The sequence below is a fragment of the Blennius ocellaris genome (genome assembly GCF_963422515.1).
Source record: "Blennius ocellaris genome assembly, chromosome: 14".
Lineage (NCBI taxonomy): Eukaryota > Metazoa > Chordata > Actinopteri > Blenniiformes > Blenniidae > Blennius > Blennius ocellaris.
The window spans coordinates 500,722-572,810 of NC_137663.1; the positions used below are offsets into that span (position 1 = coordinate 500,722).

At 43.0% G+C, this 72,089-nt stretch overlaps 3 protein-coding genes across 3 annotated transcripts; 2 read left to right on the forward strand and 1 right to left on the reverse strand.

Annotated features, from left to right (window-relative positions):
• The first annotated feature begins 19,322 nt into the window (after positions 1-19,322).
• LOC308139873 (macrophage-capping protein-like) lies at positions 19,323-21,157 on the forward strand. Its single transcript, XM_080509454.1, has 4 exons — positions 19,323-19,405; positions 19,486-19,618; positions 20,508-20,599; positions 20,777-21,157. Exons 1-4 carry the CDS (start codon positions 19,331-19,333, stop codon positions 20,840-20,842), a joined length of 366 nt encoding a protein of 121 aa, XP_080365580.1. The 5' UTR covers positions 19,323-19,330; the 3' UTR covers positions 20,843-21,157.
• Positions 21,158-23,452: 2,295 nt separating this feature from the next.
• On the forward strand, positions 23,453-27,052 carry LOC308139126 (uncharacterized protein; the record flags this gene model as incomplete). Its single annotated transcript, XM_080508471.1, has 9 exons — positions 23,453-23,501; positions 23,773-23,915; positions 24,042-24,119; positions 24,897-25,028; positions 25,132-25,242; positions 25,324-25,452; positions 25,885-25,963; positions 26,404-26,430; positions 26,520-27,052. 9 exons carry the CDS (start codon positions 23,453-23,455, stop codon positions 27,050-27,052), a joined length of 1,281 nt encoding a protein of 426 aa, XP_080364597.1.
• Positions 27,053-28,248: 1,196 nt separating this feature from the next.
• LOC308139128 (natural killer cells antigen CD94-like) lies at positions 28,249-30,291 on the reverse strand (the record flags this gene model as incomplete). The annotated part of the gene is made up of 4 exons (XM_080508473.1): positions 28,249-28,366; positions 29,003-29,127; positions 29,328-29,488; positions 30,237-30,291. 4 exons carry the CDS (start codon positions 30,289-30,291, stop codon positions 28,249-28,251), a joined length of 459 nt encoding a protein of 152 aa, XP_080364599.1.
• Between the last annotated feature and the right edge of the window lie 41,798 nt (positions 30,292-72,089).

Here is a 72,089-nt window from a genome sequence, read left to right on the forward strand (position 1 = left end):
ATGCGCGTGTATTTTCTCGAGAGGCACGTAGAGCACCGCCACCAAGTCATCCGAGGCAGAAGAGAGAGAGAGAGAGAGAGAGAGACAGACAGAGAGACAGAGAGAGAGAGAGACGGCTTCCAAATGTCAATACGATTCAGGAGCTAGCAAAAGAAAGAAAAAGTCCAAACAAGAAGAGGCTCGTGCTTCACTTGAAGGTGGGATGTTGTTGAAATAAAAAAGATTGTTCCACTTTTGATCTATAAAGTTCTTGTTCCACTGTTGATAGAGGCTGTTCATTTGATTCGTTAGTAATTAAATTTATTATTATTATTATCATTATTATTATTAATAGTAGTAGTAGTAGTAGTAGTAGTAGTAGTATTATTAGTATTATTATGTTATTGGAAGGGGGGCCCCAAAATAAAATCCTGCTTAGGGCCCCCACTTGGCCAGGGGCGGCCCTGGGGACACCGCCACCTGCCCTTCAGGAGCCCGATGGTGCGCTCCACAATACTGCGCGCCTGGCTGTGGCGCAGATTCTAGGTCCTCTCCTCTGCGCCTTGTGGGTGAGGAAAAGGGGTGAGCAGCCACCGCTTGAGGGGGTCTCCACTGTCGCCTGCAAGGTCGTGAACGGGTTAAACACTCCTACAAAATTGCAAGTCTCAGGATTTCCACATTAATTCTCCGTACCAAGAAGCCACCCATCACGTACAGCGCCAGCTCCAGTCTGCGCCCAACACTGCTATATGGGCTATATGATATAGGATATTACACTGCATTCATATCAGTGGAAACATAATTTGCCCTACTGTTGTCTTACTACTGTCTTAATCATATGTTTCCCGTGTGCACTCCGGGGAGTATGTTTGTTTATTCATTGTAGAAATTTTATTTTTTACTATCCACTTCTTGCAAATAAACTGTCCATATATGAGAGGTCATATAACTATTTATTTTACCCGATCGGTTTCACACAGTTTCTCCCGTTTCTTTCTTCTGCCATCGGTGGCGCAGTTTCTCCTTCCCCCAGTTATGTGCGTACGCATGGGTCAGAGTTGGCGTGGAGGACCGCACATTTTCCCGTCAAGTTCTCTTTTTATAAATCCCACGGTTTGCGTAGAGAGTGGCGTACGCATTCTTTTGTGCGTACGCAACGTTTATAAATGAGGCCCCTGGAGGCTCAGCTGAACTGCGACATGAACCAGGGGGAGAATCATGTATTCATAGTAAAATGATGAAACACTTCTGAGGAAAATAAACAATAAGTACACATTAGTTTTTAGTGATCCTGGTCTCCTTATTCTAGATTATGTGTGTTGTTTTTGAGGTTTATTTGAATCAGAAAATAAATTAAATAAATGATTAAACTGAATAAATACCTGGCATCCAGAATGGCAGATATACAGTATATATTAATGTATACATATGTTTTTATAGTTTTTTTCCTCCAACATTCTGATTTTCTTTTTTTACTAGTATCTAATAAATAATCTAATAATAAATAATGTTCTGTTCATAGGGCAGAACTAATTATAGGGGACAATATTAAATGTAACACAATACACGCTACAGTGGTATTTTAACATTGTTTATTGTGTATTTAGCCATGTATTATTCATGCATTTATCGCTACAAGCTTTGTGAAACAAACAATGTATTATTTTTTTCTCCGCCGTCACTTGGAGATTTTCAGGTGAGGGAGGGGGGGAGGGCTCACCGCTCACCGCTCATGAGGTGAACGACACAGCGGAAGTGCTACTGACCGATTCAGTGAACGACTCTTTCGAGTTTCGAGGGGAGTCGGTCATGTGAGCTGAACGATTGAAGGGATGTGAGTCGGTCATTCGTGCTGAACTACACCTCCAAGCTGACTCGAGTGTGCTGAAAGCCTCATGTGAATGTCAGGAGCCGGAAGCTGCTGTGCTTAGCAGCTGGCGTTACAGCTACAAGCTGCTTTTAGCAGAAAAAAGACAGAAAGATAAAAAATTCTTAAAATGCAAATGTTTATTTTTTTTTCTGTCACAACCTCAAAGGTAAATGTGAAACATCACAATTGAAACGTCAAAAACGAAAATTTGTAATAGAAAGTAAACAGAAACTGGAACTTACACTTAAATGAATAAATACGAATAAAATAACTATGTGCAAAATGTAAATGAAGGCGTTTCACAAATTATGAATTGGTGCAAATCTCGTAAACAATCTTCCAAAGTAAATGGAAAAGATCCGTTCTGAAGGCACTGATGTTGCCACGATGCACAGTTTGGTTTTCATAACCTCCACTGTGTTTTTGAACACTGGGGCACGAGATCTCCACCACACAAGAAGGTCGGCCGTTCGGGGAAGGAGTTGCTCAGATAGGAAACCTTTCACTTCCAGCATTTTGATTTTCTTCTCACAACTCTCAAAAATAGTTTTACTTCTATTAATAAATTACGTGATTTTCAAAGGGTGAAACTAATTATAGGGGACAGCATTGAAGGCAACAAAGTCGTATTTTTAACATAATTTATTGTGTATTTATTTCTTCAAGCTTTGTGAAACAAACAATGTATTTTTTTTTTCTTCTCCGCTGTCACTCAGAAACTTTCTGAGCGGAGCGCCGCTGCAGATTTTCAGGTGAGGGAGGGGGGGAGGGCTCACCGCTCATGAGGTGAACGATACAGCGGAAGTGCTACTGACCGATTCAGTGAACGACTCTTTCGAGTTTCGAGGGGAGTCGGTCATGTGAGCTGAACGATTGGAGCGAGCTGACTCGGGCATGTGAGCTGAACGATTGAGGGGAGGTGAGTCGGTCATTCGTGCTGAACTACACCGACAAGCTGACTCGAGTGTGCTGAAAGTCTCATGTGAATGTCAGGAGCCGGAAGCTGCTGTGTTTAGCGGCCCAGCTACAAGGAGGCTGTAGCAAAAATGACTCAGTGAACGAGTTAATGAACGTGAAAACTCGTGAGTCACCGTTCAGTAAAGTGACTCGCGGGTTTTGAACGATTCGTTCAAATTTGATCATCACTACACTGCAGGCAATGCCAATGGGCAGGTCTCCCGGGATTGACGGGCTCACCGCTGAATTTTACAAAACGTTCTGGGACATCCTGGGCAAGGATGTCCTGGATGTGTTCAACGAATGTCTGGCCTCTGGTTCCATGCCAGTGTCCTGCAGGAGGGCAGTCCTTACTCTGTTCCCTACGAAAGGGAACCTGCAGGACATAAAAAACTGGCGCCCCGTGTCATTGCTCTGTGTGGACTACAAACTCCTTTCCAAGGTTCTGGCCGCCAGGCTGGGGAGAGCTATGGAGCAGGTCATCCACCGGGATCAGACCTACTGTGTCCCCGGCAGGTCCATGGTGGATAATATCCACCTGATTCGGGGTATTTTGGAAGTCTCTAGTTGTTTGGATATAGATGCTGGTCTGATTTCAGTAGACCAGGAAAAGGCTTTTGACCGTGTTGAACACGTCTTGCTTTGGAGGGTCATGGAAAGCTTCAGTTTCAGCGCTGGTTTTATAGCCAAAATCAAGGTGCTGTACATAGACATTGAGAGTGTGCTGAAGTTCAACGGCAGTCTGTGTGCTCCTTTTAGAGTGTGTAGAGGTGTCAGGCAGGGCTGTGCTCTGTCTGGGATGCTCTATGCACTCTCTCTGGAACCCCTCCTCAATAAGATACGTTCTAGTGTTGGGGGGGGGGGGGGGGGGGGGGGGGTTTACCGGGTTTTAGTGAAGGCATGATTTTATCTGCCTATGCGGATGACCTCATTGCTTTTCTCAAGAACCGGAAAGAAATAGACCTTTTAAGTAAAATAATCAGAGATTTTAATGTGACATCAGCAGCGAGGGTCAACTGGGAAAAAAGTGAAGCCCTCGCTGTCGGCAGGTGGCATGGCGGTCTCCCAGTTCTTCCCCAGAATTTAACCTGGAAAAGAAATGGTTTAAAGTACTTAGGGATACATGTGGGTGAAGAACATTTTGTTCAGAAGAACTGGGAGAACGTCACGGAAAAGATTGAGGGTAAGCTCTCCAAGTGGAGGTGGCTCCTCCCGAAGATGTCACTCGGAGGCAGGGTTCTTGTTTTAAATAATCTTGCAGCATCCCAGCTGTGGCATCGGCTCACCTGTGTAGACCCTCCTCCAGGTCTCCTGGCTCAAATCCAAAAGAAAATAGTAGATTTCTTCTGGGATGGTCTGCACTGGGTGCCACAGGAGGTACTCTTTTTAGACAGAGAGGAGGGGGGTCAGGGCCTTGTCCACTTGGCCAGCCGGACTGCCACTTTTAGACTCTAGTTCTTGCAGAGGTTCCTCACAGGCCCGGCAGATCTGGTGTGGAGAGGCATGGCCAGCTGCATCCTGAGGCGTGCCAGTAAGTTGGGGTTGGATAATGTTCTGTTCCTAACTGATCCCAAATTACTAAATCTCAAGGGGCTTCCTCCATTTTATCAAAGTGTTTTTAAATGCTGGGCTCTATTTACCCATAGAAGGTGCCTGAAAGCCGACTCTCTGCACTGGCTGTTGAAAGAACCCCTGATCCACGGAGCCAGACTGGACATCAGCGGAGCAACAACTCCTGGGCTGACGGGAAGCCTGATCCAGTCTGGGACCCTCACCGTGGGTCAGCTTGTGGATGCTGTGGGGCCGGACCTGAGCAACATCAAGGCCCTGGGCTCTCTCCTGAAGCTGCAGTCTGTCCGGGTGTCCCAGAGGCTCCTGGAGACCTGGAAGGAAGTCCTCACAGCCAGAGACAGGAGCCTCCTGAGGAAGTACAACCAAGGAGACCTCTCCCTGGACGCTGCAGACCCCTTCCCCGAGGTCCTGTTGAACCCGGAGCTGGGGGGATTGTCCGGCCCCCTCCTAGAAACCACACAGCCTGAGAGACTGTCACTACACAAGGCAGACAAATGAACATTTTATCAGAACTGTGTGAAGAGCATCCACAAGGGTGGACTGAGCAACAGACGCTCAACTGTGTGGTCACAAAGACTGGGTCAGGGTGGACCTGGTCCACAGTGGAGGATCTTCTACAAACCTCCCTTAAGGAAACGGACTGGAGACCTTCAGTGGAGGATTTTACATGGTGAGATCGCCTCAAATGCTTTTATCTCCATCATTAACCCTGCTGTTTTAAACACTTGTCCATTTTGTGCACAGAGAGAGACTGTTTTCCATGTTTTTAGCGGGTGCAAGAGACTCATAGGTTTCTTCACTCTTTTAACAATGGTTTTTAGTCTTTTTAGTGTTGTTTTTACTGAGAGGAATTTGATTATGGGAGCTGGTCTTAAAAAAAAGTGCAAAAGAAAAATGGCAGCTCCTGAACTTCCTCCCAGGTGAGGCCAAGATGGCGATCTACGTCAGCAGGAGGAACATGGTGGAGAACAAAGAAGGGCAGGATGTCATGGAAGTGTGGCAAGTCAATGTCAAATCCAGACTCTGGCTTGAATACCGTTTTTTTAAACAAATCAATAACCTGAATTCTTTTAAAGAGGTCTGCTGTTTTAAGAACATTCTGTGCTTTTTAAAAAACGAAGATTTGCAGTTTGCACATTTTTTGAAAAAATGATTGTTTTCAACAAAAATGTCGGACACACAATGTAACCGTCTTCTGACAATCTAGTGTAAATAAAAAAGTGTTTTAAAAATTTAAAAAAATCTCTCTCTCTATCTCTCTCTCTCTCTCTCTCTCTCTCGTCCCATTTCCTCATTGGTTTTAATGTTGTTTTTTTTCCGGACTAAATGTGAATGTTTGATGAGTGGCTGTATCTGGCAGCATGAATCACTCATTGATTAAAAAGAAAAAAGTGATGGCACGTGTCGCCCCAATTAATCCCTAAAACACAAGAGCCTCTAAACGTATTGAGAACAGGTAGGAAGCATGTTACGAGCGAATAAAACTAGTAAACAGAGTCCATGTGTGTATCAGTGAAAGTGAGCGGGTTTTATGTTTCTATGTTTCTTCAGGTGAGATGTCCAGTTCCTGGACGTTCACAGAACTTTCACGGCTGGGAGGCGTAATTTGCATTGTACAGAGAGGTTAAGAGATTTGGCCGACTTTAAAACATAGTGACTGTCTGCAGAATCCATGGCAAAGCATGGATTGTCAGCCTGATAGCGTCGGGAAGTGTCGCAATGCCAGTGCATGGCGCATGTGACAGCTGCATTTCTAGTTTTTTCCATCTGATTTCTACTGTAATCCTGCTCAGTAATCCCAGTTTTTATCGACTATACCTGTAACGAGATTACAAATTTTTTTATGTACTGTAAAGGATTACAGTTCTATGTTTTTTGTATCCTAATTATTACATGTGGTAGTAATGGATTACATTACATGTAATCCATTACTACCCAACCCTGGTTACACCTAAACTTGTGATACACACTCAGACCTTACTGAGTGTGTATCATCTTAAATTGTTAAGATGGCGGCGCATGAACACGCAGCGGCTCCTCTCTCTCCCGTCGAATCGGCATTTTTGTGTTTTTTGTGTTATGCACACACGTGCATATGCCCGTCCCTGTTGTCCTCGCTACACCTGAGACACCTGAGACACACCCACTCCCGTGAGGTTCTGCTCAACATCAGCAGGACCACTTTCACAGAACCTAAACCAGCTGACGCGGAAGAGATACGCGGTCGTACGTGCGCGTCCCCAGGTAGCATGGATCTATTAGTTTTCACTTTCTGCGCATGCACGTGTATATGGTGAGCTACGCCTTCAGGGAGCTTGCAGTTCTCACCGGGTACTTGGCAGAGGGTCGCAAGAGAAAAAGTGTCTTCGAAGTGTATGAGAAGAAGAGAAAGGTTTCGGAAGAGAGAAACAAGACCAGAGTGTTTTTGGGAGATTCTTTCACACGATGGCGTGCGCTGAAAGCCCAGGTTGGGCTTCCCACTGATGCTTCAGTCGCGAAGTTTCGACTCGACAGGTAAAGTTTGGCATTCTATTTGGAGAAATCCATTTCAAATCACTTCCAGTAAAAGGTATCTACGTCTATATTGTAACTTTCCAGGGTTGATTAGTGGAAAAAGTGAAAATCTTCTTGTAAAGTGAGCTTGTGTGAGCGATGCCGACTTGTGACTTGTAAACAGAGCGTGCACGAGGAGAACTGGGCTCGTGCACGTCTCTCGCACACGTTTTAGTAGGCGTTCCGTCTCGGGAGCAGGTAGAGCTTTGCGCATGTGCATTTTTTCAAAAGGTGGAGAAGGCGGTTCTTTCCTAAAATTCGGGAAAATCCTCCTGTACACCTTTAAGATAGAGCTGCTCAGGCTGGTTTAATTGAGAAAAAAAATCACGTTATTGTCTTAAGATAGAGCTGCTCAGGCTGGTTTAATCTAGAGAAATCATCTTACTGTTTTTAGATAGAGCTGCTCAGGCTGATTTAATCTAGACAAATCGTGTTACTGCCTTTTGATAGAGCTGATCAGGCTGGTTTGACCTAGAAAATCACATTACTGTCTTTAGATAGAGCTGATCAGGCTGGTTTCATTTAGAAAATCACGTTACTGTCTTTAGATAGAGCTGATCAGGCTGGTTTCATTTAGAAAATCACGTTACTGTCTCTAGATGGTGCTGCTCAGGCTGGTGTGATTTAGAAAATCACGTTACTGTCTCTAGATGGAGCTGCTCAGGCTGGTTTAATAAAAAAATAAAATAAAAAAAATCAATCCCGTTACTGTCTATAGATATAGCATCTCAGGCTGGTTTAATGTCGAAAAATCGTGTTACTGCCATTAGATAGAGATGCTTAGCTGGTTTAAACTAGAAAAATCATGTCACCTGCCTGTATGTAGAGCTGTTCAGGCTGTTTTAATCAAGAAAAATCCCATTACTGTCTTTAGTTATAGCATCTCAGACTGGTTTAATCTAGAGAAATCGTGTTACTGACTTTAGGTAGAGATGCTTAGTGTTGGAATTCGTTCATGTGTTCACCTGAATTCCTGCTTGTTCGTTTGATCCGGGAGAGGCAGAAACAGAGTTAATTTCTTCAATAGCGAATTTAATAATCACACAAACAAGAGATTACAAAAATGCATATATCAGATTACATAATACGAGCTCAGATCGTTCTTCCTTGCAGACCCAAGTGTGCAGGCCAGGTTTACAATGAAGAAGGGCACAACTGCAACACGTGGTTCATATTTATACATTTGCATACACCACCTCAACCTCACATTGGTCAGTTTCTCGTGATGTATGCGTTGCTATGGTGAAGTTGCTATTCTTTTGTTCCCAAACCTGCTTCAAACTGGTTCTTCTCAGAGCTTGACGTTCTGTGGGACAAAGTGACAGAGATTATTCTGCCCTTTGACGTGTGGAGCTGTCTCCTGGATAAGCCGATCCAGGGGCAACTTGCTTCAGATGGATGGAGGTCTCCTGAAGAGTGCGATGTGGTTCTCCCGCCAGTGTACACTGCGACAGATGGCACCGCATTGTTCCTCTTGTATCAAGGGTTCGACTAACGGCCGGACCCTCCTCTCCAGTACCCTGGAATAGACTTTCCTGAGGAGCCTTTGCCACTCAGCCGAACAGCGTGAGACGTCCTCTCGACGACCTTGTATTGACCCGTCCACCTGGGCTCGGACCACTTCCTCTTTATCACCCTGAGAAGTACCCAGGGGCTGGTGTTGAGGATCTCAACCTGTCTGCCGGTCCCGGCAACCTGTGCAGGGAAACGAGATTCCAGACATCTCAAAACTGCGTTGTCACATCTCTCACCTGAACATAGATTTTTGTCTTGTATAGATTTGGCTAATGCTTTTTTCTGTCTGCCACTGGCGGATCAGGTGAAACCACTGCGAAGAGGTCCGACTTATTGCCGGCAATCCAAACCAAACTCCTGTTCCGGGAATACAAAGACCGAACAGCCCTTAACAAAGGGCCCCGGACTCCAAGCTCCCGGAGCACCCCCCACAGGACGTCTCGGGGGACACGGTCGAACGCCTTCTACAGATCCACAAAACACATGTGGACTGGTTGGGCAAACTCCCATGAACCCTCGAGCAGCTGGTGGAGGGTATAGAGCTGTTCCAGTGTTCCACGACCAGGACGAAAACTGCATTATTCCTCTTGGATCCAAGGTTTGACTAACGGCCGGACCCTCCACTCCAGTACACTGGAATAGACTTTCCTGAGGAGGCTGAGGAGTGTGATCCCTCTGTAGTTGGAACACACTCCGATCCCCCTCCTTGAAGAGTGGGACCACCACCCCAGTCTGCCTGTCCAGAGGTACCGTCCCCGCGTCACGCGATGTTGCAGGGATGAAGTTGCCATCAGAATTTTGAACAGATGCTGACATGTTTACTTTGCACATCTCACTTCACACTAATATTTTTTTGCACTGCTCTGTTACTTTATTTTATTTTATTTTTATTTTTATTTTCTATATTTTATTGTCTTGTGCATATACTTATTTATATAGGTCGGCTTCAGAGTGAACAGCAAAATAAGAATTTCATTCTCCGTGAAACCTGGCTTTTACTGGCGATACGACGAATAAAACACCTTGAACCTTGAACCTTGAAGGGCCCCGGACTCCATGCTCCCAGACCATGGAGTCGGTTTGCCAGAATTTCCTCGGGGCCGACCGAAAGTCCTCTTCCATGGCCTCTCCGAACTCCTCCCTGACCCGAGTTATTGCCTCCACCACAGCCATGAACTATGGGGTCATGACCGAAAGAACGAGATCCCAGATAAAAGCGGTTGAAATGAGCTTCCTGCGTAGGGTGGCTGAGCGCACCCTTAGAGATAGGATGAGGAGCTTGAGAGTTGGTTTTTAGAATAAAGTTTGTATTTTCATAGTCGTACTTTCACTCTTCAAGTTTAAACATGAAGTGTTTATCAGGTTTAAGCAGTTTCATCCTGTTTTATTATGCTGGAGTTGACTGCTATGGTCTTCTCATCAGTTGTGGCCGAAAAAATGCTTCAGACGAGATACTGAGTGTGTTTTTAGAACAAAGTTTGTATTTCACGAGAACAGATCACTTCACTATTCAAGTTTTAAATGATGTCTTTATCAGGCTCAAGCATTTTCAACCAACTATATTGAGTGGAGTAACTGCTATTTTCATTTCATCAGGAGTGGCCGAAATGATGCTCCACACGAGATATAGAGTGATTTAGGAAGAAAGTTTTTATTTCATGAGAACAAACTAGTACTTTCTCAATTCAAGTTTAAACATGATGGACTTAGCAGTTGCAAGTACTTTCAAACAATTATATTTAGTGGAGTAACTGTTATTTTCATTTCATCATGAGTGGCCGAAATGATGCTCCACACGGGATATAGAGTAATTTTGGAAAAAGTTTTTATTTCATTAGAACAAACTAGTACTTTCTCAATTCAAGTTTAAACATGATGGACTTAGCAATTGCAAGCACTTTCAAACAATTATATTTAGTGGAGTAACTGCTATTTTCATTTCATCAGGAGTGGCCGAAATGATGCTCCACACGAGATATAGAGTGATTTTGGAATAAAGTTTTTATTTCAATAGAACACACTAGTACTTTCACTATTAAAGTTTAAATGATGTGTTTATCAGGTTCAAGCAGTTTCAACCAGTTTTATTAAGTGGAGTTACTGCTATTTTTATTTCATCAGGAGTGGACGAAATGATGCTCCACACGCGATATAGAGTGATTTTGGAATAAAGTTTTTATTTCATGAGAACAAACTAGTACTTTCTCAATTCAAGTTTAAACATGATGGACTTAGCAGTTGCAAGCACTTTCAAACAATTATATTTAGTGGAGTAACTGCTATTTTCATTTCATCAGGAGTGGCCGAAATGATGCTCCACACGAGATATAGAGTAATTTTGGAATAAAGTTTTTATTTCATTAGAACACACTAGTACTTTCACTATTAAAGTTTAAATGATGTGTTTATCAGGTTCAAGCAGTTTCAACCAGTTTTATTAAGTGGAGTTACTGCTATTTTTATTTCATCAGGAGTGGACGAAATGATGCTCCACACGCGATATAGAGTGATTTTGGAATAAAGTTTTTATTTCATGAGAACAAACTAGTACTTTCTCAATTCAAGTTTAAACATGATGGACTTAGCAGTTGCAACCACTTTCAACCAACTATATTGAGTGGAGTAACTGCTATTTTCATTTCATCAGGGGTGGCCGAAATGATGCTCCACACGGGATATAGAGTGATTTTGGAAAAAGTTTTTATTTCATTAGAACAAAGTCGTACTTTCTCATTTCAAGTTTAAACATGAAGTGTTTATTAGGTTAAAGCAGTTTCAACCTCTTTTATTTTGCTGGATTTGACTGTTAAGGTCTTTTCATCAGTTGTGGCCGAAAAGATGCTTCAGAGGAGATACTGAGTGTGTTTTTAGAATAAAGTTTTAATTTCATTGTGATTAACTCGTACTTTCACTTTTCAAGTATCTTACCCAGATAAATGTACACTAACCCGCTATTGCTCACCCAAGGTGCTAACACCACCCTGTTAACTTGAGAGAGGTTACAGTTAGAGCAATTAGCAACCTTTAGAGTTGTAAGCTACAGGTGTGACCATCACCTGTGCATTAACAACATTTTGGCACTTTTCAAAACACAGCTTTCGCGTGACTCCTACCATGGGTAGTCAGAGACACTGCGTGCTCGGAGCAGAGACTCCTCGGGAGCCACATGACCCAGCCCTGCAGACTGTGGTCGCTGGGCTCCTATGCCTCTCCACACAGGAGAGAAGAAACCTCAACAGCTACAGCTTAGAGACCTGTGAAGCAGAGATCGGGCAGCTGTTAAGCTATGTGAGGAACCCGGTTGGTCAGGTAGAGTTCACCATTCCGGATGTGTTAGGCCACATTGCACTGCTCTACCAGCGCAAGGCCGAGCTGCAAGCTCTCGAAGCTCAAGAGCGGCTCTCCCAGCTGCAACTTTACAGTTGGCAGCTGAGGATTAACAGTGCCCAGCTGAAGCTGGAGAACTCCCGCCTGCGACAGGAGATCCAGGCCAGGGACGATCAGGCTCCTTATACGGAACCTATTGGGTTACTAACCCGAACTTCTGCGAAAGAAGTCAAAACAGACACATCATCTGATGATTCATCAGATGATGAGTCAGGTTATGGCTCTCAGAACAATGAGCCAAACCACATTGGGGTAAAACCTGGTGCAGCTCTCAGCAGAGACGCAGCACATCTCCGCAGTCTGGAAAATGTCCAGTCAGATGGACAAATTGCCCCAGTTATGCGCATTCTTGAAGCTGTCCAGTCAGGTGGACAGCCTCCTCCAGGTCTCTACAATCCTGAGGTGGTCCAGTCAGGTGGACCGCCCACCACAGGTGAGTGTAGACTTGGAGCTGTCCCGTCAGGGGGACAGACTGCATCAAGCTTCCCCGCAGCCATGGCGAGGGGGGGGCTTGACACACAGCCAGGGGGGCGTGGCACAAGACACCTGCCCAGTGTTGTGGGAGTTGACTGCATCCCACTGAACCGACACCCAGTCCCCCCAGCTTTTCACTTTAAGGACCGCAGGGTCCCGGTGTGCTCTGACACACATCCATCGGTGCTTAGCCGCACCTCAATGCGCTCTCACAGCTCTTTCACTCCTTTTCAGGAGAATGAAAAGAGTTATTTTGCAGCACCTCACCGTGCTATCAGCTTTGGTCCTCCACTCACTGGAGACCCTCTTGGTCATCATGACCCTCACTCTCTCCACCGGAGAGAACCAGGGGGGTCTAGCTCAGATGACTCGGACCATTCCGGTCCCCCAAGGGAACGTGGTCTTCGGACCCGCCAACTTGAGTCCCTTGCAGAGGACATAGAGCAGTTCAACCCAAACAACCGGGAGGTTAGTATAGAGGACTACCTCCGGGAGGTTGAACGCTGCCTCCTCGACCTGCCTCATCCTTCGTCACGTGAGAAGCTGAAGCTTCTCTGGAAGACGACGTCCAGGAGCGTCCATGTTTACATGGAATCCCTCCCACTTGCCGTCAGAGACCATTACTCATCCCTCTGTCATGCACTTAGGGAAGAGTATTCTCTGTACAATGATCCTGCCTCTGCAACCTTTGGTGCACTTGCCATTACTCAGAAGGAGGCGGAGCCTCCCAGAGAGTACTATAGGCGCCTTAGGGCCGCCTACTTCCAAGGCCGCAGTGCACCGGGGTTGGATGAAGACCAGACTTTAAAGTCGCTCTTCATTAACAACCTCCACAACAGTGTGCGGTTTGATGCCGCTCTGTTCTGCAGGACCAAAAACCCCACCATGAAAGACCTCCGCAAACACGCGCAGATGGTGTGGGAGCTGCGTCACAGTTCAGGTGAAAACCATGATGGTGACGCAGGCGTCCTGAGAACGCAGGCGACCGGAAACACGAACCTGTCACCTGTAGGTCACGAGGTCCCCTCCCCCACACTTGCTGTGGATGGGGGACCCGTTAGATGTCCACAACCTCGACCACGAGGTGGACAATGGCCTAGAGTTAAGAGATCAGGCAGACCGAGACCTCACCACTCCCAGCGGAGAGGTAAGTCTCACAACCGAGGCCGAGGTCAGACCCAAAACCACTGGGACGCAGACGTCCCACAGTGGATTAAATCCTGCCTCAAGGAGGTGATGCAGGACCTGAACCCGCCTGGTCAGAAGGGACCCGGCTCCCTTGAGGAACCGGACTCCCGGCCCCTGTCCGCATGACTAGGCCGGTGGCCTCTCCCCTCTGCACACAAAGTTTGCTTTGTCAAGAGGAGGAGGAGGAGGATATCCAGGAGGTCAAAGAGGCCCTCAGAACCAACAGAGGAGCCCCCTTTGACAGTCTTGGGTGATCTTGTACGCAATGGCACTGCCAACCGCGTATGCACTTCAGTGATGGTAGGGGGTGTAGACACCCTCGCCCTGCTTGATACTGGGTCAGAAATCACCCTCATGTGTTCAGCCACCTTCACGCAGGTTGCTAGAACCATGCGTGCCCTAGGAAAGCCACTTCAGGTGGAAGAGTGTAGCATAAACATCAGAAGCTTCACTCAGGACGTGTCTCCCATCACTAAACGTGTCTGGGTCGACATAACTTTCCAGGACATGTCGGTGACACATCCCATCTATGTCACTGACCTGAACACAGAGGACCTTCTTATTGGTCAGGACCTCTTAAACCGACTGGCCGTGCTGATGGACTGCAACCAATGGCGCCTTTGGTCCCAAGTCACCAGCCCGACTCCCCTTGGCCCTGAACCAGGCCACCAAGCTTTCAACAGCAGAGTCGATGCCATCCAGTCTAGAGGTCCCCTACCAATACTTGGGTCTCTCCCAAAGTTTGACCCCAGCCAATCCACTTCAAGGCTCCCTGACAGTCAGCATCCGCCGCAGGTGACGAGCCGAGACCCAGTTCAAGCACACCACTCTTTACTCTTGTCACTGAAGGACGTGAGTTCTTCTTTGTACATGAGTACTTCTTTGCACACCCACCACACCGTGGGGGGTGCACACATGAATGGAACCTCGGTTCCGGAGGCACCTTTGGCGCGCTGGTCTGAGAGATCGGCCACCGACGCCGGCGTGCTTAAAGTTCCGAGCCACCGCTCACTTTCAGCATGGTCACTCCAGACCTTAACCAAGGTCCCTGGTTCATGTGCCTCCTCGACTCACCGTCCAGATCCCGACCCGGTGATCTGTGACCCATCTCTTCCGGAGCTGAACAATCGTTCAGCCAACCCGCAGGTCCATAATCTGGCACACGGTCAGATTAAAGTGACCGCATTTCCATCTTTAGAGGTGTCAACTGACAGTTCATTTCACAATCTTGAACTGATGGTGCCTCTCACTGACAACCTGCTGTCGTCCCCCACCGGTGACGACACGCATGACACCGCTCTCCTCATTCCCACAACCAAAACCATCACCAGCGCTCACCATGTTAACCTCAAACAGGTTCTCCATGGCACAAAACCGAGCACTGAAGGTGACCTGGTTGTGCAGGCTCCGATGACTCAACCAGAGAATACAGACACTTCAGGTAAACAGACCGCGTCTGTACCAGAAGAACCTTATTCAGGTTTCGAGTCAAAGACCAAGCCACACCCTGCTAAAGCTAGCGCTTTACACAGCAGAAACGAGGAGATGCAGTCATTGAGGTCTTCCGCGATTATCACACGATCTTCGCGCGGGTCTCGCACGAAAGGGGGGTCACAGACCCCCACCTGGCGTGCGTCCCCACTGACCTCGAGGCACCGCCATCTTGTGTACACCAGTACATACTCTTTCTAGCTGTATACGCGGTAAAGCGGTGCTGGACCACGAAGGTGGTCCCCGCTAACCAGTAGCAGCTAGTTTCTTCCTTTGGCAACCGCCAGTCCGCCTGGAACCGGTGCCACTTCGGCTACTTAGACCCACCATCGGTGTCTACCATCCTTCTCCACACCATGATGAGTAACACTGCTGCTCACGGCAACCCTCATCTATGTGGACGACTTCCTCATGCGTCACTGCACCTGTGAGGAACATTTAGCCGAGACACGACACGTCCTTTATCAACTTCTTGTAGCGTGAACCAAACTTGCTCTCAGCATAGTGGGGTGCCGCATCAAAGTTGAATTCATTGGGCTCATAGGTGGCGCTGATGGGACTGAACCCCAGCAGGGAGAGTTCATGCCAGTCAAAACCTCAGAGCCCCGACTAACGTGTCATAACTTGGGAGCCTCCATCTTGACACAGCCATTCCGGCTGCTGCCCTCCTTCTGAACCAAGCGTTCAGCCACTGGAGCTTCCCATCTTTGGTCGACTTAGACAGGCACACATGCCACACCCAGTGTCATGGTTGCCCTGTACGACATTTTGGTAATGGAGGCCAACCTCCATTCACCAAACCACTCCTAGTCATTCTCCCAGGTTGACCGAGTCAACCACAGCACCACCCACATACTCCGGTATGGCAACAGCGGTGGTGCAGATGGAGACGTGAGCCTCCAACGGGTGTGGGTGACCAATCGGTCCACCAGACACCACTCCACAGGTGCCACTCCCTCCAAAGAATGACTGGTAGAGAAATGACCTTACACTGCACCTTCTGGACCAGCCAGAAGAGGTCAGTGTTGTCACGGCCTGCACTGCAGAGCCACTCAATCAACTTACTCCCTCGGAGTAAGGTCAACTCCTCCCCTAGCGAGGGGGGAGAACCTCCATTCCAGGAGCAGAACAGATTTTAATCAGTAGGGTTTAGTGACAGCATGCTCAACTCCCATCAGGTGCATGTACTAACCCCTGCCACCATCAGAAATCTAACCCTGCCTCCTTGGACAACGTGAGCAGTTGCAAAGCTCGAGTTGAACCATTCAGGGAAATATAGTCACTGTAAACTCATATCCAGCTCTGTTAACACCACTTAGCATGCCTTGGACTCAGTCGAGTATTGTTTAGGAGAAATAACCCCTGTGTGTAGTCAGAGATCTACACGAGATCGAAGGGAGAATAGCTCCTCCGTTAGCAGCTTCAGTACAGGTAGAACCACCTTACTTAGCTCCACTAACCCGGGGTGAGCAATTTGTCAAGACTAACACCACCACGGTTATACGACATTCACAGATACATCTGACAGTCTCGGCAGTGCTATTTTAACCTCTGTGAAACCACAGAGTCAAGAGTTGTGATTTCTTCAAAACTTAGCCATTATTAACAGAAATAATGTGTACAGTTTGAAGCCTCTGTAGTGAAAGTTGGGTTTTGGAAGGGAACACACACGTGCACCTCCACACACCACACTTCACTCTCACTCCAAACCGGAGCAGGTGCACCAAAACCCCCCAGACGGCTGGTGGCTTTTGGACACTTGCTCACTGGTGCAACCACATCCACAGTTTACAGATCAGACTCTACTCCTTGTATCCGGTACCTCCGCTTTTGTAAACTTGTCCTCGAGCTGCCTACTAACCCATTTCCCTCCTGTTCTTCAACTTTCCTGCCCTTTCCTACCTCTTTCATTTTCACTGGTGATGCACTTGTAAGAAATGAAAGGTATGAAGGCTTAGATAGTTAGAACAGGAATAGTAGGTCTGCCCAGACTAGCCTTACCCTGCCCAGACTAGCCTTGCCCTGCTCGGACAATAACCTCCTGTATGAACTGTTGGACAGAAATGACCTTGTGTTCCACAGGACATTGGGACATTCACAGACTCATAGACGTTTCGGCCCAGGTTTGCTCCAAAGCCTGAGATCCGCATCCCACTCTTCGGACCAAAGGGGGGATGTTGGGGGCCACTCAACCTCATGGAAGGGGGAGGGGGGGGACCACGTTTTGAGAACAAAGGACCACATGCCTACAACTGAAAAAGTCTGCCATTGGTCACGTGATCACGTGACCAATGGCCCCCATCACCCCCCCCCCCCCCCGTCCAAGGTGCAATACTAGAGGCCAACGGCAGGGGGAGCCTGAGAGCTCCCTCACCAGCTGGAATGTCCAGGGCGGGCCCTCCGTCAGGATTGGTCCACATGACCCAGAGCCGGCTGGAAACCCGACACCAGCCAAAAGGTATAAAACACCCCCGCGGGGGTGATTTCTTCCTCTCCAATGTTGAAACTTGCGTAAAGACGGACGCATCCGTTTCGCACGGAGACGAAGTGCCACGTGTGCCCGCTGACCGGGCCCGGAGTTCCACACCGAGCCGGATGAGCCGACAACCACCGTGGAACTACTTCTACTTTTCCCTTTTTCCTTTTTTTCCTTCTTCACCGGAGTCCGAGTGTGCAGCTGGCAGCGCACCGTCCTCCCGCATGCAGACCTGAAGCCGCTTCTTCTCCCCCCTCCTCAAAAGAAGCGCTTGATCCTCCTCGGATCATCCTGTGGACCTTTCCCTGTCCACAGACCAGTTTAGCTTGTTTACCTGGGACGCCAGAGAGAAAAACAAGCTCCAGCCGGGAAATCAACGCACTTTCCCGGCCGCCGGCAGCACGTTCACCCTCATCAAACTGAGTAAGGCTTAGAGTCTGGGCAGGCAATGAGAATAACGTGACTGTAATATTGCTGTGTGTTTATTATTGTGTTGAAGTCAGGGACCTGATCCCTGTTTCCAACCCATCTGTGTCTGCGCGTTGGATTTACATCCACGCGAACCTCCTCTCTCTCTCTCTCTCTCGCTCTCTCTCAACCTGCACAGACCATTTCTAGACTTTGTGTAGTCCAAGACAGTGTGCAGAGCTGAACATATTCTGTCCACTGCCCTTCTCCCTCCTCTTCTCCTTTCTTTTTTTTCTCTCCCTCACTAACAATCGCAGCAGCCGCGTGCTGCTGCATGCGCTCTGTGACCGTGTGTAGTTCACTGTCCCTGGGAAAACTCGACCACGAGCCCCCAGGCGCGCTCCAAGCAGGCTCACGAGCCGTGCACGAGCACAGTGACGTCACGCCGTCCAGAAGAGTGCGCCAAGCGCCTCTGGTGGCCGCGTTGGTGATTGCAATCTCTTGAAAGACCGCCACTCGGTGGACAAGTCGAGTCATTGCATTCTCCCTCCGTGCGCCGCCGCGCCCCTAGTGGTCGTTCCGGTTACTGCCTCGAACCAGACGCCTGCCGCCATCTAGTGTCCGTTCGAGATCATTACACCCACACACACTGACCCTCCAATGCCTGCCGCCACCTGGTGGACGTTCGTGGTCATTACACCCCACTCAGGCTTCCACACACTCACTCATACACACTCTCACACACATACACACACACACACACCCTCTTTCTTTGTACATAGTGTTTGCTGTTTAATAGATTAGATCTTCGTGTTTGATTGTTTATTACTTAATTGTGTTGTTTTAATAAATGATTTATGAATTATTTTTTAATAAATACTTTTTGTTAATAAACGCATTTTAACTGAATTGATCGATTCTTGGTTATCATTGTGTATTTATTGTTGACAATTCACTGGTTTGTAACAGTCTGTGCTCGAATCTCACACCTTCCTTGTTATTTAATATTGTTATATTTACACAGAAATATTAACTTTACTTAAATAACCCTTTTTGACAAACGAGACTGAAATTTGGTATTAGCTATTTCCAGCTTAGCTGGTGGTGCCCCGATTTAATTATTATTTGATAAATAACCAATTTATTCAAATTAATAATTTTTATTAATAAATTATTTTTGATAATTTATTAACTTTTGAGTAATTACTCAATTACTCTAGGAGTTGCTGATGAGTAACTAACCGTTTACTTCATTAGTAATTCCAATTTTTCCTAAATTACTTTCAGTAATCTATTACTTTCAGTAATCCATTACTTACAGTAATTATTTATGCTAATTACCAACCATAAATCCCAACAGTGTCCAGGATGTACAACGCCGCCGCGAATCAATCGAGAAGCTGGAAAAGTTTTTTATCGTCCTAAAAGTTTCCCGTGTTGCCGAGCAGGTCTTGGGGACGATGCCGACGCTGGCGGCGAGCACGCCGGAAGAGGACAGCAAAGCGGACGCTTCCAACTCGGCCTCTCTTTATAAGGTCGGACTCCATCTTTAACCCCCGCTAACCTACCCCCCCGTCCCGCCGAAAGCCTGACCTCGCCTCCGTCCGCTCCCCAGGTGTCCGACGCCACGGGGTCCATGACGATGACCAAGGTGTCCGAGAAGAGCCCGTTTGGCAAGGAGCTGCTGGTCCGTGACGACTGCTTCATCCTGGACAACGGCGCCAACGGGAAGATCTTCGTGTGGAAAGGTGAGGAAACGCCACTTGGCCCCGGGCCAGCGAACCGGCGCCCGCTGACACGCACACGGAGGAAAAGTGACAGTTGTGAGACGCTGCAGATATTGGATAACCGATTTGATGAAACGATGAAAGACGTCGGCACTTCTTTTTCTGAAGGTGGGTGACAGTCCGAAGGGAGCCGGCGACCTCTGACCTCTGACCCGACAAGATTACGACAGAGACGCTTTCACTTGTTGCAATCAGAGCAAACAAGCAAGTCTCAGGTTGAACCTCCGTGTTTTAATCTTTCGACATGAGGGGAGGTCAAGGCCACGAGCCCTGAAGTGTCTGTTATCTGGACGCCAGAGGAGTCAGGCGAACGTATGGACGGTGTTACGCTGATATGACGCCTCAAAGACCTCATTTTAAACACACCTTTGACACTTGTTTTCCTCCCTGAAGCAGCTGCGCAGTGCCGACGGTTCAAACAAACTTATCACAAGCTAAAACGAGTTCCATCAAAATATGTCAATCATGTTTTATTCTTCACCAAACATAAATTATATCATCGTAACTATCACTGACAAAACTCATAATTGAGCTCATAATTGATTATTATTAGCTACTAGACACATTGAATGTTGACGACTCATCAATTTTGAGGGTCAAAATTTCCAATTCAACCAATCTCAAATGCCACTGTGGTAAAATTTTGGCAAATAAAGCAAGTAAATAGTTTATATTTTATCTCTCCAACACAAGATTGGATCTCGGATACCTCCAGTCGTGACATACAGCTTTATAAGCGCTGCTATATTTAGTTAGACGAGTAAATATGTTGTTCTCATTTCCAGAAACAGATTGTATGACGAGAGCAGGAAGTGAATCTTTCTGTTTTTTTTGTTTGATCCTCCACCAGGTAACGGAGCGAACGCAGAGGAGAAGAGGGAGGCCCTGCAGATGGCCGACAGCTTCATCGAAAAAATGAATTACCCCAGGATGAAAACACAGGTAAAGGAAAAAAAAAAAAAAGAACAGACTGCAGTGTAAACATTGCTAAGCTCAGTCAAACTGTAACCGGAGAGCAGTAGCACGTTATGAGATGGAAAATGAGTGTTTACCCATCTCACTTCCCGGTGGCTCACGCCTCTCGTTTACTGCAGGCCGTAAAGTTTATGTGTGTTTCAGGTGGAGATCCTGCCGCAGGGGAAGGAGACCATCATCTTCAAGCAATTCTTCAATAACTGGAACTGAACGTTTCACCAGAGCCTTCAACCAAAACTGCACTGGAGCTAAAAGCTGCATATCCTGACCCACAACAACATAGAAAACACACTGGGGATTATATATATATATATATATATATATATATATATGTGCTGTTACGAGTATGTACATATTTGTAAGATTCTGTGCCGACGGAGCATGCTGCAGCCTGCGCTGGTAGAATCAGATATCTGATGCCACTTTTATAAAAACTGAAAACATTTCGAGATATAAAAACGAAAACCTTGAATAAATTGATTTTTTTTTTTTCTACATTTGTTCAATAGTGTCACAGGTTTGTCTGCATTTGAGAAATAAATCAGAAACTGCTTACTAGAAATGTTACCGTGGTTACGTTTTTTTCTTTTCAACACTGGGGTTTTTTTTTTCAGGTCTGTTCTGTTAAGTGACGATACGCTGGAGGAAATGTCACCGCCCTTCACACTCGCTTTTACATAATTTCTTCTAAACTATGCCCTCTGCTGCCACGGCGACACAAAAGTTACCTGCAATCATGACAATCTGCAAACGCTCCGGCTCCAATGGGAGCTTTGAGTTCAAGAGATTTTAATAAACAGCTTTTCAGTTTGTGTTTTTAATAATACTATCAGTTTAGACAATACAATACAGTGAAGCCAAACAAACAAACAAGTCCTAGAAATATACAAATCCTATTCTTAAAGTACATGAAATTCATGGAATTGAAGTCAAACCTTCTATTGGATGACTCAAATGTTTCTAATTACACGTAAAATAACACAAAAACATTTCTAATTTTCCTTTTTTTTTACGGTGGCCTGTGGATGTGTGAGCACTGACAGCTTAGATATGAAACGCAGTTTAGATTAAATCTTTTTTGTAGATCAGAAAAACAAAAATGTTTGAAATGCACATAACTTATGGCACACATGAATTATACTTCCTGTGTTGAAACATCAGAAGCAGTGAGGTTTCAGTTCGTGGACACTGAGGCGGAGAACATGATGCATGATTCTAGTGTTTCATTTGATTTGGTGTTTATATCCCCGTATAAAGTCTCTGCAGGAACTCGCCACTGCACACGCATTCAGACTTGCACGTTTATAATGTCACGTGTTTATTGCCGCTGATGAGAGAAGGCTGCTCGACGACGACGATCCACCCTGAGAAGTTGATTGGTTTGTTTTTCTTCATTTGCATAAACCATCATCCAGAATTACACGTGAAATGTGAAATCCTCCCTATTAACAGTCCATTAATGACCATTTTAAATGATAAAAGGATGAAGAAACTACAAGCAGAGAAAATAAGGAGTTGAGTAAAAAAAAACAAAAAACAGCAATTTATTATAATCAGTGGGATCTTATTTGGACAAGAAGATCATTAAATAATTCAAGAGGACCACAGAGTGCAGAGTTTGAATATTGAAAGGGGAGAGACAAAGTTGATCGTATTGATATAATCAAATCTTTATGACACTGAGAGATGCAATATAAATCTAACTTGACTTTATAATGCTTTACTCTGGGAAGATGTGCTCGATCACAGTTTGGTGGGTTAAATTCATTCTTGGAGGTCTGTGTGGGTGGAGTTTTCATGTTCTACCTCATGGATGGATGGATGGATGGATGGATGGATGGATGGATGGATGGATGGATGGATGGGGGGGGGGTATCTTGGGGTATTCTAGGTTTTTTTAATATAAATTCTGTTACAGGCAGTCGGGGTTGGTGTGTGGGTGTACGTGTTTCTAGACAAAAGTCTTTATGTGAAGCGTTTTGTATTACATCTATGTACGAAATGTGCTCTATAAATAAAGTTTATTTTGATTCTTTTGTTTGTTTTGAGAAGAGATCAAACATGCCAGCTTTTCACCATCTTCACACTTCAAGAAGCATTTCATAACGATCTTGATTCTGCTTCTTCAGAATCAAGAACCTGATAGTGCTGATAGTATTGGGGGTGATAGTGGATCACCCCCAATACAGCGACTGTTAATATCTGAACAATTGTCCTCTGCTATTGTGGAAACACTTGATACTGTCAGGGAGTGTGTGCGTCACCGCCGCTGATATCAGGAGGATTATTGCTGTTGTAAAAAAAAAAAAAAAAACCTGCTCATGTCTTTGCAGGGCAGCTCACGTCCATTCTTGTCAGAGAGCTCTGCTTTCGCACCGCCCTCCTCTTGCCATCTCACGTGGATGTATATATAAAAAAAAAAAGTGTAAAGCTCAGGCATTGGAAAAGGTTGGACAGGCGGCAGAGCTGGTTCAGTTTCCTCTGGCAGAAGAGCTGCAACCCTGAGCTCTGCTGAAGGTGAGACGCGACCGATCAATATATTTATCAGAGCTGATTTTAATTCTACTGGCACCTCGTGTTGTCTGTGTGTCGTATTGATTATATTGTACCTTTAAATCCACACTAGTAGGGTTAGTGAGTTTGTTATTGGAATGTCTCGAATTAATTATCAAGTAATTTAAAGTGAATCTATGTTTTGCATTTTTTTGTCTTTTTTAATGAGAGAATGTTCAATTACTTACCAAATCTGTAGTTTTTGTTGTTGTCGTTTTTAAGAAATCGTATTTATTATGTGACGTTTTCTTCTCCACAGTAACAATTATGGAAACCTCGACAGCAAAGAAGAAGGGCATCCTTAAGTTTGCCCAAAGTATGTCTTTTTTTATTGACTTGTTCATTTCATGTCTGTTGTTTATTCTGTCTGCCTTTCACAGTCCTCAGCTGTCCTCCTATATGATACTCAAGCCTGAGCTGATGCAACAAAGACTTGTAAATAGGTCAAATCTCACTAAGAAAGGAATATTTATTGCAGTTTTTTTTATGCTTTCTTGCTGAGCGATCAGTGTCAGTGAGCCATTGAGAAGTTCAGAATTTGACTGAATCCCAACCCCACCTTGTCCTCTGCTTCTCCCTCCACCCAGAGGTGCGCACCCTCCGCTTTGAGAAGAGCGCCGCCAAACAGAGCAGCACCATTGACGCCGTCCGCTGGGACGTTCCCGACCTGGAGCAGCCGTTCAGCTCGGCCCCCAGCAGGTCCCTCAACGCTCACACCAGAGGCCCACAGGTCAACCACACAACTTTCCCTCTCAGTCGCTTGGAAAAACTTCGATGCGACGCCACAAATGTGTAAAAACAAGGCCGAACGCGGAGCATCCCGTACTGACGTGTGCCATACTTGTTGAATTTCCAGCAGCCAAACATCCGTAAGCCCAGCCTGAAGGATCTCAGCAGTCTGCAGGAGTGCGTGCAGTTTATCCACCACTTTATGGTCCACGCAGGTGGACCAAGTCTCGAAGGTTTGACCTGCGAACAAGACGATTCAAACAGTAACTCAGCAAGTCGATGTGAACTTTGAGAGGAGGTGGCGGGAAAATAGTCTGTTTTCACTCTCAAAGTAATTAGAATGATCACAACGTGAAGTCCGTGGGCAAAGAAACCTGTATTTTTCCTTATTTTCTTTTTGTAAAAATCAAAATAGATGTCATTCCTCCTTCTTATTGGCCCCCGTTTGGCTTCCACGTTTTCTTTTGCGCCCCCTCAACTAAAATAAGTTTAACATCTTAATATAAAGTGAACAAAAGCTTTAGAACGAGGAAGCTCTGGCGTTTGCTCTTATTATCCGTATCCCTCATGGCAAAGGGGCCGGCTGAGGATCCCAGTTTAAAAAACAAAGGAGACGATCAATTTTTTTTTTAAGGGGGAAAATGAGAGAACGTTGTGTTTCAGGTTTATATACTTCATCATTTCACTGCTGGTTTGCTGTGTTTCATCAGGAAAATATGCTTTCCTGCATTCCCCCCCCCCTTCAGAATACAGATAAGTGAGGGATTTACAACCACAGGTATTGTAAACATATGTTCATATGTGGACCGATGACATGGTTAACACACCTTCAGATAACTCATGTTCAGGGACACATTGACCTTTCAACCGAGCACATAGGAACTGCTGGGTCATGTCAGGTGGAACCGTGAAACATGGCACAAAAGTGGAGTGAACTAAAGAGGGATCCTCTTGTATGACGGTGTGCGTCGTGTTTCAACAGGGCGGCGGTGGTGCCGGGGAGGGCGCCGGTCAGCAGGAGGCCCGGCGGTTGGAGAAACGAGCCCAGCGCAGCCTGGAGGAGAGCAGGAAGCTCATCCTGGAGTGGGCCGACGAGCTCCACCACGTCGACGAGGTCAGCGGAGCTCGCGATGGGCGCTTTGCCCTCAGGAAACACATGCCTGAAGGGGCTTCTTTAAAATCTAACCCTTGACTCACACTGCTCTGGTGTCCTTCAGCTGCTGAGGGAGACTCCCTGGGCGCCGGACGGCTGGGAGCAGGAGGCCGGTCGCCAGGAAGCACAGATGCAGATGATGGAGTGGGCCAAAGAGCTGCAGGTGGCCACCGAGGTACTTAGCCCCCAAAATAGCAGTCAAAGACATGCACGGCACGTGTTATTTCAACTGAACTGAAAAGACCTGTGCTGGCAGAGTTGCGGCATGCAGAGCAACAAGCTGCGGAAAGTCGTGCACCAGCTGAGCCAGAAGAAGAAGCTGCTGGTCCGGCTGGCGCCGCTGCTGGAGTTCATCACCTGGTCTCTGCTGAAGGAAGACAGCTCGGTGAGTCACAAACACTCCCCAGTCTATTCCGTAGAAGTGAGTTGAAAACAGTAGACAACATTTGAAGGGGCTCTTTTCCAAGTCAAATATGAAGATTTTATTCCTGTCGATAAGAGAGGAAAAACATAGCTGAAGCCATAAATGAGAACGTTCTTCCCGCTGCCAAGGTATGACAAGTTACGAGCACATTTTAGCAAAGCTGCCATGTGAGTGAACCTTTCGCACGGTTTCAATAAACTCGATGATTCAGTTTATGTGGCGGTGATCTGCCACACGAAGCGTAATTCACCTCTGATGAGATAAAGAAATAAATTTAATCTCAGCAGGAAGTTTTAAGGTTTATTCAAACAAGCCTTGGCAGGAAAACTGAAGTAAAGTCAATGGATAACAGGGAATGACCACACATGAGCAACATGTTTTCATCCTTTGCAGGGAAAAGTCCCTCAGATGTGGCTCCTGGCCAAGCAAAGGACCTGGAAAGCAGGAATTCCGAGATACATCCCCAAGTCAGGTGGGTCTTCATGGATCTTTGTCCAAGTATTTAAGAGGAAAAATGACAAGATGAATATTTTTATTTGACCTCAGTTTTGGGCTGTGTTTGTGTGAGCTGGACTGGCTCCGCCCACACATGCCCATCTATGGGAAGAGGAGGAAGTACTCCCTCTCGTGGTGCCATGTGCCAGAGCAGAGCTGACTAATTGTGGGAGGAGTCAAAGGGCCTATCTTGACTGGGATTGGCTAAACTCCAGATGACACTGTATAGGGCTTGATTCCTGATTGGCTGGTTGGAGCAACACACTTTTTACAAACTGAAACAAGCCCGGGAGGGAGAGGACACACTTTCTTCACTTCTGATGCGTTTTACTGTTGGAAAACCATTAGAAAGGTTTTGCATAATACGACCTCTTTAAACCTCCAATACAAAAGTTTTCTGGTTATTTCTCTTTTCAGTGTGGAGTTGGATTTGCAGTGCAGCAGGTAAATATCCTCCCCTTTATCGAACACAACCTAAACATACGTGCCATTTACAACTTCGCCACAACAAGCACACTCATCTCTCTTTGTAGCCGACGTGATTCTCGACCCCACGACCAACAACCCCTGGCTGCTGCTGTCAGACGACCAGCGGCGGGTCCAGGAGGCCCGCTTCGTGTCCGACCTCCCCGACTCCGCCCAGCGCTTCGACAGCTGGCCCTGCGTGCTGGGCAGGGAGGGCTACGACTGCGGCCGCCACTACTGGGAGGTGGACCTCCCCAACAACGGCTGCTGGCGAGTGGGAATGACCAGCGCCAGCTCCAAGCGCCACGGGCACTTCCCCATGACGCCCAAGCAGAACTACTGGGTGCTGTGGCGCAGCGCGCACCACTTCTACGCCTGCAGCAAGCCGGAGGCGGAGCTGCACGTCGGCCTCGTGCCCCGCCGCCTCGGCGTCTACTTGGACTACGAGGAGGGACAGATCTCCTTCTACGACGCCGAGAACAAGTCCCACATCTACACCTTCACGGGGGCCTTCAGGGGGAAGCTGTACCCGCTGTTCGCCCCGATGGACGGACACACTCTGATGGTCGTCAGAGAGCCGCACAGGATCTCTGTTAAATGAAGAAAAGCACGTTCAGGACGGCGTAGAAGAATTATCTTGACATTTTCTTTTTTGACTTTGTTCTCTAAATGCACAATCCTCTGTCTGCAGATACTGGTTTCTATATTGTAGCTGTAATACAGCGGCGCACGTTTGCACCTTTTAATGAACCTCGTGGCCTTTTTAAAGCCTTTTTCACAGATCGACCTCCACAAAGCACGAAAGGAGGTTAAGAATCTATTTTCCCTTAATGTTACTGGAGCATTACTGCCGAATTGCTCCATCTGTTTGAAAGTTGAGCTTCAGTTGAAACCTAAACTAAGAAGAGTTAATGGTCGTGTTGACAGAAAGAGAAAGTACATTTATCTAATCACACCACTCCAACTGTGACTCAGATTGTATGAAATTGACTTTATTTGAAGAAAAAAAAAAAAAACTCGGCCGTGGGTTTACGTGAAAATATTTCAAGCGAAAATGAACATGAAATAATACATTACCTTTTTCATAAATTGAAGCAAGCGGCCGAAACAGAGTGGAAAAAATTGTTTAGACCCACATGGAAAGAACCTATACGAGGATATAAGCACATATATGAAACTTATAAGCAGCTTATATGCACATATCTGCGTATATATGCCACTTATAGGCGAAATTGAGGTGCATGTATGTGAATATACAGGCCATATAGGTCTCCTGCTTCTTTATTTCCACATATATATAGGCCATATCTCACTTTGGCAACTGTCATACATTATCAAGGCAATAACTAAGAAGTAACTAAAAAACAATTATGCAAGAAGAACATATAGGTGCATATATGCACACATATATACGTGCATATATGTATCTATATAGGTACCTGTATGCACATATTTGTGTACATATATGTGCATTTATGTACATATAATATAGGAAAATGGCCAGTTTTATACATGTCACATATATTAAAAACCTATATCAAAGCCTATATTAAAACATATATGTTTATATAGGTTCTTTCCATGTGGGGATTTCCATGATAGTTGCATGTATTCAGAGATAGGACTCTGTGAGCATCTTCTATTTGTTTGCACTTTGCGGTGCACCTTTGTACAGAATTACTATCTGACATGAATAAATGTATGTTATTCTGAAGGTTTCCTTGTGACCACTTTTGCATTTTGCACACATTGGTACGTTTGTGGAACGAGCTCCAGCCGGAGCAGACGTGCGGCGCCTCATGTCCCCCTCTTGCAGACCCAGGGTCCGAACGCCTCACAGTCGGCGGCGAACAGCCTCCCTCCTCCCCTCAGGTCTGCACAGTCCCGGTGGTCGGCGTCCCACTCCACCGTCACCCTTTAACACACATTTTACAGCATTTACACTCAAACCGTTTATATATTTAAGAAAAGACGAGTGCGTTTCTAATTGTGACGAAACACATGGATCAGTGGACATTAATGTCTCTGATTGTTGCATAAATATATACACGTCTGTGTAAATTTGCTAAAATACTGTAATAAAAGCAAAGTGAAATCACATGTTTTTGATTCCTGTGGTCAAACTTTCACCTTCAGAATTGAGGGACAGTGTGCAGGATGGATGATTTTTACATCACAATCAGCTTTTCCTTTCAATAAATCACATTTTTGTATTTGAATATATTTTTAGTAAACTGGAAATTAATTAAAATTGTGTAGCGGTTTAACCAGACTTACAAGATATATCTCAGATCAAATGTATATAATTATGTTTTTTTGACTCCAAGCAGCTGTTAGGGAGACTATCTACATGTGAAAAACATTACATAACCTGGCATTCAGCTCAAAATGATAAATTTTAGAACCTGAGGAATAAATCAAACACCTTCTATGATCCTGTATTTCATGTCTGCCTGCTTCAATACACCTGATTCGTCCCCGAGCTCCCAAGAAAGGCAGTGACGTGTGTTACAGACTGGAGACCCGGGATCTGTCTGTATTCAGGACTTACGGCATGTAGTGCTGGATGTCCGCCCCGTCCCACCACAGCCACTGACCCTCCTGCTCAGAGTCGCTCAGTCCCACCCAAAGGAAAGGAAGCCGGGAGACATTCCTCATCACTCCTTGAGTAAAGTCCTGTGGGTGTGAACAGGAATTATCATTCCGAGAATACTGATGAAAGACCTTGATGAGTGACAAACACTGTCTGGTTATGATCTCAGACAACACTTAAGTCTACATTCAGCTTGTCAGAGGCAATGATTCTCAAGCTGAACTCATGAATTGGCTTGTCATCGTGTCAAAACGAGGCCCCCGATCCCCTGCAGCGCAGTCACCATCTCTGCAGGGTCTTCGATCACGGCCAGGCTGCCGTTGTGTTTCAGGCAGAAGTCGGCGCTCTCGTTCCACCGGAGGTCCTCCTGCAGCCCGGAGGAGAAGAAGTAGCAGTGATGCCTCCACCAGCGCCATCCGTCAGGACACAAGCCGCACCTGGAGTCTCCTCGGGAAGGGAAACAGACTCAACTATTATAAATGTTATTAACACAAGCAGCAGCGGTGGATGCGACAAAGCGACACTCTTCACATCAATTAATGAGTCTGGAAACCTGGATTATTGTGTTTCAAATCTTCTGAGGACACCACATATATGAGTTGATGCTTGTCCGCACCAGAAAAGGAAACACTATTCACCTTGAGTGACGGAGAGCAGCACGAGACTGAGATCCTGCCGTTGTTTTTCACACTCCTGCAGCTTCGCCCTCGACTCTTCACATGTCTGAAGCACTCGAGGCTCGGCGCGCCTCGAGACTAACAAGTGAAATTTCACACATTGATGGAGGTCGGATCAAGAGGAAGTTAGAAAGGCTGGTCCCTAGTATGATTTAACGAGTGTGTCCACTTTCAAAGTTCAAAGTAACCCTAACTCACCAAATAAAATGCAGAATAAAGTTAACCCGGTAAAAAGAGTGACGGCTCCAATAGCAACAACCAGTCGGTGTGTCGACTGCAGAGTTGGACAGTTTCCAGCATCTGAGCAGAAAGAAATTTGTCTTCTGTCTCCAACTGTTCGATAAAGAAAATGTAAATATCATCCCTGGTGCTTGTGTTCACTTTCTTGTCTGTTGTCTCTTTTCCAAATCAATCAATTAATTTAAACATCAAATAAAGAAACTTTAGAACTTTATTTTGCATAAATCGTCACTAAAACAACTCTATTATGTGAGAAGATGTCGTTTAAAACTCACCTGCAGGCGTTTCTCTCTCAGTCTCCTCCTCAGAGCGTCTCTGCGACGCATCCATGATGCTGCTTGACGACTTTTCTCCTTTGGTTTTGCGTCGGTCCTGACTCGCCTCGTCAGAGAAATGCTATCATGAGCTTCCTTTTGACACTTTGCACAGGAAGTGAGCCGTTTGTGTGTGTAACTATTCATAACCTCTGCTGGAGCTGTAGGTGTGACATGTGTGTCCACAGTCACAGCGGGGGGCTTCATTCAGCCCCAACTAATGTGATATTGACAGTTATTCAATGTGTGCTGCTTTCTCTTATATGACACTCGTACACTTCCTCTTTTGATGCTCGAGTCTGAAACAGTTCAGTAATTTTGGTAAATAAGACGCTACTTCACCACATGCGCACTATTTTTGTTTTTTCACTGTTTAATGTAAATAAAATCCAATTTTTTTTTACTTCAAGGAGAAAATCACAGTTGATTTTGACCTGATTCATGTCAAACTCCTGGATGTGAGTGAATATATTATTATAATCCAGTTGTTTTTCATGTAGTCAATAAACTATTGGATAGAGAGACTTACTGGAAGCTGAAGCTTTTTCCAATCAACATTGGAAAAAGAAATACAGGCTGTTTACAAACCAAACAAGTCCATCACATATAAAACAAACATATATCAGTCAAAGTATTGGGATATTTATACACCAATAACATGATTAATCGCTTTACTGATAATCTAGCAACACAATCATCCTTTTGAAATGCTGCTATTCTATTCTATTCTATTCTATGATGTCAACAAAATGAAGAATATTTGTTTCCATTGTTACAAAGAAAAAGAAAAATTTGTTGTGTTTTGCTGTCAAATACACCAAAGGTGGAAATTTTGATGAGTAAAAGGTTAAAAAACATTTTGATTCACAAATCGATTTCTTTCTCAACTCAAATTGTTTATTTGTTCTCTGCTTTCGTGTCAGAGTGTAATGAGACATTAAATTGAATAATTGTCAAGAAAAACTGGAGTGTTTTTCACATCAAACCTCTTGTGTGTCATTCAGAGGGCGCAGCCTCACTTTCTGCTGTTTCAAGCACTTTTTCAGCCAGAAGAAGGTGATTCTGGTGGAAAGTGTGGCACTGCTGAGGACATGGTGGTGGCGGCATCATCATCATCATCATCATCATCATCATCATCATCATCATCATCATCATCATCATCATCATCATCATCATCATCATCATCATCATCATCATCAGATCCATACGTCTGTGAGGAGCAGCTCATCGAACAGCAAAGACCCACAGCAGAGAAAATCAAAATGAACATTAAATACTGAGATAATAAGGTACCTTAACAACTAAAGTAATAATTTAAGGTCGACCTGAGGAACCAACACTGGACTCTGTTATCCAAACAAAGAGCTACAACGTTTGGTGGTTGATTTCTTTCAAAAACAGTTTTTGAAGTTAACAAACGTTTCTTGTTTGCCAGCAAACACCAGTTTTATCATCTTTGATGTGTTAACAGAAAAATATAAGAACTAGCAAATACTATTACGTGTAGTAGTCCATGGCGATATATGTCAGATTCATATGTTATATGTTCATTAATATGTACTGTCCCTATTTAAATAAATATATGAAATGACTCATGGCGGTCAGACGAAGTGATATTTTAAATGTTAGTGACTTGGATATTAGGGTGTAAATGTTTGAGATATTTGTGTTTTATGATTATGGTTCAATATTTCATTTACATACATACAAACATACATACATACATTTATTGACATAGTGAATTATAATTTCAATGTACTTATATAGTGCCAAATACAACACAACCATCTCAAGGGACTTTAAAAAAGAAAAACAAAAATTCCACTTGAGAAGCATAGGAGATGGTGGAAAGTGAACAATTCTCCATTTACAGGCCGAAACCTGGAGCTGGACCAAACCATTTCCACCTCCCCCCCCCCCCCCCCCTGATAATTTGGGCCATTCCATGAACTGTGCTTTGATCCTTTGATCCCTATGATTGGTTTGTTTCTTGCCTTTAATCTCGTCCTTTGAAGTCCTCTGTACTTTTGTGACGTGATCCACCAGCAGTTCTGGGTTTCTCTGTGTGGTTTGGTCTTGGTTGGTGTTGGTTTGGTTTCGGTTTGCTCTTCGTTTGTTCTCGGTTTGGTTTTGGTGCTTTCATCGTCGACTGCCTGCTTTGAGAGACGTTCTGGTCGTTGTGAATCCCTTCACTGTTCCATCTACAACTCTCAATTGACTTGTTGGATCCAGCTAATTGAGGTGAGTGTCCTGCTGCTTCACTGCAATCAGTAGACCAGTCCACATTTCAGAATCTTAAAACACAGGATTTGATGTTAAACAGTCCTAATGAACTCTTCTCCTATAATTCAGAACAATGCTGGGAGACACCATTTCCTCGCCCACCGGTGACTACCAGGTCATAAAGATCCTGGGCAGTGGGAGCTTCGGGAAGGTCGCCCTTTGCAGCAAGGGTCAAACCGACCACTTGGTGGCCTTAAAAATCATCGACGATGAAAAATCCATCGCTGGCTCCAAGAACGAGGTGCCGTACAAGAACAGTCACTCGTATTTCACTTGCATCGCAACAATTCAAAAACACTGTGTATAACGTGAGCTTTTCTATGATCTGCTGTGATTCCAGGCCAACTTCCTGGACATGATGACCGGTTTGGGCTCTCGGAACTTCAACATTGTTGAATATTCCGGCGCCTTCATGTCCAGCCATGGTCTATGCCTGGAATTTGAGACGCTTGGCATGGACATATATGAACATATGAAGGCTCACGTCAAGGACACGCGTCTCAGCCTGATGGACATTCGGCCAATCATGCAGCAGGTTTGACTTTCTTATCTCCTTATTTGTGTGCTGCGCTGTTTCTCTTTCAACGTGTTGTTTTACTCAAAATTCAAGCTGAAACATCATTACACAGTTTGTTTCGCTGTCTCTTCAGTTGTTTGATTATTAGTGTTGTTCTCTGCTTTGTCTCAGATGGCCGAAGCTCTTTGTTTCCTGCATCACATCAATGTGATCCATGCCGACGTCAAACCAGAGAACATCATGCTTGCCAACCATGAAGAGGAACCATGGAGAGCCAAACTGATAGATTTCGGCACGGCTCTTAATGACCCGAAAAATAGGATCGGTCACATGATCGGAACTCTTCCATACACGTAATTACCCAAACTCTGTTCTGTGGATGTGAACAACTGTGTAGCACTGAACGCTGACGTCTCAGTTTTTTAGTCAAGCTCATGTGTGACCGAGCCATCGTGAATAAAGTGTGTTTGTTTCCTCCTCAGAGCCCCGGAAATGTTGATGGGAGCCCCGTTTTCTCATGCCATTGACATTTGGTCATTGGGCTGCGTGGCGGCGGAACTTCTGATCGGAGATATTCTGATGGCCGGGAAACGAGAAGCTGAAATTGTAAGTGTTACATTGAATACAAATAGATCACTTCATCTCCTTTGACTCAGAGTTGCAGTGTACGGTCACTGAATTTTAGTGCTTAAGGATAACTTTTAATGAAATCAGAACTTTTGTGGTTTGTTTGAATGTGTAATGCAACATTGTGCTTCGCCCACAGGTGAGAAACCTCATTTCACTTCGCGGAGACGTCCCCGACCACGTGATGGACTCAGGATGTTGGACAAATAAGTTTTTTGAGAAGTTACCGTCGTTTGAACAGCCCGCCCCTTGGTCTCTGAAGGTATGATTCATGGTTTCCGTCTAAACAGTGTTGGGTCAGACTAGATTGTTGTTTCTTTTCTTGGAACTACCATCACCTACATGTCGACTGAATGAAATCTTTCCTCTCTTCAGTCAATCAAGAAGATCCAGCGGTGTCCAATCAAAAGTCTGGCAGAGCTTTTGAAGGTGAGTAAAATCTCCTGGAAAACACCTGTTGTTGTGATTTGAACATACGGGTTTATGTGTTTTTCTCACTTCTATTTGTTTTCTTCTGTACCCGCAAGGTTCCTGAAGGAACTCCACTGGAGGACGTCCCAGCTGAAGCACGTGACCGAGCGTTATTTCTTGATCTCATCGAGCAGATGCTAAACACCGACCCTCACCAGCGGATATCAGCCTTAGGTGTCCTCCAGCATCCATTTTTGACGCTCGGTCACCTGGACAGCCGCTACGACAACTAGTAAGAGGCTCTCAGATGTTTGGTACTTCATCAGCCGGCACACAGACAAAGTTGTTAAACTCAATGATTTATTGTCCTCCAGTCTACAGCGGTCCATCAAACTGATGGAAGTTTGTCCATACTGGCCAGTTATTGGACAACAAGTTCTTCCCTCGGGCAACAGCAGCCCTGAGCAACACAGCAGAGCGTGTCCGTCCACAAAAGACCACCTGTCAGGACGGAAGAGATACCGGGACAGTGACGACCCTGGGTATTTTGAACTTTTTTTCCTTTGGCGATTCTTCAATGCATGATATTTTGTGAATCTAATTGTTTGTTGTTGTTGTGTTTATGAAAGCGCTGCACAACAACATGATGGCGTGACACTTCGAAAGACACCTGAGTGCCGGTCTCCACCCAGAAAACTTCGGAGACTCTGCACTGATGAGACCGCGAGGAAGAGCATGTCTGGTAAGTCCACCGATGTCGAGCAAGATTTGATCAGTTGGATGAGAATTATTTCACTTTAGTGATTTAAATCTGCCGTGTGAGGTGAGATGTTTCACCTGCATTGTTTCATCTCAAACATTCTGTTTTTCAGAAGAGAGCAGCAGTCAGATGAACTTAAGGAAGAGGAAGAGAGTCGAGACAAACACAGAGACTGACCTCCCCCCCGCCAAGAAGAGGAGGCTGGACAGCCATTGTCACTTTTAATTATTTAAAATCCAAAAAAAAAAAAAAAGTGTTTGAGAATAATAAACATTTCTCATTACATACATCTCCTCTCTGGTGTGTGAAGGTTGTTTTGTGCATTTCAGACCTCGGTCTTCACTGGTGCACCGTTTGAATGAATCCACCCCTCAACAACTTCTTTATCGCTATAGAAACATGTTATTTTGCAGAAATGCAGTGTGAAGAGCCATTGCATCAATGACAGATACTCATGTAGACAGAATACATACCTTTACTGATTAATCAAATCTTGGCTGCTCATCTCCTGCTGCAGCTGCATAAAAAATGATTTGACTGCTGAGTTAAAAAAGTTTAGAAAGTTACAGTGGCAATTCTGACCATGGCCATAGGAAATAGTTCTTCTGTATGTGTGTAAGTAGATGGACACTAAAACAATGGTGGCTTCCAGAGTGTCATGAGTCCCAGACCATATTCTCCTGGAACCTGCTAGTTTTATAGTCGGCAGTCACCTGGAACAGCAATACAACTTGGTCTTTTGTCCATACGAATGTCCCTGAACTCGTCTGTTCACCTGTGTGTGGTTTCCTTGGAAAAACAATCAACAACACCCACTGGTGCACTGCAGACACTCCAAACACAAAAAGATCCAACGTCTGCTACCACCTACTCCACAGCAGACAAATAATGTCGTTGTTTGACAAGATTTCAGGATCATTTAAAGAAAAAAAAGATGTTTGTCACCCTCATGGACTCCCAGAAGTTTCAGGAATAGCAGAAATAATTCCTGCATGCAGCCTCCTCCAGCTGAACTCAGATCCATCAAGTACTTTTGGATTTGTCTTGGTTGAGTACAGAACTGACTGCCATGTATGCCACAGAAGATTTTACATGAAAATCTCCCTCTGATCTCCTGGATTTCCTTCAGCAGAAAAGTCTGATTGAGAGCATGAGGGATCTGTGACCATTCCCTTGTCCACTGCTTCTGTCCAGTGGACATTTCAGCCCTGATGTGATTTAAAACTTCTGCCAGAATAAGACATGCAAGCTCAGAAAAAGAGTCATTCAACACTGATTGAGGAAAGAAAAGAAGCTGAATTTTGTGTACAAATAATCTGGATTTTTGGTGAATAAAATGTTGCAATTTTTCAAAATAATGGGGCAATTTTATGAGGTCATTGATGCTTTTTTATGCAGCTGTCGCAGCAGCAGAAGGAGAGTTGTTCACTCTGGGTTAGATTGTAAAGTAAAAGCATTTATTCTGGCAAGATGATTAAATGTGATGCAACAGATCTTTACGCTGCATTTCTTCATTATAATGTATATAACGTGTTTGTATAGCCATTAAATAGTTATTCAATCAATTAATCAACTTTTTTTAGACAGCACTTTTTTACACAGTGATGTAATACAAAGTGCTTTAACAAGAATTAAAAACAGTGCAAAGATGCAATAGATGAATAAAAGCAAATGAACACACATGCACACATGCAGACACACACACACATAAATGCAGACATGCCAAGTTGAGGGGTGGATTGATTAAGACCGAGCAATACTGAAGACCTTGGTGTGAAATCCATGACCCACCACTGTTCCACATGTAAAAAGGGCTGTTGATGTTCACTGACACTGATTTATCATCTGCATAAGTATCATAGGAGAAGTTTTAATATTTCATGATCTGAGCCAGAAGGAGCATGTAGATGTTGAACGAAAGAGGCTCAAGGATGGAGCCCTGAAGAACCCCACAAGTCATTCTCATGTGTTCAGATTCATGCCAACCTTTTGATGCAGAACTGACAGGCACCGGCAGCCATTAGTTCGTTTAACCGAATGTGATGAAACTCAGGTTTGACGGTATTCCTGTACTGTGCACATGATCACACCCAACACGCGCTCTACCTCCAAGAATTCCTGTAAATCTCTTTGACAAACTTTGTACAGTGCTTTAACTCATTCGTGTGAGACCTGCTTTCCACTATACAGTTGCAATAAACAAAGAAAACCAAACTGAAATTGACTGTTTATATATTATAACACAACAGCAGTTTCATCACCTGCCTCTCAGTGAGAGTTTCCTACACTAGACTCCCGCCACCTGATGGATAGATGGATGGATCCAAAGGCTAATAAATAGATCGACATTGTTTGATCAGTGGGGGGACAGAGGATGGTTGTATTGATAGACAAATGAATTTATCGATGGGCATAAAAAAACCTTTGGATTAATGAACAAACAGGACAAACAGTAGAAGGATGGATCAATAATGGCTGCATGGATTGAAGGACAAAAAGACAGATGCCATTGAAATGGATGATTGATAGATCAACAAAATTACAGTTGTTTTTGACCTGATTCATGTCAAAGTCCTGGATGTGAGTGAATATATGATTAAAATCCAGATGTTTTTGGAGTAGTCATCTAAACTATTGGAAACAGAGGCTTATTGGAAGCTGAAGCTTTTTCCAATCAACATATGAAAGAAATACAGGCTGTTTACAAATCAAACAAGTTCATCACATATAAAACAAATATATATCAGTCAAATTATTGGGATATTTATATACCAATAACATGATTAATTGCTTACTGATAATCTAGCAACACAATCATCCTTTTGAAATGCTGCTATTCTATTCTATTCTATTCTATTTTATGATGTCAGCATAATGAAGAATGTTTGTTTCTATTGTTAAAAAGAAAAAGAAAAAGGAAAAATTAGTTGTGTTTTGCTGTCAAATATACCAAAGGTGGAAATTTTGATGAGTAAAAGGTTAAAAAACATTTTGATTCACAAATCGATTTCTTTCTCAACTCAAATTGTTTATTTGTTCTCTGCTTTCGTGTCAGAGTGTAATGAGACATTAAATTGAATAATTGTCAAGAAAAACTGGAGTGTTTTTCACATCAAACCTCTTGTGTGTCATTCAGAGGGCGCAGCCTCACTTTCTGCGGTTTCAAGCACTTTTTCAGCCAGAAGAAGATGATTCTGGTGGAAAGTGTGGCACTGCTGAGGACATGGTGGTGGCGGCATCATCATCATCATCATCATCATCATCATCATCATCATCACCATCACCATCATCATCATCATCATCATCATCATCATCATCATCACCACCATCATCATCATCATCATCATCATCATCATCATCATCATCATCATCATCATCATCATCACCATCATCATCATCATCACCATCATCATCATCATCATCATCATCATCATCATAATCACCACCATCATCATCATCATCATCATCATCATCATCATCATCATCATCATCATCATCATCATCATCACCATCACCATCATCATCATCATCATCATCATCATCATCATCATCACCACCATCATCATCATCATCATCATCATCATCATCATCATCATCATCATCATCATCATCATCATCATCATCACCATCATCATCATCATCATCATCAGATCCATACGTCTGCGAGGAGCAGCTCATTGAACAGCAAAGACCCACAGCAGAGAAAATCAACATGAACATTAAATACTGAGATAATAAGGTACCTTAACAACTAAAGTAATAATTTAAGGTCGACCTGAGGAACCAACACTGGACTCTGTTATCCAAACAAAGAGCTACAACGTTTGGTGGTTGATTTCTTTCAAAAACAGTTTTTGAAGTGAACAAACTTTTCTTGTTTGCCAGCAAACACCAGTTTTATCACCTTTGATGTGTTAACAGAAAAATATAAGAACTAGCAAATACTATTACGTGTAGTAGTCCATGGCGATATATGTCAGATTCATATGTTATATGTTCATTAATATGTACTGTCCCTATTTAAATAAATAAATAAATGAAATGAAATGACTCATGGAGGTCAGACGAAGTGATATTTTAAATGTTAGTGACTTGGATATTAGGGTGTAAATGTTTGAGATATTTGTGTTTTATGATTATGGTTCAATATTTCATTTACATACATACAAACATACATACATACATTTATTGACATAGTGAATTATAATTTCAATGTACTTATATAGTGCCAAATACAACACAACCATCTCAAGGGACTTTAAAAAAGAAAAACAAAAATTCCACTTGAGAAGCATAGGAGATGGTGGAAAGTGAACAATTCTCCATTTACAGGCCGAAACCTGGAGCTGGACCAAACCATTTCCACCTCCCCCCCCCCCCCCCCCTGATAATTTGGGCCATTCCATGAACTGTGCTTTGATCCTTTGATCCCTATGATTGGTTTTTTTCTTGCCTTTAATCTCGTCCTTTGAAGTCCTCTGTACTTTTGTGACGTGATCCACCAGCAGTTCTGGGTTTCTCTGTGTGGTTTGGTCTTGGTTGGTGTTGGTTTGGTTTCGGTTTGCTCTTCGTTTGTTCTCGGTTTGGTTTTGGTGCTTTCATCGTCGACTGCCTGCTTTGAGAGACGTTCTGGTCGTTGTGAATCCCTTCACTGTTCCATCTACAACTCTCAATTGACTTGTTGGATCCAGCTAATTGAGGTGAGTGTCCTGCTGCTTCACTGCAATCAGTAGACCAGTCCACATTTCAGAATCTTAAAACACAGGATTTGATGTTAAACAGTCCTAATGAACTCTTCTCCTATAATTCAGAACAATGCTGGGAGACACCATTTCCTCGCCCACCGGTGACTACCAGGTCATAAAGATCCTGGGCAGTGGGAGCTTCGGGAAGGTCGCCCTTTGCAGCAAGGGTCAAACCGACCACTTGGTGGCCTTAAAAATCATCGACGATGAAAAATCCATCGCTGGCTCCAAGAACGAGGTGCCGTACAAGAACAGTCACTCGTATTTCACTTGCATCGCAACAATTCAAAAACACTGTGTATAACGTGAGCTTTTCTATGATCTGCTGTGATTCCAGGCCAACTTCCTGGACATGATGACCGGTTTGGGCTCTCGGAACTTCAACATTGTTGAATATTCCGGCGCCTTCATGTCCAGCCATGGTCTATGCCTGGAATTTGAGACGCTCGGCATGGACATATATGAACATATGAAGGCTCACGTCAAGGACACGCGTCTCAGCCTGATGGACATTCGGCCAATCATGCAGCAGGTTTGACTTTCTTATCTCCTTATTTGTGTGCTGCGCTGTTTCTCTTTCAACGTGTTGTTTTACTCAAAATTCAAGCTGAAACATCATTACACAGTTTGTTTCGCTGTCTCTTCAGTTGTTTGATTATTAGTGTTGTTCTCTGCTTTGTCTCAGATGGCCGAAGCTCTTTGTTTCCTGCATCACATCAATGTGATCCATGCCGACGTCAAACCAGAGAACATCATGCTTGCCAACCATGAAGAGGAACCATGGAGAGCCAAACTGATAGATTTCGGCACGGCTCTTAATGACCCGGAAAATAGGATCGGTCACATGATCGGAACTCTTCCATACACGTAATTACCCAAACTCTGTTCTGTGGATGTGAACAACTGTGTAGCACTGAACGCTGACGTCTCAGTTTTTTAGTCAAGCTCATGTGTGACCGAGCCATCGTGAATAAAGTGTGTTTGTTTCCTCCTCAGAGCCCCGGAAATGTTGATGGGAGCCCCGTTTTCTCACGCCATTGACATTTGGTCATTGGGCTGCGTGGCGGCGGAACTTCTGATCGGAGATATTCTGATGGCCGGGAAACGAGAAGCTGAAATTGTAAGTGTTACATTGAATACAAATAGATCACTTCATCTCCTTTGACTCAGAGTTGCAGTGTACGGTCACTGAATTTTAGTGCTTAAGGATAACTTTTAATGAAATCAGAACTTTTGTGGTTTGTTTGAATGTGTAATGCAACATTGTGCTTCGCCCACAGGTGAGAAACCTCATTTCACTTCGCGGAGACGTCCCCGACCACGTGATGGACTCAGGATGTCGGACAAATAAGTTTTTTGAGAAGTTACCGTCGTTTGAACAGCCCGCCCCTTGGTCTCTGAAGGTATGATTCATGGTTTCCGTCTAAACAGTGTTGGGTCAGACTAGATTGTTGTTTCTTTTCTTGGAACGACCATCACCTACATGTCGACTGAATGAAATCTTTCCTCTCTTCAGTCAATCAAGAAGATCCAGCGGTGTCCAATCAAAAGTCTGGCAGAGCTTTTGAAGGTGAGTAAAATCTCCTGGAAAACACCTGTTGTTGTGATTTGAACATACGGGTTTATGTGTTTTTCTCACTTCTATTTGTTTTCTTCTGTACCCGCAAGGTTCCTGAAGGAACTCCACTGGAGGACGTCCCAGCTGAAGCACGTGACCGAGCGTTATTTCTTGATCTCATCGAGCAGATGCTAAACACCGACCCTCACCAGCGGATATCAGCCTTAGGTGTCCTCCAGCATCCATTTTTGACGCTCGGTCACCTGGACAGCCGCTACGACAACTAGTAAGAGGCTCTCAGATGTTTGGTACTTCATCAGCCGGCACACAGACAAAGTTGTTAAACTCAATGATTTATTGTCCTCCAGTCTACAGCGGTCCATCAAACTGATGGAAGTTTGTCCATACTGGCCAGTTATTGGACAACAAGTTCTTCCCTCGGGCAACAGCAGCCCTGAGCAACACAGCAGAGCGTGTCCGTCCACAAAAGACCACCTGTCAGGACGGAAGAGATACCGGGACAGTGACGACCCTGGGTATTTTGAACTTTTTTTCCTTTGGCGATTCTTCAATGCATGATATTTTGTGAATCTAATTGTTTGTTGTTGTTGTGTTTATGAAAGCGCTGCACAACAACATGATGGTGTGACACTTCGAAAGACGCCTGAGTGCCGGTCTCCACCCAGAAAACTTCGGAGACTCTGCACTGATGAGACCGCGAGGAAGAGCATGTCTGGTAAGTCCACCGATGTCGAGCAAGATTTGATCAGTTGGATGAGAATTATTTCACTTTAGTGATTTAAATCTGCCGTGTGAGGTGAGATGTTTCACCTGCATTGTTTCATCTCAAACATTCTGTTTTTCAGAAGAGAGCAGCAGTCAGATGAACTTAAGGAAGAGGAAGAGAGTCGAGACAAACACAGAGACTGACCTCCCCCCCGCCAAGAAGAGGAGGCTGGACAGCCATTGTCACTTTTAATTATTTAAAATCCAAAAAAAAAAAAAAAGTGTTTGAGAATAATAAACATTTCTCATTACATACATCTCCTCTCTGGTGTGTGAAGGTTGTTTTGTGCATTTCAGACCTCGGTCTTCACTGGTGCACCGTTTGAATGAATCCACCCCTCAAGAACTTCTTTATCGCTATAGAAACATGTTATTTTGCAGAAATGCAGTGTGAAGAGCCATTGCATCAATGACAGATACTCATGTAGACAGAATACATACCTTTACTGATTAATCAAATCTTGGCTGCTCATCTCCTGCTGCAGCTGCATAAAAAAGGATTTGACTGCTGAGTTAAAAAAGTTTAGAAAGTTACAGTGGCAATTCTGACCATGGCCATAGGAAATAGTTCTTCTGTATGTGTGTAAGTAGATGGACACTAAAACAATGGTGGCTTCCAGAGTGTCATGAGTCCCAGACCATATTCTCCTGGAACCTGCTAGTTTTATAGTCGGCAGTCACCTGGAACAGCAATACAACTTGGTCTTTTGTCCATACGGATGTCCCTGAACTCGTCTGTTCACCTGTGTGTGGTTTCCTTGGAAAAACAATCAACAACACCCACTGGTGCACTGCAGACACTCCAAACACAAAAAGATCCAACGTCTGCTACCACCTACTCCACAGCAGACAAATAATGTCGTTGTTTGACAAGATTTCAGGATCATTTAAAGAAAAAAAAGATGTTTGTCACCCTCATGGACTCCCAGAAGTTTCAGGAATAGCAGAAATAATTCCTGCATGCAGCCTCCTCCAGCTGAACTCAGATCCATCAAGTACTTTTGGATTTGTCTTGGTTGAGTACAGAACTGACTGCCATGTATGCCACAGAAGATTTTACATGAAAATCTCCCTCTGATCTCCTGGATTTCCTTCAGCAGAAAAGTCTGATTGAGAGCATGAGGGATCTGTGACCATTCCCTTGTCCACTGCTTCTGTCCAGTGGACATTTCAGCCCTGATGTGATTTAAAACTTCTGCCAGAATAAGACATGCAAGCTCAGAAAAAGAGTCATTCAACACTGATTGAGGAAAGAAAAGAAGCTGAATTTTGTGTACAAATAATCTGGATTTTTGGTGAATAAAATGTTGCAATTTTTCAAAATAATGGGGCAATTTTATGAGGTCATTGATGCTTTTTTATGCAGCTGTCGCAGCAGCAGAAGGAGAGTTGTTCACTCTGGGTTAGATTGTAAAGTAAAAGCATTTATTCTGGCAAGATGATTAAATGTGATGCAACAGATCTTTACGCTGCGTTTCTTCATTATAATGTATATAACGTGTTTTTATAGCCATTAAATAGTTATTCAATCAATTAATCAACTTTTTTTAGACAGCACTTTTTTACACAGTGATGTAATACAAAGTGCTTTAACAAGAATTAAAAACAGTGCAAAGATGCAATAGATGAATAAAAGCAAATGAACACACATGCACACATGCAGACACACACACACATAAATGCAGACATGCCAAGTTGAGGGGTGGATTGATTAAGACCGAGCAATACTGAAGACCTTGGAGTGAAATCCATGACCCACCACTGTTCCACATGTAAAAAGGGCTGTTGATGTTCACTGACACTGATTTATCATCTGCATAAGTATCATAGGAGAAGTTTTAATATTTCATGATCTGAGCCAGAGGGAGCATGTAGATGTTGAACGAAAGAGGCTCAAGGATGGAGCCCTGAAGAACCCCACAAGTCATTCTCATGTGTTCAGATTCATGCCAACCTTTTGATGCAGAATTGACAGGCACCGGCAGCCATTAGTTCGTTTAACCGAATGTGATGAAACTCAGGTTTGACGGTATTCCTGTACTGTGCACATGATCACACCCAACACGCGCTCTACCTCCAAGAATTCCTGTAAATCTCTTTGACAAACTTTGTACAGTGCTTTAACTCATTCGTGTGAGACCTGCTTTCCACTATACAGTTGCAATAAACAAAGAAAACCAAACTGAAATTGACTGTTTATATATTATAACACAACAGCAGTTTCATCACCTGCCTCTCAGTGAGAGTTTCCTACACTAGACTCCCGCCACCTGATGGATAGATGGATGGATCCAAAGGCTAATAAATAGATCGACATTGTTTGATCAGTGGGGGGACAGAGGATGGTTGTATTGATAGACAAATGAATTTATCGATGGGCATAAAAAAACCTTTGGATTAATGAACAAACAGGACAAACAGTAGAAGGATGGATCAATAATGGCTGCATGGATTGAAGGACAAAAAGACAGATGCCATTGAAATGGATGATTGATAGATCAACAAAATTACAGTTGTTTTTGACCTGATTCATGTCAAAGTCCTGGATGTGAGTGAATATATGATTAAAATCCAGATGTTTTTGGAGTAGTCATCTAAACTATTGGAAACAGAGGCTTATTGGAAGCTGAAGCTTTTTCCAATCAACATATGAAAGAAATACAGGCTGTTTACAAATCAAACAAGTTCATCACATATAAAACAAATATATATCAGTCAAATTATTGGGATATTTATATACCAATAACATGATTAATTGCTTACTGATAATCTAGCAACACAATCATCCTTTTGAAATGCTGCTATTCTATTCTATTCTATTCTATTTTATGATGTCAGCATAATGAAGAATGTTTGTTTCTATTGTTAAAAAGAAAAAGAAAAAGGAAAAATTAGTTGTGTTTTGCTGTCAAATATACCAAAGGTGGAAATTTTGATGAGTAAAAGGTTAAAAAACATTTTGATTCACAAATCGATTTCTTTCTCAACTCAAATTGTTTATTTGTTCTCTGCTTTCGTGTCAGAGTGTAATGAGACATTAAATTGAATAATTGTCAAGAAAAACTGGAGTGTTTTTCACATCAAACCTCTTGTGTGTCATTCAGAGGGCGCAGCCTCACTTTCTGCTGTTTCAAGCACTTTTTCAGCCAGAAGAAGATGATTCTGGTGGAAAGTGTGGCACTGCTGAGGACATGGTGGTGGCGGCATCATCATCATCATCATCATCATCATCATCATCATCACCATCACCATCATCATCATCATCATCATCACCACCATCATCATCATCATCATCATCATCATCATCATCATCATCATCATCATCATCATCATCATCACCATCATCATCATCATCACCATCATCATCATCATCATCATCATCATCATCATAATCACCACCATCATCATCATCATCATCATCATCATCATCATCATCATCATCATCATCATCATCATCATCACCATCACCATCATCATCATCATCATCATCATCATCATCATCATCACCACCATCATCATCATCATCATCATCATCATCATCATCATCATCATCATCATCATCATCATCATCACCATCATCATCATCATCATCATCAGATCCATACGTCTGCGAGGAGCAGCTCATTGAACAGCAAAGACCCACAGCAGAGAAAATCAACATGAACATTAAATACTGAGATAATAAGGTACCTTAACAACTAAAGTAATAATTTAAGGTCGACCTGAGGAACCAACACTGGACTCTGTTATCCAAACAAAGAGCTACAACGTTTGGTGGTTGATTTCTTTCAAAAACAGTTTTTGAAGTGAACAAACTTTTCTTGTTTGCCAGCAAACACCAGTTTTATCACCTTTGATGTGTTAACAGAAAAATATAAGAACTAGCAAATACTATTACGTGTAGTAGTCCATGGCGATATATGTCAGATTCATATGTTATATGTTCATTAATATGTACTGTCCCTATTTAAATAAATAAATAAATGAAATGAAATGACTCATGGAGGTCAGACGAAGTGATATTTTAAATGTTAGTGACTTGGATATTAGGGTGTAAATGTTTGAGATATTTGTGTTTTATGATTATGGTTCAATATTTCATTTACATACATACAAACATACATACATACATTTATTGACATAGTGAATTATAATTTCAATGTACTTATATAGTGCCAAATACAACACAACCATCTCAAGGGACTTTAAAAAAGAAAAACAAAAATTCCACTTGAGAAGCATAGGAGATGGTGGAAAGTGAACAATTCTCCATTTACAGGCCGAAACCTGGAGCTGGACCAAACCATTTCCACCTCCCCCCCCCCCCCCCTGATAATTTGGGCCATTCCATGAACTGTGCTTTGATCCTTTGATCCCTATGATTGGTTTTTTTCTTGCCTTTAATCTCGTCCTTTGAAGTCCTCTGTACTTTTGTGACGTGATCCACCAGCAGTTCTGGGTTTCTCTGTGTGGTTTGGTCTTGGTTGGTGTTGGTTTGGTTTCGGTTTGCTCTTCGTTTGTTCTCGGTTTGGTTTTGGTGCTTTCATCGTCGACTGCCTGCTTTGAGAGACGTTCTGGTCGTTGTGAATCCCTTCACTGTTCCATCTACAACTCTCAATTGACTTGTTGGATCCAGCTAATTGAGGTGAGTGTCCTGCTGCTTCACTGCAATCAGTAGACCAGTCCACATTTCAGAATCTTAAAACACAGGATTTGATGTTAAACAGTCCTAATGAACTCTTCTCCTATAATTCAGAACAATGCTGGGAGACACCATTTCCTCGCCCACCGGTGACTACCAGGTCATAAAGATCCTGGGCAGTGGGAGCTTCGGGAAGGTCGCCCTTTGCAGCAAGGGTCAAACCGACCACTTGGTGGCCTTAAAAATCATCGACGATGAAAAATCCATCGCTGGCTCCAAGAACGAGGTGCCGTACAAGAACAGTCACTCGTATTTCACTTGCATCGCAACAATTCAAAAACACTGTGTATAACGTGAGCTTTTCTATGATCTGCTGTGATTCCAGGCCAACTTCCTGGACATGATGACCGGTTTGGGCTCTCGGAACTTCAACATTGTTGAATATTCCGGCGCCTTCATGTCCAGCCATGGTCTATGCCTGGAATTTGAGACGCTCGGCATGGACATATATGAACATATGAAGGCTCACGTCAAGGACACGCGTCTCAGCCTGATGGACATTCGGCCAATCATGCAGCAGGTTTGACTTTCTTATCTCCTTATTTGTGTGCTGCGCTGTTTCTCTTTCAACGTGTTGTTTTACTCAAAATTCAAGCTGAAACATCATTACACAGTTTGTTTCGCTGTCTCTTCAGTTGTTTGATTATTAGTGTTGTTCTCTGCTTTGTCTCAGATGGCCGAAGCTCTTTGTTTCCTGCATCACATCAATGTGATCCATGCCGACGTCAAACCAGAGAACATCATGCTTGCCAACCATGAAGAGGAACCATGGAGAGCCAAACTGATAGATTTCGGCACGGCTCTTAATGACCCGGAAAATAGGATCGGTCACATGATCGGAACTCTTCCATACACGTAATTACCCAAACTCTGTTCTGTGGATGTGAACAACTGTGTAGCACTGAACGCTGACGTCTCAGTTTTTTAGTCAAGCTCATGTGTGACCGAGCCATCGTGAATAAAGTGTGTTTGTTTCCTCCTCAGAGCCCCGGAAATGTTGATGGGAGCCCCGTTTTCTCACGCCATTGACATTTGGTCATTGGGCTGCGTGGCGGCGGAACTTCTGATCGGAGATATTCTGATGGCCGGGAAACGAGAAGCTGAAATTGTAAGTGTTACATTGAATACAAATAGATCACTTCATCTCCTTTGACTCAGAGTTGCAGTGTACGGTCACTGAATTTTAGTGCTTAAGGATAACTTTTAATGAAATCAGAACTTTTGTGGTTTGTTTGAATGTGTAATGCAACATTGTGCTTCGCCCACAGGTGAGAAACCTCATTTCACTTCGCGGAGACGTCCCCGACCACGTGATGGACTCAGGATGTCGGACAAATAAGTTTTTTGAGAAGTTACCGTCGTTTGAACAGCCCGCCCCTTGGTCTCTGAAGGTATGATTCATGGTTTCCGTCTAAACAGTGTTGGGTCAGACTAGATTGTTGTTTCTTTTCTTGGAACGACCATCACCTACATGTCGACTGAATGAAATCTTTCCTCTCTTCAGTCAATCAAGAAGATCCAGCGGTGTCCAATCAAAAGTCTGGCAGAGCTTTTGAAGGTGAGTAAAATCTCCTGGAAAACACCTGTTGTTGTGATTTGAACATACGGGTTTATGTGTTTTTCTCACTTCTATTTGTTTTCTTCTGTACCCGCAAGGTTCCTGAAGGAACTCCACTGGAGGACGTCCCAGCTGAAGCACGTGACCGAGCGTTATTTCTTGATCTCATCGAGCAGATGCTAAACACCGACCCTCACCAGCGGATATCAGCCTTAGGTGTCCTCCAGCATCCATTTTTGACGCTCGGTCACCTGGACAGCCGCTACGACAACTAGTAAGAGGCTCTCAGATGTTTGGTACTTCATCAGCCGGCACACAGACAAAGTTGTTAAACTCAATGATTTATTGTCCTCCAGTCTACAGCGGTCCATCAAACTGATGGAAGTTTGTCCATACTGGCCAGTTATTGGACAACAAGTTCTTCCCTCGGGCAACAGCAGCCCTGAGCAACACAGCAGAGCGTGTCCGTCCACAAAAGACCACCTGTCAGGACGGAAGAGATACCGGGACAGTGACGACCCTGGGTATTTTGAACTTTTTTTCCTTTGGCGATTCTTCAATGCATGATATTTTGTGAATCTAATTGTTTGTTGTTGTTGTGTTTATGAAAGCGCTGCACAACAACATGATGGTGTGACACTTCGAAAGACGCCTGAGTGCCGGTCTCCACCCAGAAAACTTCGGAGACTCTGCACTGATGAGACCGCGAGGAAGAGCATGTCTGGTAAGTCCACCGATGTCGAGCAAGATTTGATCAGTTGGATGAGAATTATTTCACTTTAGTGATTTAAATCTGCCGTGTGAGGTGAGATGTTTCACCTGCATTGTTTCATCTCAAACATTCTGTTTTTCAGAAGAGAGCAGCAGTCAGATGAACTTAAGGAAGAGGAAGAGAGTCGAGACAAACACAGAGACTGACCTCCCCCCCGCCAAGAAGAGGAGGCTGGACAGCCATTGTCACTTTTAATTATTTAAAATCCAAAAAAAAAAAAAAAGTGTTTGAGAATAATAAACATTTCTCATTACATACATCTCCTCTCTGGTGTGTGAAGGTTGTTTTGTGCATTTCAGACCTCGGTCTTCACTGGTGCACCGTTTGAATGAATCCACCCCTCAAGAACTTCTTTATCGCTATAGAAACATGTTATTTTGCAGAAATGCAGTGTGAAGAGCCATTGCATCAATGACAGATACTCATGTAGACAGAATACATACCTTTACTGATTAATCAAATCTTGGCTGCTCATCTCCTGCTGCAGCTGCATAAAAAAGGATTTGACTGCTGAGTTAAAAAAGTTTAGAAAGTTACAGTGGCAATTCTGACCATGGCCATAGGAAATAGTTCTTCTGTATGTGTGTAAGTAGATGGACACTAAAACAATGGTGGCTTCCAGAGTGTCATGAGTCCCAGACCATATTCTCCTGGAACCTGCTAGTTTTATAGTCGGCAGTCACCTGGAACAGCAATACAACTTGGTCTTTTGTCCATACGGATGTCCCTGAACTCGTCTGTTCACCTGTGTGTGGTTTCCTTGGAAAAACAATCAACAACACCCACTGGTGCACTGCAGACACTCCAAACACAAAAAGATCCAACGTCTGCTACCACCTACTCCACAGCAGACAAATAATGTCGTTGTTTGACAAGATTTCAGGATCATTTAAAGAAAAAAAAGATGTTTGTCACCCTCATGGACTCCCAGAAGTTTCAGGAATAGCAGAAATAATTCCTGCATGCAGCCTCCTCCAGCTGAACTCAGATCCATCAAGTACTTTTGGATTTGTCTTGGTTGAGTACAGAACTGACTGCCATGTATGCCACAGAAGATTTTACATGAAAATCTCCCTCTGATCTCCTGGATTTCCTTCAGCAGAAAAGTCTGATTGAGAGCATGAGGGATCTGTGACCATTCCCTTGTCCACTGCTTCTGTCCAGTGGACATTTCAGCCCTGATGTGATTTAAAACTTCTGCCAGAATAAGACATGCAAGCTCAGAAAAAGAGTCATTCAACACTGATTGAGGAAAGAAAAGAAGCTGAATTTTGTGTACAAATAATCTGGATTTTTGGTGAATAAAATGTTGCAATTTTTCAAAATAATGGGGCAATTTTATGAGGTCATTGATGCTTTTTTATGCAGCTGTCGCAGCAGCAGAAGGAGAGTTGTTCACTCTGGGTTAGATTGTAAAGTAAAAGCATTTATTCTGGCAAGATGATTAAATGTGATGCAACAGATCTTTACGCTGCGTTTCTTCATTATAATGTATATAACGTGTTTTTATAGCCATTAAATAGTTATTCAATCAATTAATCAACTTTTTTTAGACAGCACTTTTTTACACAGTGATGTAATACAAAGTGCTTTAACAAGAATTAAAAACAGTGCAAAGATGCAATAGATGAATAAAAGCAAATGAACACACATGCACACATGCAGACACACACACACATAAATGCAGACATGCCAAGTTGAGGGGTGGATTGATTAAGACCGAGCAATACTGAAGACCTTGGAGTGAAATCCATGACCCACCACTGTTCCACATGTAAAAAGGGCTGTTGATGTTCACTGACACTGATTTATCATCTGCATAAGTATCATAGGAGAAGTTTTAATATTTCATGATCTGAGCCAGAGGGAGCATGTAGATGTTGAACGAAAGAGGCTCAAGGATGGAGCCCTGAAGAACCCCACAAGTCATTCTCATGTGTTCAGATTCATGCCAACCTTTTGATGCAGAATTGACAGGCACCGGCAGCCATTAGTTCGTTTAACCGAATGTGATGAAACTCAGGTTTGACGGTATTCCTGTACTGTGCACATGATCACACCCAACACGCGCTCTACCTCCAAGAATTCCTGTAAATCTCTTTGACAAACTTTGTACAGTGCTTTAACTCATTCGTGTGAGACCTGCTTTCCACTATACAGTTGCAATAAACAAAGAAAACCAAACTGAAATTGACTGTTTATATATTATAACACAACAGCAGTTTCATCACCTGCCTCTCAGTGAGAGTTTCCTACACTAGACTCCCGCCACCTGATGGATAGATGGATGGATCCAAAGGCTAATAAATAGATCGACATTGTTTGATCAGTGGGGGGACAGAGGATGGTTGTATTGATAGACAAATGAATTTATCGATGGGCATAAAAAAACCTTTGGATTAATGAACAAACAGGACAAACAGTAGAAGGATGGATCAATAATGGCTGCATGGATTGAAGGACAAAAAGACAGATGCCATTGAAATGGATGATTGATAGATCAACAAAATTACAGTTGTTTTTGACCTGATTCATGTCAAAGTCCTGGATGTGAGTGAATATATGATTAAAATCCAGATGTTTTTGGAGTAGTCATCTAAACTATTGGAAACAGAGGCTTATTGGAAGCTGAAGCTTTTTCCAATCAACATATGAAAGAAATACAGGCTGTTTACAAATCAAACAAGTTCATCACATATAAAACAAATATATATCAGTCAAATTATTGGGATATTTATATACCAATAACATGATTAATCGCTTACTGATAATCTAGCAACACAATCATCCTTTTGAAATGCTGCTATTCTATTCTATTCTATTCTATTTTATGATGTCAGCATAATGAAGAATGTTTGTTGCTATTGTTAAAAAGAAAAAGAAAAAGGAAAAATTAGTTGTGTTTTGCTGTCAAATATACCAAAGGTGGAAATTTTGATGAGTAAAAGGTTAAAAAACATTTTGATTCACAAATCGATTTCTTTCTCAACTCAAATTGTTTATTTGTTCTCTGCTTTCGTGTCAGAGTGTAATGAGACATTAAATTGAATAATTGTCAAGAAAAACTGGAGTGTTTTTCACATCAAACCTCTTGTGTGTCATTCAGAGGGCGCAGCCTCACTTTCTGCTGTTTCAAGCACTTTTTCAGCCAGAAGAAGATGATTCTGGTGGAAAGTGTGGCACTGCTGAGGACATGGTGGTGGTGGCATCATCATCATCATCATCATCATCATCATCATCATCATCATCATCATCATCATCATCATCATCATCATCATCATCATCATCATCATCATCATCATCATCATCATCATCATCATCAGATCCATACGTCTGCGAGGAGCAGCTCATTGAACAGCAAAGACCCACAGCAGAGAAAATCAACATGAACATTAAATACTGAGATAATAAGGTACCTTAACAACTAAAGTAATAATTTAAGGTCGACCTGAGGAACCAACACTGGACTCTGTTATCCAAACAAAGAGCTACAACGTTTGGTGGTTGATTTCTTTCAAAAACAGTTTTTGAAGTGAACAAACTTTTCTTGTTTGCCAGCAAACACCAGTTTTATCACCTTTGATGTGTTAACAGAAAAATATAAGAACTAGCAAATACTATTACGTGTAGTAGTCCATGGCGATATATGTCAGATTCATATGTTATATGTTCATTAATATGTACTGTCCCTATTTAAATAAATAAATAAATGAAATGAAATGACTCATGGAGGTCAGACGAAGTGATATTTTAAATGTTAGTGACTTGGATATTAGGGTGTAAATGTTTGAGATATTTGTGTTTTATGATTATGGTTCAATATTTCATTTACATACATACAAACATACATACATACATTTATTGACATAGTGAATTATAATTTCAATGTACTTATATAGTGCCAAATACAACACAACCATCTCAAGGGACTTTAAAAAAGAAAAACAAAAATTCCACTTGAGAAGCATAGGAGATGGTGGAAAGTGAACAATTCTCCATTTACAGGCCGAAACCTGGAGCTGGACCAAACCATTTCCACCTCCCCCCCCCCCCCCCCTGATAATTTGGGCCATTCCATGAACTGTGCTTTGATCCTTTGATCCCTATGATTGGTTTTTTTCTTGCCTTTAATCTCGTCCTTTGAAGTCCTCTGTACTTTTGTGACGTGATCCACCAGCAGTTCTGGGTTTCTCTGTGTGGTTTGGTCTTGGTTGGTGTTGGTTTGGTTTCGGTTTGCTCTTCGTTTGTTCTCGGTTTGGTTTTGGTGCTTTCATCGTCGACTGCCTGCTTTGAGAGACGTTCTGGTCGTTGTGAATCCCTTCACTGTTCCATCTACAACTCTCAATTGACTTGTTGGATCCAGCTAATTGAGGTGAGTGTCCTGCTGCTTCACTGCAATCAGTAGACCAGTCCACATTTCAGAATCTTAAAACACAGGATTTGATGTTAAACAGTCCTAATGAACTCTTCTCCTATAATTCAGAACAATGCTGGGAGACACCATTTCCTCGCCCACCGGTGACTACCAGGTCATAAAGATCCTGGGCAGTGGGAGCTTCGGGAAGGTCGCCCTTTGCAGCAAGGGTCAAACCGACCACTTGGTGGCCTTAAAAATCATCGACGATGAAAAATCCATCGCTGGCTCCAAGAACGAGGTGCCGTACAAGAACAGTCACTCGTATTTCACTTGCATCGCAACAATTCAAAAACACTGTGTATAACGTGAGCTTTTCTATGATCTGCTGTGATTCCAGGCCAACTTCCTGGACATGATGACCGGTTTGGGCTCTCGGAACTTCAACATTGTTGAATATTCCGGCGCCTTCATGTCCAGCCATGGTCTATGCCTGGAATTTGAGACGCTCGGCATGGACATATATGAACATATGAAGGCTCACGTCAAGGACACGCGTCTCAGCCTGATGGACATTCGGCCAATCATGCAGCAGGTTTGACTTTCTTATCTCCTTATTTGTGTGCTGCGCTGTTTCTCTTTCAACGTGTTGTTTTACTCAAAATTCAAGCTGAAACATCATTACACAGTTTGTTTCGCTGTCTCTTCAGTTGTTTGATTATTAGTGTTGTTCTCTGCTTTGTCTCAGATGGCCGAAGCTCTTTGTTTCCTGCATCACATCAATGTGATCCATGCCGACGTCAAACCAGAGAACATCATGCTTGCCAACCATGAAGAGGAACCATGGAGAGCCAAACTGATAGATTTCGGCACGGCTCTTAATGACCCGGAAAATAGGATCGGTCACATGATCGGAACTCTTCCATACACGTAATTACCCAAACTCTGTTCTGTGGATGTGAACAACTGTGTAGCACTGAACGCTGACGTCTCAGTTTTTTAGTCAAGCTCATGTGTGACCGAGCCATCGTGAATAAAGTGTGTTTGTTTCCTCCTCAGAGCCCCGGAAATGTTGATGGGAGCCCCGTTTTCTCACGCCATTGACATTTGGTCATTGGGCTGCGTGGCGGCGGAACTTCTGATCGGAGATATTCTGATGGCCGGGAAACGAGAAGCTGAAATTGTAAGTGTTACATTGAATACAAATAGATCACTTCATCTCCTTTGACTCAGAGTTGCAGTGTACGGTCACTGAATTTTAGTGCTTAAGGATAACTTTTAATGAAATCAGAACTTTTGTGGTTTGTTTGAATGTGTAATGCAACATTGTGCTTCGCCCACAGGTGAGAAACCTCATTTCACTTCGCGGAGACGTCCCCGACCACGTGATGGACTCAGGATGTCGGACAAATAAGTTTTTTGAGAAGTTACCGTCGTTTGAACAGCCCGCCCCTTGGTCTCTGAAGGTATGATTCATGGTTTCCGTCTAAACAGTGTTGGGTCAGACTAGATTGTTGTTTCTTTTCTTGGAACGACCATCACCTACATGTCGACTGAATTAAATCTTTCCTCTCTTCAGTCAATCAAGAAGATCCAGCGGTGTCCAATCAAAAGTCTGGCAGAGCTTTTGAAGGTGAGTAAAATCTCCTGGAAAACACCTGTTGTTGTGATTTGAACATACGGGTTTATGTGTTTTTCTCACTTCTATTTGTTTTCTTCTGTACCCGCAAGGTTCCTGAAGGAACTCCACTGGAGGACGTCCCAGCTGAAGCACGTGACCGAGCGTTATTTCTTGATCTCATCGAGCAGATGCTAAACACCGACCCTCACCAGCGGATATCAGCCTTAGGTGTCCTCCAGCATCCATTTTTGACGCTCGGTCACCTGGACAGCCGCTACGACAACTAGTAAGAGGCTCTCAGATGTTTGGTACTTCATCAGCCGGCACACAGACAAAGTTGTTAAACTCAATGATTTATTGTCCTCCAGTCTACAGCGGTCCATCAAACTGATGGAAGTTTGTCCATACTGGCCAGTTATTGGACAACAAGTTCTTCCCTCGGGCAACAGCAGCCCTGAGCAACACAGCAGAGCGTGTCCGTCCACAAAAGACCACCTGTCAGGACGGAAGAGATACCGGGACAGTGACGACCCTGGGTATTTTGAACTTTTTTTCCTTTGGCGATTCTTCAATGCATGATATTTTGTGAATCTAATTGTTTGTTGTTGTTGTGTTTATGAAAGCGCTGCACAACAACATGATGGCGTGACACTTCGAAAGACGCCTGAGTGCCGGTCTACACCCAGAAAACTTCGGAGACTCTGCACTGATGAGACCGCGAGGAAGAGCATGTCTGGTAAGTCCACCGATGTCGAGCAAGATTTGATCAGTTGGATGAGAATTATTTCACTTTAGTGATTTAAATCTGCCGTGTGAGGTGAGATGTTTCACCTGCATTGTTTCATCTCAAACATTCTGTTTTTCAGAAGAGAGCAGCAGTCAGATGAACTTAAGGAAGAGGAAGAGAGTCGAGACAAACACAGAGACTGACCTCCCCCCCGCCAAGAAGAGGAGGCTGGACAGCCATTGTCACTTTTAATTATTTAAAATCCAAAAAAAAAAAAAAAGTGTTTGAGAATAATAAACATTTCTCATTACATACATCTCCTCTCTGGTGTGTGAAGGTTGTTTTGTGCATTTCAGACCTCGGTCTTCACTGGTGCACCGTTTGAATGAATCCACCCCTCAAGAACTTCTTTATCGCTATAGAAACATGTTATTTTGCAGAAATGCAGTGTGAAGAGCCATTGCATCAATGACAGATACTCATGTAGACAGAATACATACCTTTACTGATTAATCAAATCTTGGCTGCTCATCTCCTGCTGCAGCTGCATAAAAAAGGATTTGACTGCTGAGTTAAAAAAGTTTAGAAAGTTACAGTGGCAATTCTGACCATGGCCATAGGAAATAGTTCTTCTGTATGTGTGTAAGTAGATGGACACTAAAACAATGGTGGCTTCCAGAGTATCATGACTCCCACACCATATTCTCCTGGAACCTGCTAGTTTTATAGTCGGCAGTCACCTGGAACAGCAATACAACTTGGTCTTTTGTCCATACGGATGTCCCTGAACTCGTCTGTTCACCTGTGTGTGGTTTCCTTGGAAAAACAATCAACAACACCCACTGGTGCACTGCAGACACTCCAAACACAAAAAGATCCAACGTCTGCTACCACCTACTCCACAGCAGACAAATAATGTCGTTGTTTGACAAGATTTCAGGATCATTTAAAGAAAAAAAAGATGTTTGTCACCCTCATGGACTCCCAGAAGTTTCAGGAATAGCAGAAATAATTCCTGCATGCAGCCTCCTCCAGCTGAACTCAGATCCATCAAGTACTTTTGGATTTGTCTTGGTTGAGTACAGAACTGACTGCCATGTATGCCACAGAAGATTTTACATGAAAATCTCCCTCTGATCTCCTGGATTTCCTTCAGCAGAAAAGTCTGATTGAGAGCATGAGGGATCTGTGACCATTCCCTTGTCCACTGCTTCTGTCCAGTGGACATTTCAGCCCTGATGTGATTTAAAACTTCTGCCAGAATAAGACATGCAAGCTCAGAAAAAGAGTCATTCAACACTGATTGAGGAAAGAAAAGAAGCTGAATTTTGTGTACAAATAATCTGGATTTTTGGTGAATAAAATGTTGCAATTTTTCAAAATAATGGGGCAATTTTATGAGGTCATTGATGCTTTTTTATGCAGCTGTCGCAGCAGCAGAAGGAGAGTTGTTCACTCTGGGTTAGATTGTAAAGTAAAAGCATTTATTCTGGCAAGATGATTAAATGTGATGCAACAGATCTTTACGCTGCGTTTCTTCATTATAATGTATATAACGTGTTTTTATAGCCATTAAATAGTTATTCAATTAATTAATCAACTTTTTTTAGACAGCACTTTTTTACACAGTGATGTAATACAAAGTGCTTTAACAAGAATTAAAAACAGTGCAAAGATGCAATAGATGAATAAAAGCAAATGAACACACATGCACACATGCAGACACACACACACATAAATGCAGACATGCCAAGTTGAGGGGTGGATTGATTAAGACCGAGCAATACTGAAGACCTTGGAGTGAAATCCATGACCCACCACTGTTCCACATGTAAAAAGGGCTGTTGATGTTCACTGACACTGATTTATCATCTGCATAAGTATCATAGGAGAAGTTTTAATATTTCATGATCTGAGCCAGAGGGAGCATGTAGATGTTGAACGAAAGAGGCTCAAGGATGGAGCCCTGAAGAACCCCACAAGTCATTCTCATGTGTTCAGATTCATGCCAACCTTTTGATGCAGAATTGACAGGCACCGGCAGCCATTAGTTCGTTTAACCGAATGTGATGAAACTCAGGTTTGACGGTATTCCTGTACTGTGCACATGATCACACCCAACACGCGCTCTACCTCCAAGAATTCCTGTAAATCTCTTTGACAAACTTTGTACAGTGCTTTAACTCATTCGTGTGAGACCTGCTTTCCACTATACAGTTGCAATAAACAAAGAAAACCAAACTGAAATTGACTGTTTATATATTATAACACAACAGCAGTTTCATCACCTGCCTCTCAGTGAGAGTTTCCTACACTAGACTCCCGCCACCTGATGGATAGATGGATGGATCCAAAGGCTAATAAATAGATCGACATTGTTTGATCAGTGGGGGGACAGAGGATGGTTGTATTGATAGACAAATGAATTTATCGATGGGCATAAAAAAACCTTTGGATTAATGAACAAACAGGACAAACAGTAGAAGGATGGATCAATAATGGCTGCATGGATTGAAGGACAAAAAGACAGATGCCATTGAAATGGATGATTGATAGATCAACAAAATTACAGTTGTTTTTGACCTGATTCATGTCAAAGTCCTGGATGTGAGTGAATATATGATTAAAATCCAGATGTTTTTGGAGTAGTCATCTAAACTATTGGAAACAGAGGCTTATTGGAAGCTGAAGCTTTTTCCAATCAACATATGAAAGAAATACAGGCTGTTTACAAATCAAACAAGTTCATCACATATAAAACAAATATATATCAGTCAAATTATTGGGATATTTATATACCAATAACATGATTAATTGCTTACTGATAATCTAGCAACACAATCATCCTTTTGAAATGCTGCTATTCTATTCTATTCTATTCTATTTTATGATGTCAGCATAATGAAGAATGTTTGTTTCTATTGTTAAAAAGAAAAAGAAAAAGGAAAAATTAGTTGTGTTTTGCTGTCAAATATACCAAAGGTGGAAATTTTGATGAGTAAAAGGTTAAAAAACATTTTGATTCACAAATCGATTTCTTTCTCAACTCAAATTGTTTATTTGTTCTCTGCTTTCGTGTCAGAGTGTAATGAGACATTAAATTGAATAATTGTCAAGAAAAACTGGAGTGTTTTTCACATCAAACCTCTTGTGTGTCATTCAGAGGGCGCAGCCTCACTTTCTGCTGTTTCAAGCACTTTTTCAGCCAGAAGAAGATGATTCTGGTGGAAAGTGTGGCACTGCTGAGGACATGGTGGTGGCGGCATCATCATCATCATCATCATCATCATCATCATCATCATCATCATCATCACCATCACCATCATCATCATCATCATCATCATCATCATCATCATCACCACCATCATCATCATCATCATCATCATCATCATCATCATCATCATCATCATCATCATCATCATCATCATCACCATCATCATCATCATCATCATCAGATCCATACGTCTGCGAGGAGCAGCTCATTGAACAGCAAAGACCCACAGCAGAGAAAATCAACATGAACATTAAATACTGAGATAATAAGGTACCTTAACAACTAAAGTAATAATTTAAGGTCGACCTGAGGAACCAACACTGGACTCTGTTATCCAAACAAAGAGCTACAACGTTTGGTGGTTGATTTCTTTCAAAAACAGTTTTTGAAGTGAACAAACTTTTCTTGTTTGCCAGCAAACACCAGTTTTATCACCTTTGATGTGTTAACAGAAAAATATAAGAACTAGCAAATACTATTACGTGTAGTAGTCCATGGCGATATATGTCAGATTCATATGTTATATGTTCATTAATATGTACTGTCCCTATTTAAATAAATAAATAAATGAAATGAAATGACTCATGGAGGTCAGACGAAGTGATATTTTAAATGTTAGTGACTTGGATATTAGGGTGTAAATGTTTGAGATATTTGTGTTTTATGATTATGGTTCAATATTTCATTTACATACATACAAACATACATACATACATTTATTGACATAGTGAATTATAATTTCAATGTACTTATATAGTGCCAAATACAACACAACCATCTCAAGGGACTTTAAAAAAGAAAAACAAAAATTCCACTTGAGAAGCATAGGAGATGGTGGAAAGTGAACAATTCTCCATTTACAGGCCGAAACCTGGAGCTGGACCAAACCATTTCCACCTCCCCCCCCCCCCCCCCCCTGATAATTTGGGCCATTCCATGAACTGTGCTTTGATCCTTTGATCCCTATGATTGGTTTTTTTCTTGCCTTTAATCTCGTCCTTTGAAGTCCTCTGTACTTTTGTGACGTGATCCACCAGCAGTTCTGGGTTTCTCTGTGTGGTTTGGTCTTGGTTGGTGTTGGTTTGGTTTCGGTTTGCTCTTCGTTTGTTCTCGGTTTGGTTTTGGTGCTTTCATCGTCGACTGCCTGCTTTGAGAGACGTTCTGGTCGTTGTGAATCCCTTCACTGTTCCATCTACAACTCTCAATTGACTTGTTGGATCCAGCTAATTGAGGTGAGTGTCCTGCTGCTTCACTGCAATCAGTAGACCAGTCCACATTTCAGAATCTTAAAACACAGGATTTGATGTTAAACAGTCCTAATGAACTCTTCTCCTATAATTCAGAACAATGCTGGGAGACACCATTTCCTCGCCCACCGGTGACTACCAGGTCATAAAGATCCTGGGCAGTGGGAGCTTCGGGAAGGTCGCCCTTTGCAGCAAGGGTCAAACCGACCACTTGGTGGCCTTAAAAATCATCGACGATGAAAAATCCATCGCTGGCTCCAAGAACGAGGTGCCGTACAAGAACAGTCACTCGTATTTCACTTGCATCGCAACAATTCAAAAACACTGTGTATAACGTGAGCTTTTCTATGATCTGCTGTGATTCCAGGCCAACTTCCTGGACATGATGACCGGTTTGGGCTCTCGGAACTTCAACATTGTTGAATATTCCGGCGCCTTCATGTCCAGCCATGGTCTATGCCTGGAATTTGAGACGCTCGGCATGGACATATATGAACATATGAAGGCTCACGTCAAGGACACGCGTCTCAGCCTGATGGACATTCGGCCAATCATGCAGCAGGTTTGACTTTCTTATCTCCTTATTTGTGTGCTGCGCTGTTTCTCTTTCAACGTGTTGTTTTACTCAAAATTCAAGCTGAAACATCATTACACAGTTTGTTTCGCTGTCTCTTCAGTTGTTTGATTATTAGTGTTGTTCTCTGCTTTGTCTCAGATGGCCGAAGCTCTTTGTTTCCTGCATCACATCAATGTGATCCATGCCGACGTCAAACCAGAGAACATCATGCTTGCCAACCATGAAGAGGAACCATGGAGAGCCAAACTGATAGATTTCGGCACGGCTCTTAATGACCCGGAAAATAGGATCGGTCACATGATCGGAACTCTTCCATACACGTAATTACCCAAACTCTGTTCTGTGGATGTGAACAACTGTGTAGCACTGAACGCTGACGTCTCAGTTTTTTAGTCAAGCTCATGTGTGACCGAGCCATCGTGAATAAAGTGTGTTTGTTTCCTCCTCAGAGCCCCGGAAATGTTGATGGGAGCCCCGTTTTCTCACGCCATTGACATTTGGTCATTGGGCTGCGTGGCGGCGGAACTTCTGATCGGAGATATTCTGATGGCCGGGAAACGAGAAGCTGAAATTGTAAGTGTTACATTGAATACAAATAGATCACTTCATCTCCTTTGACTCAGAGTTGCAGTGTACGGTCACTGAATTTTAGTGCTTAAGGATAACTTTTAATGAAATCAGAACTTTTGTGGTTTGTTTGAATGTGTAATGCAACATTGTGCTTCGCCCACAGGTGAGAAACCTCATTTCACTTCGCGGAGACGTCCCCGACCACGTGATGGACTCAGGATGTCGGACAAATAAGTTTTTTGAGAAGTTACCGTCGTTTGAACAGCCCGCCCCTTGGTCTCTGAAGGTATGATTCATGGTTTCCGTCTAAACAGTGTTGGGTCAGACTAGATTGTTGTTTCTTTTCTTGGAACGACCATCACCTACATGTCGACTGAATTAAATCTTTCCTCTCTTCAGTCAATCAAGAAGATCCAGCGGTGTCCAATCAAAAGTCTGGCAGAGCTTTTGAAGGTGAGTAAAATCTCCTGGAAAACACCTGTTGTTGTGATTTGAACATACGGGTTTATGTGTTTTTCTCACTTCTATTTGTTTTCTTCTGTACCCGCAAGGTTCCTGAAGGAACTCCACTGGAGGACGTCCCAGCTGAAGCACGTGACCGAGCGTTATTTCTTGATCTCATCGAGCAGATGCTAAACACCGACCCTCACCAGCGGATATCAGCCTTAGGTGTCCTCCAGCATCCATTTTTGACGCTCGGTCACCTGGACAGCCGCTACGACAACTAGTAAGAGGCTCTCAGATGTTTGGTACTTCATCAGCCGGCACACAGACAAAGTTGTTAAACTCAATGATTTATTGTCCTCCAGTCTACAGCGGTCCATCAAACTGATGGAAGTTTGTCCATACTGGCCAGTTATTGGACAACAAGTTCTTCCCTCGGGCAACAGCAGCCCTGAGCAACACAGCAGAGCGTGTCCGTCCACAAAAGACCACCTGTCAGGACGGAAGAGATACCGGGACAGTGACGACCCTGGGTATTTTGAACTTTTTTTCCTTTGGCGATTCTTCAATGCATGATATTTTGTGAATCTAATTGTTTGTTGTTGTTGTGTTTATGAAAGCGCTGCACAACAACATGATGGCGTGACACTTCGAAAGACGCCTGAGTGCCGGTCTACACCCAGAAAACTTCGGAGACTCTGCACTGATGAGACCGCGAGGAAGAGCATGTCTGGTAAGTCCACCGATGTCGAGCAAGATTTGATCAGTTGGATGAGAATTATTTCACTTTAGTGATTTAAATCTGCCGTGTGAGGTGAGATGTTTCACCTGCATTGTTTCATCTCAAACATTCTGTTTTTCAGAAGAGAGCAGCAGTCAGATGAACTTAAGGAAGAGGAAGAGAGTCGAGACAAACACAGAGACTGACCTCCCCCCCGCCAAGAAGAGGAGGCTGGACAGCCATTGTCACTTTTAATTATTTAAAATCCAAAAAAAAAAAAAAAGTGTTTGAGAATAATAAACATTTCTCATTACATACATCTCCTCTCTGGTGTGTGAAGGTTGTTTTGTGCATTTCAGACCTCGGTCTTCACTGGTGCACCGTTTGAATGAATCCACCCCTCAAGAACTTCTTTATCGCTATAGAAACATGTTATTTTGCAGAAATGCAGTGTGAAGAGCCATTGCATCAATGACAGATACTCATGTAGACAGAATACATACCTTTACTGATTAATCAAATCTTGGCTGCTCATCTCCTGCTGCAGCTGCATAAAAAAGGATTTGACTGCTGAGTTAAAAAAGTTTAGAAAGTTACAGTGGCAATTCTGACCATGGCCATAGGAAATAGTTCTTCTGTATGTGTGTAAGTAGATGGACACTAAAACAATGGTGGCTTCCAGAGTATCATGACTCCCACACCATATTCTCCTGGAACCTGCTAGTTTTATAGTCGGCAGTCACCTGGAACAGCAATACAACTTGGTCTTTTGTCCATACGGATGTCCCTGAACTCGTCTGTTCACCTGTGTGTGGTTTCCTTGGAAAAACAATCAACAACACCCACTGGTGCACTGCAGACACTCCAAACACAAAAAGATCCAACGTCTGCTACCACCTACTCCACAGCAGACAAATAATGTCGTTGTTTGACAAGATTTCAGGATCATTTAAAGAAAAAAAAGATGTTTGTCACCCTCATGGACTCCCAGAAGTTTCAGGAATAGCAGAAATAATTCCTGCATGCAGCCTCCTCCAGCTGAACTCAGATCCATCAAGTACTTTTGGATTTGTCTTGGTTGAGTACAGAACTGACTGCCATGTATGCCACAGAAGATTTTACATGAAAATCTCCCTCTGATCTCCTGGATTTCCTTCAGCAGAAAAGTCTGATTGAGAGCATGAGGGATCTGTGACCATTCCCTTGTCCACTGCTTCTGTCCAGTGGACATTTCAGCCCTGATGTGATTTAAAACTTCTGCCAGAATAAGACATGCAAGCTCAGAAAAAGAGTCATTCAACACTGATTGAGGAAAGAAAAGAAGCTGAATTTTGTGTACAAATAATCTGGATTTTTGGTGAATAAAATGTTGCAATTTTTCAAAATAATGGGGCAATTTTATGAGGTCATTGATGCTTTTTTATGCAGCTGTCGCAGCAGCAGAAGGAGAGTTGTTCACTCTGGGTTAGATTGTAAAGTAAAAGCATTTATTCTGGCAAGATGATTAAATGTGATGCAACAGATCTTTACGCTGCGTTTCTTCATTATAATGTATATAACGTGTTTTTATAGCCATTAAATAGTTATTCAATCAATTAATCAACTTTTTTTAGACAGCCCTTTTTTACACAGTGATGTAATACAAAGTGCTTTAACAAGAATTAAAAACAGTGCAAAGATGCAATAGATGAATAAAAGCAAATGAACACACATGCACACATGCAGACACACACACACATAAATGCAGACATGCCAAGTTGAGGGGTGGATTGATTAAGACCGAGCAATACTGAAGACCTTGGTGTGAAATCCATGACCCACCACTGTTCCACATGTAAAAAGGGCTGTTGATGTTCACTGACACTGATTTATCATCTGCATAAGTATCATAGGAGAAGTTTTAATATTTCATGATCTGAGCCAGAGGGAGCATGTAGATGTTGAACGAAAGAGGCTCAAGGATGGAGCCCTGAAGAACCCCACAAGTCATTCTCATGTGTTCAGATTCATGCCAACCTTTTGATGCAGAATTGACAGGCACCGGCAGCCATTAGTTCGTTTAACCGAATGTGATGAAACTCAGGTTTGACGGTATTCCTGTACTGTGCACATGATCACACCCAACACGCGCTCTACCTCCAAGAATTCCTGTAAATCTCTTTGACAAACTTTGTACAGTGCTTTAACTCATTCGTGTGAGACCTGCTTTCCACTATACAGTTGCAATAAACAAAGAAAACCAAACTGAAATTGACTGTTTATATATTATAACACAACAGCAGTTTCATCACCTGCCTCTCAGTGAGAGTTTCCTACACTAGACTCCCGCCACCTGATGGATAGATGGATGGATCCAAAGGCTAATAAATAGATCGACATTGTTTGATCAGTGGGGGGACAGAGGATGGTTGTATTGATAGACAAATGAATTTATCGATGGGCATAAAAAAACCTTTGGATTAATGAACAAACAGGACAAACAGTAGAAGGATGGATCAATAATGGCTGCATGGATTGAAGGACAAAAAGACAGATGCCATTGAAATGGATGATTGATAGATCAACAAAATTACAGTTGTTTTTGACCTGATTCATGTCAAAGTCCTGGATGTGAGTGAATATATGATTAAAATCCAGATGTTTTTGGAGTAGTCATCTAAACTATTGGAAACAGAGGCTTATTGGAAGCTGAAGCTTTTTCCAATCAACATATGAAAGAAATACAGGCTGTTTACAAATCAAACAAGTTCATCACATATAAAACAAATATATATCAGTCAAATTATTGGGATATTTATATACCAATAACATGATTAATCGCTTACTGATAATCTAGCAACACAATCATCCTTTTGAAATGCTGCTATTCTATTCTATTCTATTCTATTTTATGATGTCAGCATAATGAAGAATGTTTGTTGCTATTGTTAAAAAGAAAAAGAAAAAGGAAAAATTAGTTGTGTTTTGCTGTCAAATATACCAAAGGTGGAAATTTTGATGAGTAAAAGGTTAAAAAACATTTTGATTCACAAATCGATTTCTTTCTCAACTCAAATTGTTTATTTGTTCTCTGCTTTCGTGTCAGAGTGTAATGAGACATTAAATTGAATAATTGTCAAGAAAAACTGGAGTGTTTTTCACATCAAACCTCTTGTGTGTCATTCAGAGGGCGCAGCCTCACTTTCTGCTGTTTCAAGCACTTTTTCAGCCAGAAGAAGATGATTCTGGTGGAAAGTGTGGCACTGCTGAGGACATGGTGGTGGTGGCATCATCATCATCATCATCATCATCATCATCATCATCATCATCATCATCATCATCATCATCATCATCATCATCATCATCATCACCATCATCATCATCATCATCATCAGATCCATACGTCTGCGAGGAGCAGCTCATTGAACAGCAAAGACCCACAGCAGAGAAAATCAACATGAACATTAAATACTGAGATAATAAGGTACCTTAACAACTAAAGTAATAATTTAAGGTCGACCTGAGGAACCAACACTGGACTCTGTTATCCAAACAAAGAGCTACAACGTTTGGTGGTTGATTTCTTTCAAAAACAGTTTTTGAAGTGAACAAACTTTTCTTGTTTGCCAGCAAACACCAGTTTTATCACCTTTGATGTGTTAACAGAAAAATATAAGAACTAGCAAATACTATTACGTGTAGTAGTCCATGGCGATATATGTCAGATTCATATGTTATATGTTCATTAATATGTACTGTCCCTATTTAAATAAATAAATAAATGAAATGAAATGACTCATGGAGGTCAGACGAAGTGATATTTTAAATGTTAGTGACTTGGATATTAGGGTGTAAATGTTTGAGATATTTGTGTTTTATGATTATGGTTCAATATTTCATTTACATACATACAAACATACATACATACATTTATTGACATAGTGAATTATAATTTCAATGTACTTATATAGTGCCAAATACAACACAACCATCTCAAGGGACTTTAAAAAAGAAAAACAAAAATTCCACTTGAGAAGCATAGGAGATGGTGGAAAGTGAACAATTCTCCATTTACAGGCCGAAACCTGGAGCTGGACCAAACCATTTCCACCTCCCCCCCCCCCCCCCCCCTGATAATTTGGGCCATTCCATGAACTGTGCTTTGATCCTTTGATCCCTATGATTGGTTTTTTTCTTGCCTTTAATCTCGTCCTTTGAAGTCCTCTGTACTTTTGTGACGTGATCCACCAGCAGTTCTGGGTTTCTCTGTGTGGTTTGGTCTTGGTTGGTGTTGGTTTGGTTTCGGTTTGCTCTTCGTTTGTTCTCGGTTTGGTTTTGGTGCTTTCATCGTCGACTGCCTGCTTTGAGAGACGTTCTGGTCGTTGTGAATCCCTTCACTGTTCCATCTACAACTCTCAATTGACTTGTTGGATCCAGCTAATTGAGGTGAGTGTCCTGCTGCTTCACTGCAATCAGTAGACCAGTCCACATTTCAGAATCTTAAAACACAGGATTTGATGTTAAACAGTCCTAATGAACTCTTCTCCTATAATTCAGAACAATGCTGGGAGACACCATTTCCTCGCCCACCGGTGACTACCAGGTCATAAAGATCCTGGGCAGTGGGAGCTTCGGGAAGGTCGCCCTTTGCAGCAAGGGTCAAACCGACCACTTGGTGGCCTTAAAAATCATCGACGATGAAAAATCCATCGCTGGCTCCAAGAACGAGGTGCCGTACAAGAACAGTCACTCGTATTTCACTTGCATCGCAACAATTCAAAAACACTGTGTATAACGTGAGCTTTTCTATGATCTGCTGTGATTCCAGGCCAACTTCCTGGACATGATGACCGGTTTGGGCTCTCGGAACTTCAACATTGTTGAATATTCCGGCGCCTTCATGTCCAGCCATGGTCTATGCCTGGAATTTGAGACGCTCGGCATGGACATATATGAACATATGAAGGCTCACGTCAAGGACACGCGTCTCAGCCTGATGGACATTCGGCCAATCATGCAGCAGGTTTGACTTTCTTATCTCCTTATTTGTGTGCTGCGCTGTTTCTCTTTCAACGTGTTGTTTTACTCAAAATTCAAGCTGAAACATCATTACACAGTTTGTTTCGCTGTCTCTTCAGTTGTTTGATTATTAGTGTTGTTCTCTGCTTTGTCTCAGATGGCCGAAGCTCTTTGTTTCCTGCATCACATCAATGTGATCCATGCCGACGTCAAACCAGAGAACATCATGCTTGCCAACCATGAAGAGGAACCATGGAGAGCCAAACTGATAGATTTCGGCACGGCTCTTAATGACCCGGAAAATAGGATCGGTCACATGATCGGAACTCTTCCATACACGTAATTACCCAAACTCTGTTCTGTGGATGTGAACAACTGTGTAGCACTGAACGCTGACGTCTCAGTTTTTTAGTCAAGCTCATGTGTGACCGAGCCATCGTGAATAAAGTGTGTTTGTTTCCTCCTCAGAGCCCCGGAAATGTTGATGGGAGCCCCGTTTTCTCACGCCATTGACATTTGGTCATTGGGCTGCGTGGCGGCGGAACTTCTGATCGGAGATATTCTGATGGCCGGGAAACGAGAAGCTGAAATTGTAAGTGTTACATTGAATACAAATAGATCACTTCATCTCCTTTGACTCAGAGTTGCAGTGTACGGTCACTGAATTTTAGTGCTTAAGGATAACTTTTAATGAAATCAGAACTTTTGTGGTTTGTTTGAATGTGTAATGCAACATTGTGCTTCGCCCACAGGTGAGAAACCTCATTTCACTTCGCGGAGACGTCCCCGACCACGTGATGGACTCAGGATGTCGGACAAATAAGTTTTTTGAGAAGTTACCGTCGTTTGAACAGCCCGCCCCTTGGTCTCTGAAGGTATGATTCATGGTTTCCGTCTAAACAGTGTTGGGTCAGACTAGATTGTTGTTTCTTTTCTTGGAACGACCATCACCTACATGTCGACTGAATGAAATCTTTCCTCTCTTCAGTCAATCAAGAAGATCCAGCGGTGTCCAATCAAAAGTCTGGCAGAGCTTTTGAAGGTGAGTAAAATCTCCTGGAAAACACCTGTTGTTGTGATTTGAACATACGGGTTTATGTGTTTTTCTCACTTCTATTTGTTTTCTTCTGTACCCGCAAGGTTCCTGAAGGAACTCCACTGGAGGACGTCCCAGCTGAAGCACGTGACCGAGCGTTATTTCTTGATCTCATCGAGCAGATGCTAAACACCGACCCTCACCAGCGGATATCAGCCTTAGGTGTCCTCCAGCATCCATTTTTGACGCTTGGTCACCTGGACAGCCGCTACGACAACTAGTAAGAGGCTCTCAGATGTTTGGTACTTCATCAGCCGGCACACAGACAAAGTTGTTAAACTCAATGATTTATTGTCCTCCAGTCTACAGCGGTCCATCAAACTGATGGAAGTTTGTCCATACTGGCCAGTTATTGGACAACAAGTTCTTCCCTCGGGCAACAGCAGCCCTGAGCAACACAGCAGAGCGTGTCCGTCCACAAAAGACCACCTGTCAGGACGGAAGAGATACCGGGACAGTGACGACCCTGGGTATTTTGAACTTTTTTTCCTTTGGCGATTCTTCAATGCATGATATTTTGTGAATCTAATTGTTTGTTGTTGTTGTGTTTATGAAAGCGCTGCACAACAACATGATGGCGTGACACTTCGAAAGACGCCTGAGTGCCGGTCTCCACCCAGAAAACTTCGGAGACTCTGCACTGATGAGACCGCGAGGAAGAGCATGTCTGGTAAGTCCACCGATGTCGAGCAAGATTTGATCAGTTGGATGAGAATTATTTCACTTTAGTGATTTAAATCTGCCATGTGAGGTGAGATGTTTCACCTGCATTGTTTCATCTCAAACATTCTGTTTTTCAGAAGAGAGCAGCAGTCAGATGAACTTAAGGAAGAGGAAGAGAGTCGAGACAAACACAGAGACTGACCTCCCCCCCGCCAAGAAGAGGAGGCTGGACAGCCATTGTCACTTTTAATTATTTAAAATCCCCCCCCAAAAAAAAAGTGTTTGAGAATAATAAACATTTCTCATTACATACATCTCCTCTCTGGTGTGTGAAGGTTGTTTTGTGCATTTCAGACCTCGGTCTTCACTGGTGCACCGTTTGAATGAATCCACCCCTCAACAACTTCTTTATCGCTATAGAAACATGTTATTTTGCAGAAATGCAGTGTGAAGAGCCATTGCATCAATGACAGATACTCATGTAGACAGAATACATACCTTTACTGATTAATCAAATCTTGGCTGCTCATCTCCTGCTGCAGCTGCATAAAAAAGGATTTGACTGCTGAGTTAAAAAAGTTTAGAAAGTTACAGTGGCAATTCTGACCATGGCCATAGGAAATAGTTCTTCTGTATGTGTGTAAGTAGATGGACACTAAAACAATGGTGGCTTCCAGAGTATCATGACTCCCAGACCATATTCTCCTGGAACCTGCTAGTTTTATAGTCGGCAGTCACCTGGAACAGCAATACAACTTGGTCTTTTGTCCATACGGATGTCCCTGAACTCGTCTGTTCACCTGTGTGTGGTTTCCTTGGAAAAACAATCAACAACACCCACTGGTGCACTGCAGACACTCCAAACACAAAAAGATCCAACGTCTGCTACCACCTACTCCACAGCAGACAAATAATGTCGTTGTTTTACAAGATTTCAGGATCATTTAAAGAAAAAAAAGATGTTTGTCACCCTCATGGACTCCCAGAAGTTTCAGGAATAGCAGAAATAATTCCTGCATGCAGCCTCCTCCAGCTGAACTCAGATCCATCAAGTACTTTTGGATTTGTCTTGGTTGAGTACAGAACTGACTGCCATGTATGCCACAGAAGATTTTACATGAAAATCTCCCTCTGATCTCCTGGATTTCCTTCAGCAGAAAAGTCTGATTGAGAGCATGAGGGATCTGTGACCATTCCCTTGTCCACTGCTTCTGTCCAGTGGACATTTCAGCCCTGATGTGATTTAAAACTTCTGCCAGAATAAGACATGCAAGCTCAGAAAAAGAGTCATTCAACACTGATTGAGGAAAGAAAAGAAGCTGAATTTTGTGTACAAATAATCTGGATTTTTGGTGAATAAAATGTTGCAATTTTTCAAAATAATGGGGCAATTTTATGAGGTCATTGATGCTTTTTTATGCAGCTGTCGCAGCAGCAGAAGGAGAGTTGTTCACTCTGGGTTAGATTGTAAAGTAAAAGCATTTATTCTGGCAAGATGATTAAATGTGATGCAACAGATCTTTACGCTGCGTTTCTTCATTATAATGTATATAACGTGTTTTTATAGCCATTAAATAGTTATTCAATCAATTAATCAACTTTTTTTAGACAGCACTTTTTTACACAGTGATGTAATACAAAGTGCTTTAACAAGAATTAAAAACAGTGCAAAGATGCAATAGATGAATAAAAGCAAATGAACACACATGCACACATGCAGACACACACACACATAAATGCAGACATGCCAAGTTGAGGGGTGGATTGATAAAGACCGAGCAATACTGAAGACCTTGGAGTGAAATCCATGACCCACCACTGTTCCACATGTAAAAAGGGCTGTTGATGTTCACTGACACTGATTTATCATCTGCATAAGTATCATAGGAGAAGTTTTAATATTTCATGATCTGAGCCAGAGGGAGCATGTAGATGTTGAACGAAAGAGGCTCAAGGATGGAGCCCTGAAGAACCCCACAAGTCATTCTCATGTGTTCAGATTCATGCCAACCTTTTGATGCAGAATTGACAGGCACCGGCAGCCATTAGTTCGTTTAACCGAATGTGATGAAACTCAGGTTTGACGGTATTCCTGTACTGTGCACATGATCACACCCAACACGCGCTCTACCTCCAAGAATTCCTGTAAATCTCTTTGACAAACTTTGTACAGTGCTTTAACTCATTCGTGTGAGACCTGCTTTCCACTATACAGTTGCAATAAACAAAGAAAACCAAACTGAAATTGACTGTTTATATATTATAACACAACAGCAGTTTCATCACCTGCCTCTCAGTGAGAGTTTCCTACACTAGACTCCCGCCACCTGATGGATAGATGGATGGATCCAAAGGCTAATAAATAGATCGACATTGTTTGATCAGTGGGGGGACAGAGGATGGTTGTATTGATAGACAAATGAATTTATCGATGGGCATAAAAAAACCTTTGGATTAATGAACAAACAGGACAAACAGTAGAAGGATGGATCAATAATGGCTGCATGGATTGAAGGACAAAAAGACAGATGCCATTGAAATGGATGATTGATAGATCAACAAAATTACAGTTGTTTTTGACCTGATTCATGTCAAAGTCCTGGATGTGAGTGAATATATGATTAAAATCCAGATGTTTTTGGAGTAGTCATCTAAACTATTGGAAACAGAGGCTTATTGGAAGCTGAAGCTTTTTCCAATCAACATATGAAAGAAATACAGGCTGTTTACAAATCAAACAAGTTCATCACATATAAAACAAATATATATCAGTCAAATTATTGGGATATTTATATACCAATAA

What these genes read in the sequence shown, in the direction of transcription:
- LOC308139873 (XM_080509454.1), top strand. Translation starts at nt 19,331, where the DNA reads ATGCCGACGCTGGCGGCGAGCACGCCGGAAGAGGACAGCAAAGCGGAC. An exon ending in GAAGATCTTCGTGTGGAAAG is followed by an intron (nt 19,619 to 20,507) that starts GTGAGGAAACGC and finishes ATCCTCCACCAG; the next exon opens with GTAACGGAGCGAACGCAGAG. An exon ending in ACCCCAGGATGAAAACACAG is followed by an intron (nt 20,600 to 20,776) that starts GTAAAGGAAAAA and finishes TGTGTGTTTCAG; the next exon opens with GTGGAGATCCTGCCGCAGGG.